At 48.4% G+C, this 71,207-nt stretch overlaps 2 protein-coding genes, 1 long non-coding RNA gene, 1 other non-coding gene and 2 pseudogenes across 4 annotated transcripts; 2 read left to right on the forward strand and 4 right to left on the reverse strand.

Annotated features, from left to right (window-relative positions):
- Positions 1–9,253: 9,253 nt before the first annotated feature.
- LOC149356466 (uncharacterized) lies at positions 9,254–20,493 on the reverse strand. Its single transcript, XM_089576352.1, has 9 exons — positions 20,341–20,493; positions 18,786–18,932; positions 18,070–18,191; positions 16,402–16,695; positions 14,886–14,998; positions 12,687–12,921; positions 11,000–11,329; positions 9,835–10,082; positions 9,254–9,524 (listed from the first exon to the last, which is right to left on the reverse strand). Exons 1-9 carry the CDS (start codon positions 20,450–20,452, stop codon positions 9,254–9,256), a joined length of 1,872 nt encoding a protein of 623 aa, XP_089432478.1. The 5' UTR covers positions 20,453–20,493.
- Positions 20,494–21,215: 722 nt separating this feature from the next.
- Positions 21,216–28,887, reverse strand: LOC149356467 (uncharacterized). The gene is made up of 6 exons (XM_089576353.1): positions 28,864–28,887; positions 28,003–28,209; positions 27,141–27,302; positions 24,471–24,660; positions 21,552–21,688; positions 21,216–21,287 (listed from the first exon to the last, which is right to left on the reverse strand). Exons 1-6 carry the CDS (start codon positions 28,885–28,887, stop codon positions 21,216–21,218), a joined length of 792 nt encoding a protein of 263 aa, XP_089432479.1.
- Positions 28,888–33,717: 4,830 nt separating this feature from the next.
- Positions 33,718–40,343, reverse strand: LOC149356468 (uncharacterized; annotated as a pseudogene).
- Positions 40,344–53,239: 12,896 nt separating this feature from the next.
- Positions 53,240–54,550, reverse strand: LOC149356469 (uncharacterized). Its single transcript, XR_016289816.1, has 2 exons — positions 54,399–54,550; positions 53,240–53,489 (listed from the first exon to the last, which is right to left on the reverse strand). It is a non-coding gene; the product is annotated as an uncharacterized LOC149356469 (long non-coding RNA).
- Positions 54,551–63,791: 9,241 nt separating this feature from the next.
- LOC149356470 (uncharacterized) lies at positions 63,792–64,492 on the forward strand (annotated as a pseudogene).
- Positions 64,493–67,925: 3,433 nt separating this feature from the next.
- LOC149356471 (U1 spliceosomal RNA) lies at positions 67,926–68,090 on the forward strand. Its single transcript, XR_016291971.1, has one exon. It is a non-coding gene; the product is annotated as a U1 spliceosomal RNA (small nuclear RNA).
- The last annotated feature ends 3,117 nt before the right edge of the window (positions 68,091–71,207 follow it).

The following is a 71,207-nucleotide window of genomic DNA, read 5'->3' on the forward strand; positions in this document are numbered from 1 at the left end:
AGAGAGACATCATGCGTGTTTGCCAAATTATTGACACATCTCTTATGGGCTAAACTTTTTACGAATCCCAGAATCCTCAGCAGTGTATGAAATGACCTGAGTCCTCTCCAGATGCAAGAGAACTCCATTTCATACATCAGTTGCAACATTGTGGAAGCTACACAAGTAGTCCGCAGCAGGGAGGCATGTTTCTACACGCTGAGTTCATGAGCAAGGGGTCTAAGTGGTAACTCAGAAACTGGAAACTTGGGGGTGTACGTTTGATTCCCACTCGTGACACTTTTTTTTGAACTGCGCTACTTTGCATTAGTTTAAATAGCATTTGGTGGTTCAGTATCACTTTATTTTATCAGCTTTTTGTTCAGAACAGGTTCAAAACCACTCTATCCAAACCAAACAATGGTGCACGGGCCTATTATGCATGATTCAGGCTGTCTGTAACTTTCATTTTCGCAGTTGCCGAGGACATTCCTTTTTCCTGTACCCCTCAGAAGTATGCGGGCATGTTATCCACTATACTGTGTCAGCAACACAGCAGCAGATTAAGAGCAACAAACGATCGCACCGGATTGAGTTTTCTGCAGTAAGGTCAGTGAGACTTTGTCACTGTGCTGGGGAGAATGTCAGGATATCCCGCACAGATTTCTGCGAGTAACGGATTTTATTACAAGAGTACACATTTATAATTACTTGCTTAGCGTGCTGGGGAGTCTTCGAAGTACGAAATTTTGAAAAAAAAAACTAGTTCTGGAGAAGTGATCGCATAGAGGCTGGTCCAGACCGCTGAGCACGACTGCATTTTCTCTAAACTTAAGGCGAGCTCGAAGAGTACGGCGGCGGGTTTGTCTGGCATTGAAAACGCATCATGAAGAAAAACGACAAAAAATACAAATTTACAGATTTAGATTCTGGTGCTCACAAAAATAAATTTTATCGAACTGATGACAATTGTTTGATGTATTAAATGTGCAGATGAAGTAATTATTATCTTTCGCTCAGCGCAAGAAACAAACTATTCTTTATCTCCACTGCAGGCAGCGCAAACATGAGCTGTAGCTTTGACATTGTCGCACCTGATGGATGAGATTGGATTAGATTGGATTGGATTAGATTACATTAGATTACAGCAGATTACATTGGATTGGATAGGAGTGGATTGGATTGTATAACCGATGCATCACCACAAGTCTAACCACAAGCACCACCACCAGCTACACTACCAGCTGTACCATGGCATAGGTACGGATATTGCTTTCGCGATTACCTGGCTTAACCAAGCTAAGCCATAGAGAATTTTTAATCCAGTAACTATCCGTACCGCACAAAATGTGGACGGTGGAAGTTTGCGTCGTTTTTAGGCTGAACTCAGAATGGGACTTTGCTTGCTTTGGTTTTCTCGGCGACATGTTTCATCTCATAATCGAACATAAGTGTTGCGTTTGAAACACTTGTTTTCAGTAACGTATTCGCGCGACTTGAAGAGCAACGGTGCTATTATGATTAAATCTACTTTCATTCATATTCCTAGAATACGGCTCATATCAGGGACGCAGTGGAGCCTTCATGATAATATCAAGCCTAGTATTAGTCGCACTGACAGCGCGAACTGCATGGCTGCTTATTGAGGGCAGAAGTGCGCAGGTATCATTCGCTAATCATTCAGCCACAAAGATGAAGTTTAAGACTCGTTCCTTTAAGACTCGCTAAGCCACAGCAACAATTCCAGAAGTGTCAAGACCTTTACTTACACCTCGTTTTTTTTTTTTGGACGCAAATAAATGGACGTTGTACAAACTGTATTCAGCGCCCAGCTGACAAGTGGCCTAACCGGAGCCGGCAGGTTTTAGGTATGGTCTAGTGCCGCCGCAGTGGCTCAGTGGTTATGGCACTCGGCTGCTGACCCGAAAGACGCGAGTTCGAACCCGACCGGCGGTCGAATTTCGATGCTGGCGAAATTCTAGAGGCCTGTGTACAGTGCGATGTCAGTGCGCGTTAAAGAACCCCAGGTGGTCGGAATTACAGGAGCCCTTCACTACGGCGTTCCTCATAGCCTGAGTTGCTTTGGGACGTTAAAACCCCATAAACCAAACCTATAAATCTTTTACCAGTGCACCAAAGGAGACATCGTCGTCCTGATGGTCGTCAACGCGTACCTATACTGGGCCAACATCCCGAACGGCGGCACCAACTCACGCTGCGGCCAAGGCCTGGCACGCAACTGTGCCGTCAAGGTTGACTTCGCCAAGTGCGACGACCTCAGCTGCTTAGAGAAGGGTGAGGAGCCCCCCATGTACCCGGACTTCATGCAGGATACACACACAAAACATGCACTGCCAGCGCAAGCCGCTCGGCAGCTCTACCGAAACTGTAAAAAGGTATAGTTCCGTGCTGGCTGACGCTTTGAGAACGTAAGGTATACCAGGGGTTCGTTGTCCAGATGACAACAGCAACCCTACAGCGAGCAAAACAGCGGAGTGCGTTGTCCTTTTTGAGCAGCTTTCGTGCCTAATTCGTAATCCGCGTTTCCGTTCTGCGCTCTGAGGCTTTCTTCCGTAGGACTTGTCAGTTACTCTCACTTGTAGCAGCAGGATGGCTGTTGCTGTAACCTTCCGCATCCCCAGATTTGGCTTCGATATATATTTCACTCGGTTTCAGCATTCTGTTGCAACAAGCTAGCAACAAGACGACGAACGTATCCTCTAAATTCCTACCAAAAATGAACAAAAGTGAAGACTGAAGTGATCGAGATAAGATGAGAAAAATGGGATGAGGTTTCGAAGATAACTGCTCCTTCCAGGAGGCTTAGTTAAGTGCACGGTGATGGCCTCTCCAAGAAATAAGGTGACATGGGGCAATCTATTTGAAAACACTGCATTGAAGCGAGTGCAGAGAGTCGTTTACGAGAAAATACGTGTGCTTGTTTTACTGATCAGAAGTCTTGACACGGCGCTGTTTTTACTCGAGAGCTTTGCACAATTCCGGCTTTCAGGGGTGCGCCTCGTAAGAAGCTTTGTTTTCTTTTGGGATATCTTCTCAGTGTGGATACCAAGGTGGAGCTCCCAATATTTTTCTCTAGACTCATAATCCCACCACTACCCATGAAACATGCAACGCATCCGTCACAAGGAACGCAGCGGAAATTATAGTTGGCAGCTCTCAGGTTGCGGTGAAGAACTTCGCCAGAGGGAGAATTTCTCCCGAGGCGAAGAGAATCCCGCAGGCCAGCAGGAATAGCAGACAAATTTAACCACGAATTAGCTGGAGGACTCCGAGCTGGTGGGCTCACCGAGGGCTTCACTGGGGGCGACCGCTTAGTGTCTTACAGAGCGATCACACAACACTGTGGACAAGGGCGGGTCAAATACCCTCCAGCCGATAAATCTATAAACAAGAGCCAGGTCACCACTTGGCGTCGCTTGCAAACGCATTTCCGAACCCGGTGTTGTGTAGCCTCTACTACTCGGGATGATTTGGTTTACGGGGGTTTAACGTCCCAAAGCGACTCAGGCAATGAGGAACGCCGTAGTGAAGGGCTCCGGAAATTTCGACCCCCTGGGGTTCTTTAATGTGCACTGACATCGCACAGTACACGGGCCTCTAGAATTACGCCTCCATCGAAATTCAACCGCAGCAGCCAGGATCGAACCCGCGTCATTCGGGCCAGCAGCCGAACGCCGTAACCACTGAGCCACCGCGGCGGGTGAGTACTCTAGCCAGTGTAGGCTATGTAAAGCAGGAGCTCATCTCAGTCACATTCTCTGGGAATGACCTCAGGCTCCGTCTTAGAGAAGAAGCATGAAGTCTTAAGACCAATGGGAGACCTAACTCCTCAGCTCCGATCCGAGATTCAACTGAAGACCGTCCGAATTGCCGAAGCCGCAGCTATAGGGTCCAAGGACTTCTGGCTGCCGTCTAGGCCAACACCTAAATAAAGTTTTACAATTCTATTAAATCCAGCGATGAATGAGACATTCCTGCAACTGGAGGTGCAGAGATTTATTGAATTCCTTCGTCACGCGTTCGTAATATACACCATCACGCGCGTAGGAGCAAGCATCGAAAAACTGGATTCGTGTAATACTCGTAATGTAGAGTAGGCATCCTAATATAAAATGGTAATTAGCGCCCCCTATTTCCAGTTTACTGTCAGCGGATCATCAACGAGCTCTGGCGCTTTCACAAAGCCGTAGAGACTAAGCTGGAAAGCGAAACATGCGTAGGAGGGGAAGGTTTTATCCTCGTGGCGCTCTGCCACATTTATATATCACTCTTCCAAGCAGCATAGAAGTTGATCCAAATGGACCAGTTTTCGTGTGTGTACGACCGCGAACACTGTAAAGGGTCTCTTACATGGATGAACAAACGTACTATGGGTACAATGATGTCACCTTCACAGCCTCAGTTTGCCAGCAGCTGGGTAAAGCATAACGCTATGTCTAAGCTTGGGCCACGACCAGTAGGCTCAACTTTAACAACGACAATTTTTTGTCAGGGTGCCTCAGTATTTCCCGCCACACATGCGAGAGATAAGACTCCTCTTCGGAGGAGGACGTGGGGGAGGAAAAGTATAAAGGGTGACTGGGAGACAGGACGACTAGGGACGTCCTAGTTCAACGCACGCGCAAGTAGGAGGGGGATTCCTCTTCCTGTAGTGCGCGTGTATCTATCGAGCGATGGCTCCTCCTAGACGTAGAAAGACGCGAAGTGATAAACTGAGCACCCCAGGACGTTTCTGCGCTACGTACGTGTACGCCTGTCGAGAAAAGTAAATGGTTTCAAGCAGGCAATGGAAACATCGCAAATCGGACACAGGATCCTGGGTTCATATTGTTTACCAGGCGCAACTCAATCCGTGCTCCAAGAGTTGAGCTAGCGGTCTAAAACTCGCCCACAGCCTAAGTGGGTGGGTTCATTTCAATCATCTGTCCACAAAGAAGCATGGAAGTGGTTGAAATTATTTATCGGGTAAAAACTAAGGCGTTGCTTGGGTAGAGCAGTTTCGAGGCTTACAAGACTGTGGCCGTTGAGTCCTGGGCCACTCCAACCCGCCAGCTTACCGCAACCACTTTGCAATGTGGTGCGTTAATTTCTGATGCCGCACTTGTCTAATAAAGTCAGAGCATCGCATCGCTTAAAAAATGAACGTCCAGAGTTCACAAGGTGTGCACACCTCGTTTCCTAATGAAGGCATAAATACGCAATACGACTACAAATGACTAAACAAATGAAAAAATACACCCAGAAAAATCGGATTGAGCTAGCGTGTCTAGAGATAATCTATAGAAACAATAGTAAAAATATATACAAGTTCTTTATAGCGCAAAAATATCGCCGCAGATGTGTGCACTCGTCTTGGTAAAAGACTAGCACTGCTGCTTTAGGGAAGGGCTGTGGGGCTTGGCTTATCCAAGCCAAGCCCCACAGTTAACTGAAATAAATGTACATAAGCCAGATGCTCTCGGGTATAATTATATTGCAGGGTTTTCAGTCATTCTCGCTCTGTCGTTCCTCAGGTAGAGGTGGCGGGGTCTTAGTGTTTGTTAGAGATGCATGGTTTGTTGAGGAATTAACTTGGACTTTTATGGCTGCAGAGGTTCTTGCGCTTACTATTAGTAATCATGATGAGTCTTTTGTGGTTATTACTGTCTACCGTCCGCCTAACTCTGACCTGCGATTATTTCTTTCTGAACTTTCCTGCTTCTTGTGCACGCATTCTCAGAGTAATGTTATATTAGCGGGAGACCTTAACATTAACATTTTGCAGCCAAAGAAAAGTGGTGTTGAGGATTATCTCGATTTATTAGCTGGTTATGGCATAGACAATACTATTCGTAGTTATACTCGCGAGGAATTTGCTGGTGCCCGGCTTACTCAGTCTTGTATTGATCACATTGCTGTAAGATGCCCAACGTTAGACTTAGTGGCTGCAGTGATACGAGAAAAAGTGGCAGATCATTATTTTCAGGCTCTTTGTTTGGTCAACAGCAAACCTGCAACACCAATGTCAACTTTACGTACAATAACCATTCTAGACGACCGACGTGTAAATGGCCTGATCCAAAACTTTGACTGGGAAAGCTTAACAATACATAATCACACCGACGCATATGATTTACTTGTTAAGAAATTCAACGAAATTTACTCTTGTTCTATGAGAGAGGTGAAGCAAAAACTAAGAAACGCTGAAAAGAAGTGGATAACAAATGACATGTTGGCGTCATCGTTTGAAAAAAGCAAGCTTTGGCAACTTTGTAAGAGTAGTCCCTCCGACTCTGAGTTACAGAAGTTGTATCGTACCGTTCGGAATAAACTTACATCAAAGTTAAGATTAGGAAAGCGGCGGTTTTACTCTGCTGAGTTTGTAGAATGCCGCGGTAATATGAAAAAAATGGCTGAGGCTTAGCTAAGGTTAAGCCTAGTCAGATGCGAAGCATATTGATGGCTAGGCTTGGTAATACATGGCTTTCCTTGGTTGAATACTTGGTCATTTTAATACAACCACTAGAAGCCTTCGTCGTGGGGGAAGACAACGGCATGGCTACAGCGGAACTCCGACTAACCCCGAGACGCGCGTTGGGTGAGCGCCTGGATTGCCACGGAAGCCGCGTCCGCCTGCCCGGTGGAGCGAGCGTTTCACCTACACCGAGTGTGAACGCGCGTTCGAAATGCGCGGAAGTGTGACGTCACCATACCACGTGATTCACACGGCGTGCAACCGCAGCGACGGCACAAGTTGGAGCCCCATCTCTCATCTGTCGTGACGTCATTGTGTCACGTGGCGTGACGTCACCATACCACGTGGTCTGCACGGCGTGCAACCGCAGCGACGGCACAAGTTGGAGCCCCGTCTCTCATCTGTTGTGACGTCATTGTGTCACGTGGTGTGACGTCACCATACCACGTGGTCTGCACGGCGTGCAACCGCAGCGACGGCGCAAGTTGGAGCCCCGTCTCTCATCTGTCGTGACGTCATTGTGTCACGTGGTGTGACGTCACCATACCACGTGGTCTGCACGGCGTGCAACCGCAGCGACGGCACGAGTTGGAGCCCCGTCTCTCATTTGTCGTGACTTCATTGTGTCACGTGGTGTGCACGGCGTGTAACCGTCACGAAGGGCTTGGGTTACCTATTGTAATATGCTTCGCATAAAAACGTGGGGACTTCTTTATGACATAATGGGTAAAACTAAGAACGAAAATCTAGATACTGAATTAACCCGTACCTTTGGCAGTGAAAGTAATAAATCTACGGCGCACTCGTTCAGCGAACAGTGTGCTACATCTGTGAAGGAATTTAAAGCGCAACCGCAAGTGCCTCCGGCTCCATACTAAGGTCCAAACGTACCAAACTCTGCGTACTTACCGACGGTTGATGACACTGAGTTATGGAATATTCTTCAGGTCCTCCCACTGAGCAAACCTCCCGGATACGATAAGATCAGACTACGAGATCTAAGAAATAATTACAGCAAACTAAAAATTGTGCTCCTGCATATTCTTAACGGTTGCTTCTCAACAGGGGAAATACCCCAAGGTATGAAAATATCCGTTATACGGCCCATCTATAAGTCGGGCAAAAAAACTGATAAGAGAAACTACCGACCAATCGCTATATTGCGTAGCATTACTATTTTAATGGAGAAAATCGTATATCAGAGCATGTTGTCATTTTGTGACCGATTTGATATCCTAAATGGCACACAGTATGGTTTCAGGCGCGAGACTAGCACTGTAGATCTTCTAGAAGATTGTTGTGACAAAATTAACATGCATATAGATAAAAATGAGATTGTCATTGGATTGTTTTTAGACTTAACCAAAGCTTTCGACACAGTGGACCACGACATTCTGTTGCAGAAATTAGAAAACATTGGATTTCGCGGACCTTACCTAATGTTTTTCTCTAACTACCTTTCAAATCAAGAAAATTTCAGCGACTTCAAACCTCTTCTATATGGCGTGCCACAAGGCTCCGTTTTAGGACCTTTCCTTTTCAATATTTATGTAAATGACTTGGCATATCTTAGACTGAATTCGGTACTTTACCAGTACGCTGATGACACAGCGCTCCTTGTTACGAATGAGTCGTGCAACAGGGCTGCAGAGCTGCTACAAACGGATGTTAAAGAAGTGTGTGATTGGTTTTCAGGTAACCAGATTTACATTAACAAGCAGAAAATGGCTCTGGTTTGTTTTAGAAATCCGCACAAAAAGGTCATATTAAAGGAATCTGTTATTGTGCACGTTACTTTCTGCCCTGGATGTCAATGTGTTTCACTGCCCTTGTCTGAAAGAGTCAAATATCTAGGTATTCATCTCGACGCCAACATGTCTTGGTCTTCTCATGTTGAGCATCTCATCAAACGTCTCCGTGTAACTTCCATGTACCTTTACAGAATGAAATTCAATAGTTGTGTTAGGTTGCGTCAGCTTGTGTTTAAGGCTATAGGAGAGTCTCTATTAAGGTATGGTGTCACTGTTTATGGCTCATGTGCGTTGTCTAGAAGGAACCAAATCGATAGATTACTACACAGAATTTCCGCAAACATTTTGTATGGCACGTCTAAGGAGACCTTAGATAGTGCTGAAAGAATGATTGCAGCTGATGTGTACTTCATTCAAGATTTACACATGTAGTAATTAGTAGAAACTACTTCTCTAATACTTTAAGCTTCCTTTGAACAAACCTAAAATACTAAGAAAACTAGAGCCGTTTAAATTTCCCAAGATATATACACACTATGGAAAAAGGTGCCGAATGTTCTACATCCCCTTCCTTTTTAACCAGCTTCCAACAAAAATACTATCATTGCAGACGATCAAAGAGGTCAAATCACAAGTAAAATCCTGGCTAGTTACGTCTAGAACCTTAAAAACGGTAGACTGACATAATGGCTCGAAACACTCTGAAGGTCTTGTTGATATCTGTTATGAACCACGGTTGCTTTTTTATTTTGTTGTTGTTGTTGCATTCTCGTATTCTATGTATTTAACCTACTTTTTCAGTGTGTACAAGTGTGATTGTTCTTGCTATCAATATATGTTTTTGTTTCTTTTTTTATATTGCGAACCATGTAATTTTGTCTGTACTGAGTCTGCACTTTGTTTGGTTGCCGTGGCCCGCCTACAAGCGCCCAGTCTTGCGCTTCCGCGGGCACACATACTTCCATGTGTAAATATGACAAAATAAATATGTATGTATGTATGTATGTATGTATGTATGTATCATCCCTGTCCTGTCCTGGCGACGGCTTTATTCCAGGTCTGTCTGTGAAAGCTCCCGCTTGAACACGAGCGACAGCACCTCGCGGAAAGACGGGTAGACGACGATCTCCTTGAGGCGCTCCAGAGCCCAGCGGCTCCCGGTGACCATGAGCTGGAGAAACCACTCGTCCATGCGGTCCGTCTTGAGGTCGCACTGGATGTCCTGTACGCCGGACCAATCCATCATGGTCTCCGTGAAGACGTCTTCGTAGCGACGCAGGATTAGGAAGAATTCTTCGTCTTCCCGGTCGATGTAAATCCTGGGGAGGACAGCCAATAGGACAGCGGAAGTCAATTCAGGGTATTTCGTGCACTGTGATGAATAGTTACCAAGGCACTGCGCGTAGCGGTGCTTTTCAAAAGCTGTGAAGTCGCCTTGGATTTCCGAAACATGCACTGGCTGTTTTTAATTACTTCCTCAGTAAATCAAGACTGAGAGGAGTACGCTGATTTTAGAGTATTTCTCCAAGCATGCCGATTATGTACCCACTTAAAACATGGCAGTAACACAACCTGTCAGCTGCTATTCCTGAAGCAGTTCGTTAACGCACCGAAAAGTGTGTGAAATACCTAACTAGCTCTGTGGAGGGGCACACCTCCGATGCCCCGCGCAGATAGGCCAGGTTGCCGGACATGGAAAGCCGGTTGAGCGTGATGAGGGCCAGGTGTCCCAGCCGGTAGCGGCGTCGGCACTCCAGGGAGATGAGTTCTCCGTTGCTTCCGCCCTGGAAGATCTTGAGGCACCATGCGCACGCGAAGCGCAGGCACAGGACCACCAGCTTGTGCGGTGGCACGTCCCTCGAGAGGGAGCGGGACACCTACGATGGGAAATGAACAGCGAACTCCCGCTATAGGCCCTCGCACACTGAGAATGACACACACTCTAAGTACATTTACCTATGGATGCATTTTTTTTACAGTGCGGTGAAATTAGATTAATCTGCTGCCACATGACATCGTTCTCACTTCTTTACACCAGGAGCGTGTAAAAGGTCTTGAAAGCGCTTATAAATACCCCCTTTACCTTCTTAAGCTCTGGAAACTTTCACAACATAAACCTCAAACTAGGTGAAGCGCCCGATCTTGCGCATTTCCCGATTGCTTGAAAAGAAACCGAACATAAGGCAGGAGGAACCGTCAGGGAAGTACAGCTGCTCGTTATTATTAAGTTCTGATAAGTTCTGATAGCAGAATAGCGGAGACGTAATAGCGTAGCCATATCCGTACCAGCCGGTTGACTGCTGGAGGTAGGCAGGCAGGTGCACGGTCTTTACCATTGGTCAAGCCTTATCCGGTGCGTGCGTTCGTACCTTTGCGCTGTGCTGAAACTTTATATTCATAGAGCACAATCAGCACAAACTGGTGCTTATGTCGAGTGACTATCACCCTCATTCTTGTAGACTTCACGCAAGGTCAAATACGAGACAAAACGCCGGCGCTTTGAAATCTTCCCGTTCAGCAGTGCATGGCGCTTCGTTTCAAAGGTGCCGCATGTAGCTGCACATAGTGTTTCTGTACGAAAGACGGACTTAGTTTTGTTGAGCAGGCCATCCACAATGCTGCTTCCATCCCGCTTCCTACAAATGTTGGATGGCGAAGGACTCAAGACAGTTATCGGCGATGCATAAAAGATCCCCATGCACAAAGTACGCAAAGGTGCCCAGCCCTCTAACTTGTACAGTTACTTTCGCGCATGATCTCCGCCCCACGCAGCTCTCTTGCTGACCCCACGCACCTTGACGCATGCCTCGCGCATGATGTTCTTGTAGAGACCGAGTTCCTGCGGGTCCTTGACGAAGAGGAACTCGCGGCTGGAGTCGATCCAGTCGTACATAAGCCTGAGCAGGTTGGTCAGCACCTCCGAGTCGCCGTGCTGCGTGTCGTTCTGGTCGCCGCCACCAGGGTGCGGCCTGCCCAGCGCACCGAGTCGCTGGCTGAAGCTGTTGCGCGATGCCGGCCCGGGGACGCAGGAGGACGTGTTGAGCACGATGCGCATAAGCACATCGGACACCACCCAGGGGAAGCTCTGGATGCCACCTTCCGAGGACTGGAGCTCGTACGTCACCTGCGTCCCGACCCCACATGATACTTTAGCGAATTACCCTGCACAAGGCGTTAGCCTTAACGTAGTCGCCGTAAGGTGTAAAGCTAGTCTAGGGCTGCCATCGAACGAAAAACGCTAAAGCTAGATCATCGGTCTTTCTCACAACGTAAGTCACCGTGAAATCTCTTCAGAAGACGCTGAAAAACGCGGGAGCAATGAGCCCTGTAGTAGTTTTTATTTAAAAAAAGGCTTTCATTTCGCTGAAGGTATAACCAAGATGCATTACTGAGCACCAAGTACAAATAATTCCACAAGCTCGAACTATCTCTTCTCATTCTTCGTCTAAAGCTTTATGTCGGATACCCGGAGGAAGGTTCACGGGCATATTACTTCAGCTCGCTATTACCCACCTTGCTTCCGCCACGACCGTAGTAATCATCTGTTCCTTACTACCACACCTAACTTTTGAAATTAGTTGTCGTCGAATGCGTCTGTGAACTGGCGGAATCTGGCATAGAATTAGGACGGCCACTAAGATAGTCGGTCGTTCAGACGCTTCAGATTCCCTCCACAAGCATTACTCACCTTTCAGAAGCTATTCGAGGGCAGCTTGCGTAACGTCGATGGAAGACTGCATGCAGTCGCTGATATGAAGTCCTAACTATCTGCCTTCTTGGTCGCCGTCATGCTACCTTCAGAATGTATTAGTGTAGCTATTCAGCCCGGCTTTTCAAGTATGTGTATTGGGCTCTGCTTAGAAGGTACACCACGACAATCGACAGCCCCCCTTGAACAGCACAATCTGTCAGGCTTCCGCTATAAACGCAGCCAGGCAGGCAGGCAGTTCCATTACCGAGAAGGGGAAAGGGTGAGGCTCGCAGTAAGAAATGGTCAACCTAAAAGCCTCCCATCTTGCACTGTGACACCCTCTGCAAGCTTAAAACACGAATGCTAGAGCACGTCGCTTCAACTGACATCAGCGCCGCTCATGATGAAAGCGGCTGCAGGGTACCCTTACTTCCCGTTATCGTCAGCCGCCGCAAACACATCGTGCAGCATGGTCTCAGACCTAGCGGTCAACGCTCCGCGGAGCTGGTGTCAGTCCTCCAAGGCACGCGGCCACCATTCATCACTCCGTCTTCCCTTCAAGTTCTACATGCAGCTAAATAAGGCAGCGAAAGACAAAGGAAGTGACACATATACAACACTGTTAACAACAGAATAAGGTGACAGCCTTTAGCGTTGCGTTCGTGTGCCATATCTGTTTCCAGCTCGTTTGTTCGCTCACCCAGCTTCCCTCAATATGCACTGACCACAGCTCAGCAGAATACCAGATCGAAAGCGATGCACGCAGAAAAGAAAGCGTACGATGTCTCACCTGGTACCAGGCGGAGGCCTTAAGGTTCTCGCGAGCCGGGTCCAGCTGCTGTGAGAACTCCTCGCGCGTTCGGCGCACCACGTGCTCGACCTGGTTCTCGAGCACCATGGCCATGTCCGTAGGGTCGTTCTTCTCCTTCACGTACTTGCTGAGCTTGGACAGAACACCGGAGAGGGCCTCGCTCTCGCTTTCGATGTGGTACGACTTGAGCAGCGCCCGGATCTTCATCGCGTACCTGGCACAAAGGAAAATGATAAGGTACTGTCACTGAGCTGTGCAGGTGATGCAAGCAACGGAAAGGGAGGAGGTACTGTCACTGAATCATGCAGGTGATGCAGGCAACGGAAAAGGAAGAGAAAGTAGTGTTATTGAACTGTGCAGGTGATGCAACGAAAAAGGAGGTACTGTCAGATAACCATGCACGAGATGTAGCAACGGAAAAGGATGGGTTATGACGCAAGCAAGCCCAAGAAATCTGGACAAACGCTTCTATTTTGAACGGCTTCCACCACGAGCATCGTGGTGCTGAACATTAAAAAGAAAATTGGCAGTGGCTTAGCTCTGGTTAAGCCTGGACATACAAGCGAAAAGCTGCAGTTATGCTTTGCTTGACGTCATGGCTGTCGCAGTTCGCGCACAATGCACTGGGAGCACCACAATAGCGGTGTAGGCAAGTGCGTTATATAGCCCTCCTTCCGCATGCGTAGCAACTGTGGTAAACACGAGGCTGCAACGAAAGGTCAAACGGTGGCGAGGAGGCGACCGCGCAGTAGTAGCGGCGGTGAGGAGGCGGCGCATATGCGCAGCAGCGCGCGGTGGTGGTGGTGGTGAAAACTTTTAATTGCTGAAATAGATTTTGGGAGCCATTGAGCGGCCCCGCTACATGGTCGGCGTCCCTAGTCCGGGACACCGCATGACAATGCCCCGTCTCTCGCCCGTTTCACCAGAGCCCTTTGGGACTCAAGCGAAGAGCAGTTGAGGAGGGCAGTCTCCCATGCCTTTCTGGAAGGGGAAGGGGGAGGTGGGGATTTTGAGTACATGCCCACACCATGTCGAATATATCACAGGTCTCCCCACAGTGCGGGCATCGCCCATCCGTGTTAGGATCGTAATGTTTTAAGATTGCAGGACAGAGTAGAGTACCTGTCTGCAGGCGCCTGAACGTTCGCTCCACCATCTTACTCAGCCCCTTTGCAGGGGCCGGGAAAAGGCGGTGGTTGTCGCTGTAATGCGTTATTTCCCTGAATCGCAGCAGCGGCTGGTTAATCTCCGAGCCAGAAGAGCTGGGATGAGGAGCCCGGTGAATAAGCTCTCGGGCAGCCGCGTCAGCGGCCTCATTACCTCGTAAGCCCTGATGGCCAAGAGCCCAAATGATTCTTTTCGGTGTTGGATCAGTGGCAGTCCGTCTTAGAATGCAAGCAGCTAAGGGGGAGATCTCCCCTGCCAAGTAATGATCACATGCTTTTCGGGAGTCCGTAATGATGATTCTCGAATTGGCGTGAGCGGCAGCAAGCGCTATCGCTACTTCCTCGGCTCGCATTGAATTCGGGGCTCGAAAAGAGAGTCCACCAACGTGCATTTCCTGGTGAACGACAGCGGCCGTGTAAACTCCCGTGGGCGATGGCCCTGCTACGTCTACATAATATACTCCGGGTCGGGAGCCGTGTTGTCTCTCAAGAGCCCGAGCCCGCGCTTGTCTGGCTGCGCCGAAAGGTCAGGCGGCGCAGTCGCAGCGGCGGTTGCGGCAGCGGCCGCTCCGACCACCCGCGCCTCTTCTGTGACGTCACTCGGTTCTGCGCACGCGCAGCTGTGGCTAATTCTGATCACGGAGCATTCGCCAGACCCGGTGTTGACTAGCCTAGTGAAGCTTTTCGCTTCAAAATCTTGTATGTAGTTCGGTGTGATTCGGCTAAGCTCGGGTTAGTTCGGAGGAGCGTGACGCAAGCTGCCCCAGAGTGGAAAGAGGGCGCGAAGATGAATAGCGAGAAACGCGCACATGCAGATGCCAGAAAGAAGAGACCGAGAATAAACACATGCTAGCGCACGTCTACTCGGTTTAACTACGCTAAAACACAGCAACTTCTTTTTGTCCTACAGTAGCAAGAGAACACCGGCATAATTATGATAAAACGCTAATATCTTGAGGCTCCTTTGCTGCAGCACACTTTGTATACTGTAGTGTTGAGATACAGTGCGTACCGTTTATAGGCGGACGTGGCTTCTAGCAGGAACTGTTCTCGTCCCTCAAGCAGCAGTCGAGGGTCCGGAAGGATGTCTTCCACCACTTCAAGGCACTCGGTGCTCAGTTCAACCTGTTCACCGGAACCACACAAGGACGACACAAAAGGGTGATGCGCGCATTCAGCACATCATAAATAAACAATGCAGACAGCATCCGTGAACGCATCATCATCAGCATGACTACACCCACTGCAGGGCAAAGGCCTCTCCCATGTCTCTCCACATGCCACATGCCTCCATTCCAAGTTCTGAAGAACCATGCCACATGATGATGCACTCCTGGTGTCGAGGCCGGCGTGAAGGAGGGTTCAGCAACTTTTGTCACCGATAGTACATTAAAATTGTTCCTGTGTCTTCAGAGCTACTGCCAGACTCGACAAATCAAATTTTCCCCGTGCTGATATTCAAAGGTAGTCGGTAGAGAGCAAGTGAGGGCAGGTTAAAGAAGTCCAAACTGTCCTATCCAGCAAAATTGACATGTCGTATAAGACCTCTTTAGACCCATGCTGATAGTTGGCAGTTTGACAGGGATTCCCAGAACGAAAACCCCAAACAGGCTGCCGCAGTTCCACGGAGGGGTGAAGCAGAGCTTTTTGAGCTTCTTGATTTCAGACTAACGCTATGGTTCTATTCGCCCATGCAAATGAACAAGATGGTACATCGCCAGAAGCAGCCATGGAGTACAATCTCGGGCATGGTATGTGCTACGTGGTTCATAAAAATTTCATGCCGCAACCTATTCAGTTCAGACCTTCATAGATATATTGCTAATTATCACGTAAGAAGTACGACTCGAACCAATTACGCTTAAGACGTACTTGTTTATGCGATGATCAACATGTGATAAGCCACGCTGGCATATGATCTTCACGTCAGAAGCTTCACGGGACTTATAAGTTATAACTATGCAATAAACTGGCATCGAATTCAACCGACAAGTTCGTGCAAGAGCTCAGATGGCCCTGAACTATAGCGGTTGCCGCAATGCTGCTCGAGCGTTTTCAAACAGGGATCTTGTAGATGCCAACCTTGAAGGAAACAGCGGCTCTTTCAGCAGTTCTGTCGCTCATTTCCACGTATGGAACCTAAGCATCTTGGAAAAGCCGCAGAGGTGGCCGTTCGCGAGATCTAAAACGTGAGTGCGCAATTAGGGTAGTAAAGACAGCGCCAAACAACACAGACCCGGAGCAAACACGAGTTGCGGGCGAGACATGTGCGTTATGAACAGCACTATCGTCTCACACATCATATCCTGCATATAGTCGAACCTCGTTATAGCGAAACGGTTTATAACAAAATAATGGATATCACGAAAAGCGATGATTCCCCTTGGAAGTTGTCAAGACAGGTTATAAGGAAGTGATTGCCGGGTCAAATCAGCGTCGTTATAACGCGGTTCAACTATTTCTGTAGGCTTAGTCATCAGAGTAAGGGCAGCCGTCTGAACCACAACTCGGCAAGCGCGGGAGCATACCTTTTTGCAGTTCCGGTAGAGCTGCCCGAGCACCTTGCGCGAGCAGTAGGTGTTCTTTGTGTCGAGCATCTCCATGAAGTCCGGGTACATGGGTGGCTTCTCGGAGTTCTGGAAGCCCTTCAGGTCGCCACACTTGGCGAAGTCCAGGTTGACGGCGCACTTACGCGCCAAGTCACGGCAGTGGCGCGAGTTGATGCCACCGTCCAGCATATCGGCCCAGACGAGGTGCGCGTTGGCGATGAGGCCGATCTTGTCGCCCTTGATGTACTGGCAGAAGTCCACCATGTCCTGGACCTGTCGTCGCCGTATAAGAAGGGAAGTCCTCTCGTCAGACGGACGATAAACAGAATTTTTCACACCGTCCCTTTACATCCGTCAAAAAAACTAGAGATCAGGGTCTTTACACGTGTGCGAAACCTTTGGTGGCACTCTTGAGGGAACTAGCGCGAGCGGTTCGCTTCTAGACCAGCGTTGGTGACCCTACTCTGGAGCGGGAGGGAATTGCCGACTTTTAGCAGCCGTCTCCTCGCACTCAACTTCACAGCACAGCCGCGGCAATGCGTTACTTAAGACAATCTTGTTTTCTGAGAGAAGAGGGTGCTTAAAAGGGTCAGCCATGCTGCACGCTTTCGGGGCGCCATCATTGACAGCTCGCAGAAGCTCAGACAAGTTTGATCATCATCATCATTATTGTATTCCAAAATCAACATTACAGACGCTGAGGACCATGAACAGAAAGCCTAACGGGGCTTGACGGGGTTCACGGTCCTAAAAACATGGCATTGGAAACAAAACTAGAGTACAAACACAACGCATCAGACATGGGAGGATCTGGTACAAAATCAAGAGATAAGCAAAGACAATTACAAGATTAGGAGAGTGTTTAATGAAGTATGCAATGTACGGTGCAAAGCAGAAAAAGGTAGAAAGTGCAATTATTGTGGCTATGATACATTTACAAAAAAAAACAGTATTGTGGCTATGAAACAACTCGTTTGTTTAGAGCGACGGGAGCATATTACGTAGCATCTGGTAACCATAGTTAGTACGTGCTCGAGGTATTTCCCACAGTTCAGTACTGCGGGTATTCCGTGTTTATAAGCAAGTATCGGATGGTTTTCTTTGTGAACGATCATCTGCTCGGATCGTTTTGGTTATGTTCACTTATCTACAGATATTGTCCAATGGTTCAGCCACCGCTCTCAACCTAACGTGGCCAAAACGAAGCCAGGCTTGCAAGGTAAAGTCACAATTGAGCAAAGAGGGCTGCCTCTCGCGAGTTCCAAATGAGCAGCCAGGTGTCCTTTTATTTATGCTTTCTACAAGCAAGTAAAACTTCGGAAAAGTAGACGATAGGTTTGTCAGTGATGCAGCCTATTCTAAAACGGAATCGTAATTCGATTACTGCCTCGTTTTATACTAAAAGGACGCTTGCAATATATTAGGGCCTCATTAAGCCTCATTTGTGATCAGTCAGAGACAATCCAGGTTTTGCCGTATCCCACCGCTGAATTTGCTGAAAAATTTATTATCTCTTCGTAGGAACTACTCCAGTTGGTGCAACTGGCTCAATAACACCTAAAATACCCCACCAAAATTAACAAGTCCTCCCCATACCCACACTGAGACCTAGCAAGACTAAGAGGAGTAATCAGCGATATTGCTCACCCTAATGGGCGCCTTTCGTTCCTTGGGCGGGTCGCTGTAGTAATGCATGGGGTTGCAGTTGCTCTTGAAGATGAGGTCCTCGTACCATAGCACTGAGTACTCGTCGCCGTCCAGGTCAGAACCTGAGCGCAGGTGGAGTTGACATTAGGGACCATTAGAAACAAGTTGTCTGCGGACGTGTGTGAAAGCAGTTATGGTGAATGGGCCTCTACGACTAGAGGAATCACTCAAACTCCTAAAGCCCAAACTACGAAATATTTTGCGCTCCAGATCATGCATCCTCGCAGTGAATTTTTTTCGTGCTGTGACAGCGCTCACGGTATGCAGGTTCAGGCAAAGCACGGTTACTTTCTTTTTAGCGATTGACAAGCGCTGTGCCTCCTTACACAAGTCACGCAGAGTCTGGAACAATTCCTGAATCTTTGCCCAATGCTAGAAATTCGCAGTTACGAAAGGTGAAAGCGAGGGATTTATCCCTCATTACGCCAGTAGGCGTTCTTTGGGTCTCTGCAGCATTATGAGTTCTAAGCGTCGACGAAGGTATCCGGGTGTCTTCTGAAGGCAAGACCACGGGGTTCTGGCCTTGGCAGAGCGTAGTCCTAACGCGCATGTGAACTAAGGCAAGCCCTCAGTCACAAACGTTGAAAGCGAGGGTTACATCCGTCCCCGCGCAGCACAATGTCAACATGGAGCGCGCCAAGAAGGTTGTGTAGTACCGGCCATCTCGTCGGGGTGTGGACGCTCTCCCTTTTGAGGGAAGACGATGCAGTCGCGCACGTGATGCAGCTGCGGCACATTCACCGCCTTCAGCTTGCGGATGTCCCCCGGGTGCATGCACGGGTTCTTGGTCACGATCACGTCGCCTGCACACCACACGGAGCATGGGAGAACTCAGTGACACTTACGCCAAGTGGGGATGCAAATTCAGGTGAAAAAAGATAGTTACTATGGTTATCGTTTATGGGGTTTAACGTCCCAAAGCAACTGAGGCTATGAGAGACGCCGTAGTGAAGGGCTCCGGAAATTTCTGCCTCCTGGGATTCTTTAACGTGCACTGACATCGCACAGTACACGGGCCTCTAGAATTTTGAAAGTAGTTCGGACGGCGCGAAAACAACAAAGACAAAGAAGACACGAACACAACAGGACGGGCGCCCGTCCTGTTGTGTTCGTGTCTCCTTTGTCTTTGTTGTTTTCGCGCCGTCCGAACTACTTTCAACATATGAACCAACTAGCCCAAATCAAAGTACTTCTCTAGAATTTCTACTCCATAGAAATTCAACCGCCGCGACCGGGATCGAACCCGCGTCTTTCCGGTCATCAGTCGAGCACCATAACCATTGAGCCACCGCGGCGGCCTAGGTGAAAAAAGGAAAAAAAAAAAGAAAGTGAATCTCATGCGATAACCTATCGGCTCCTCCGTGCAATATAAAGGAAATAAAATAGTCGGTTCATCGCGAGACCACATATAAAATGCTGGTTCTTAGTATACTGTTTCCGCTCCAGACGACGGTTTCGCAAGATTATCGAGAGTATAGCAGCGCACAACGAACAGGTACCTCGCCATTTATATTCTTTTATTGCATATCCCATGCTGTCAACATAAATGCATTGATCCCGAACACGGGTTACAAACCGCGGATGTGTCCCAAGATATATCCGCGACATTTCTCGGTCAACTGAGCATTAGTGAAGTCCTAGCTTCGGCTTTAAAAATAAGAATGCCGTGATTAGATGGGGATATCGCAGACGAGGCCGAAACGAGATAATTTCCAGCACACGAGAAATTTACGCGTGCGTCCACGAATACGGACTGTAATAACTCGGGAGCATCGCCGCAGTAGTTTACGTTTCGATCCGATTACTACAGTCAACATCTCTGAGACCACCACCCGCGAACACGCAGCACGTTTGTATACGCTTTTAAAGCCTGTACTCTCGCACTTTATGTCCCTACCATTTCTAGTTGTGTTCACATCCATGGATTGGATTGGAAAACATTTATTCCGTCAAAAATGCAGATGCAGACGGTCCGCGCTAGATGGCCACCAAGCCATGGCTGGCGGTGACTTGAGCGGCCCACTCGGTGGCTAAGGCTTGAATTGCCGGGTTCGACCTGACCAGCACGGCCTCCCATCGCTCAACAGAAGGAATTCATACTAGATCCTCCGATGGTGGAGATTTTCGAAGAAAATACGGAAACTGCTGCCTAAACGCACCCAGACTATGCTGCACTATGCTTGCTAGCACGAACACGGGTTAACGGGGTACCTTCGAGGATGGTCGCCGGGTCGTTGACCTTGTACCGCAGCATGTCGTTCGAGTACTGGACGAACACCTGTCCGTACTCGAGCGTGCCGGTCTCATCCAGCACGCCGAACATGGTGCGCCCGTAGTTCGGAGGAACCAGGATACGTGCCTTGGTTCTCAGCTCCTCTGCGTAAGCGCATACATTGTCCGTTTTGAATAGTCAACGGTTCGTCGTTCACGCATTGTTGTAGACAAGTTTCAGCATGCTTCTTGAGGGCCATTCGATGCCTTACGAGCTGATGTTGGCCCTCAGGAAACGTTGATTTTTATGGGCCATATTTAACTAATTTTTGCCAAAACTTTTTGAATGTTAAGCCGGCCCTTTAGGCGCCATATGCCTTCGTCGGCGATTACAAGACACGTCCACGAGCCAGAAATATGTTATTCACTGACTGAAGGCACACAGGACCGAATATCGCGTTCTAGAAATGCAGGTTTATACTAGCCGCCAAGTGTCATAACTACAATGATTGCCGCAATAGGCTCGGCTAATCCAACCGATAGGTTTTGGATGGCCACTCACCTGGTGCATTTAAACTACTGTCCGTTACATACACCTCATATCAAGAATCTTATGATTACGCTAACCATGCGCACAAAACCGACAAGAAACATCTCGTGAAGCTATTGGAAATTTGCGATAACTTTGACAGGTCCTGCAAAATGAGCGTAACTAATAAACAAAATACGTAGTCAGGGCCAGGATGCTGCCTCTCTACGCCTTCTTCCCAGACTACGAAACCAACAAAAGCGGTTAAGATCGAGCGTTTCACTCACTGAGGACCTTCTTGTTGACGGCGCGAACCAGAGCCCGAAATAAGGGCTCCACTGTCAGCTCAAAGAGCTGGCTGGCCCACGCCAGCCAGCTCTTTGTACGGAAGACGCATGGCGCAGTAGGCGCACAGAACCTGTGTAGTTAATAAGGCGCCCAGTTTCGTCTCATATGCTCATAATCACCGTCCTGCTTCATAGGCCGTTGCACCTGGGCGCCGAAATCCTGAACCTTTTCTCGAATTTTGACTAAAATGGATCGGCTGTCGTACATGGGCTTCAGTAATTAGACTAAAATGGAATCGGCTGTAGTATATGGGCTTCAGTTATATGCATAACACTGCAAACACTGACATCACACATAGCAAAAAAACCTGCGAACATGGACGAAAAATTTTCACCTGCGTGGCCTCGTGGGGATCCATCATACTGTCGATGAAGGAGTCGAGAATTCTGTTCTGCAGCGTCAGGAACACCTTGGCCTTGATGCCACTCTGCTCCAAGATGGTGATCATAGGTCGGTTCAGGTAAAGAACGCCTGCGAGAAGCCGTAGATACTGTCTGCGCTGCAAGCTCAAAATGTGGCCATCTTGCAGTAGTCCTCTACTTTATGCAACGCATGCCACGAATTATGCTCAACGTTAAATCAGCTAACTCCAACGCAGAAGGAAGGCGCCCCCCTCCATGCTTCATAATATACTCTGGCTCGATGACTATGCCTTCTGCCTACTTGTGGTAGCTACGACTAAAGTACCGAACAGTGGATGACTGTCACCGTTTCAAGCATTAAATCATCGATGTTAGCGCCTCACTGAGAGGTAAATGTACACTCAAATTTTCGCGTAAAAAAATTGCACCATCTTGCGTCGCTATTCATTCATTTGGTATTCATTCCACCGGGTAGAGCAGGCATTCCCCTCCCATTCTCTGGCCTTTCAGTTAATAGGTTTGTCTGACCACGAGGGAAATTTTGTCTACAAACCTGCTTCCCGTAAACTTTGGTCGATGACTTTATATGGCCACGCAAAAAAAAAAAAAAACAAATCGGCATTACACTTAAGCAGCAAATGTGGGATGCTCTGCATGACAATTTATTGTATGCCCGAAAAAAAAAATTACCGACGATTACGTTACTTCCTAATGCGAAATTTGAGCGCAGCAAAAAGCTGTTTCACCTTTTCGATAGATTGAGGCAAAGAAATCGAGTATGCGCTATCACAGAGTTTCTTTTTTATTTTTCACACGTATTCCTTTAACAAAGATTCCACTAACAGTTCTTGACAGTCATGAATGAAGCTTTGTGGTCGGAGAAATAGACTGATATATGTTCGACTTGGTACACCAATGCTTGATTCTCAAAGACGAGATGTATACAAGTGCCTCGCGAGGTTGTCACAGCCGTGGGACGCGTTACGAGCGAGAGGAACGGGATGTTCTCCCGCATAAGTGTTAGGAAATTGCTGTTTGTCTTTATGTCAACATTAAAGTCCCCCACTACTAACATCGGTGTGGATCGATGGACGGTTAATGCGAGTTGCAGGAAGTGCATGACGTCTTTCGTGAGTGCGGTAGGGGCGAAGTAGGCAGCTACTACCAGCAAGCCGTTGGGCAATTTTGCGGCGCACAGTTCGCCAAGTTCATGTGACGTGCCAAACATTTCGACTGGTATTGCAGAGAGACCTGTGCGCAAGTAGATAGCGACTCCCGCCGCTCTGTTGTGGTCTCTGCGAGCACCACAGCAGTATAGGAAATCTATGATTTCGAGAGGCTCTTCGGGATCCATCCAGGTTTCAGCAAAGCAAAGTACAGAGGAATGGCGCAGAATGTGATCGTGGTGTACGTCCTTGGCATGTGCGGCAAGGGAGCGTACGTTAAGAATGTGGTTGTGAATGATGAATCAAGTGCTGCCAGCGAATGACGCGTCCATTGGCTGTCTGCGTGTGTTACTGATGTGTGGTTAACATGTTAAGCTTCGCCTGTAAGAGTGGAACGCGACAGCGTCTTGCAACGCTGCCAGGGAGTCCACAGAACGCCATCGCCAATTCGGCTGTACGCCTTGCTGGACGGTAAATTTATTTTTTGAGGAAAGGAAATGTATCTCTCTCGCATATCTGGGTGGACACCTGCACCTCGCCGTAAGGGGAAGGGGGAAGATGGGAGTGAACGAAGACACCGTATTAGCTAGACGCGCCTTTGTTCATTCCAAACCATTCAGCTGGCATTACGGAGTGGCTAGCGTGCTCGTATCGCACTCCGGAGACCCTGGTTCGATTCCCCAACTCGACCAATTTCGTTCTCGGTTTTATAGATTTATGCGGTCTAACTAGAAAGGTTAATTAGGCTATTTCAAATATACATTATTGCATTTCTATCCATCGTGTTCTGTCATTAACCTGTCAATTGTTGGAACTGTCTAGGATGTTCGACACAACGTATATGAAACGAGCAACGTCTTAATGAGTGGGGAAGTGCGTGGTGGTGGTGGGAACGCGGCTTCGTACTTATCTGTTTTTTTTTCAGCAGCGTCTCCTTCCGCGGTCGCTGCGGCGCGCGTCTTTCTTTCTTTTCTTTTCTTCTGACCTCTTCATTCTCCTCTATATTAATTAGGCTAATTGATTAATTAAGCAATTAACTAAACTCAGTCCAACTTAGTTGCAGCATCACTATACGATCCCTTTGATTGGTTGCATGGTTACTAGCCAAAGTACAATTGGCCCCATTTGAAATTCGCGCACTATGACGTCACGAGCATTTCGACCAATTGACAAGCATGACATTGGGGGCGGAGCTGGTTACGAGGCCGACGCCGACGCCGACGCCGACGCCGACGCGAAACCCAGGAACGGACGCCAAAGAGCTGCGCTCTAAAAACCCCGAAGTATGGATCGCTTAAAATTATGCTAAGATACTCGTAAGAAGCCCAGCACAAGCCCATTAGGACACAGCACAACTATAGTCGCATACAAATGAAAAATGAAGCAGCTTTTACCCGTCAAAGGAGTTTAGGTGGCGTCGTTTTATGTCGCGTCGGCCGATTCTCATGACACTGCTAGCATGACAAGGCAGGAAGTGGCAGATGAAAGGCGATTGTCCATTCCCTCTATGGTCGGGGATAGTCACCTCCCTGCATTGTCGCGCCGCTACCTGCATTGTAACGCTAACTGGGTCAACAGAGTCGGCCGACGCCATTGGCTGGACGGGAGTCCTTTGACGGAGAAAAGCCGCTTCGTTCTTGAGTTGTATATTCGGAACTATGTGCCTCCGGCACCAGCTTCTTATCTAAGCCCTTTCTGTCGATGGTCGTAGCGCATGAAGGCAACGTAGGGGCTTGCTCGTCTTCAGCACGTATAGGTCGGAGTGGTCCGAGTGGAATTTGCGCATGCTCTCGCGGAAGATGATACGGCGTCCGCTCAGCGTCGGGTCCAGCAGCAGCATTCCCTTGCAGCCGCCGTAGCGGATTTGCACGGCGCACGGCTCCTCGCCTTCCTCTAGCTCCAGGGCGTGATGGACCTGCGGTAGGGCGGACAATTAAGCCTTCGGCGAACGACTACATACTTAGGTCAGTACACGCCTTATGCAAACACAGAAAAAACAGCCACGGCCTTTTGATATGCGGGAGCTACGGGAATAAGTGATCCCCAGTTCAGTACCGGTACAAGCCTTCCTCTGGCCTGGCGCTCATCTTTCTCACTCTTAGCGTCAAAATGGCCAGATCCGCTAGGTCACCATAGCCACACAGGACACATTGCCGAGAGCGCCCAGTCTCTAACTTTCTAAGCGGCCCGAAGGCGAGTTTTAGTTACGACATAGTGGTTGCCACCGACGGCGACAATTCTTGCCCCAGAGAAGTCTCGTATACAGTTGCCGCTGTAAAGCATTATCATATGCATCATACCTTCCTGCATTCAAGGAATGCAAACTTTCCACGTGCACGGTGCATGAGTAAGCAATGGACGGGCAGCACTTGGACTTTGATAACACATGCATTGCTCACAACAGACCCCCGATGGTCTCTCTCAAGAAAAAATTCAGGGGGCACTTTGACTGTCTAAAGTGGGTAGAGGCGGAAGCGTTTTCCGCACCACCTTCGCTATTTCTGTGGCACTGGTGGCGTCACATATAATTGAGTACTAATTACTAAGTGATGACAAATCAATAATTAATGGTTAATTACTGAGTAATGCCTGAATACTAATTAACTGCTAATTAATGACGCTTAAGCTTCGCCTTTAGGAGTGGAACGCGACAGCGCGTTCTAGCGCTGCCAGGGAGTCCACGGAACGCCACCACCCGTTCGGCGCGATGCCTTGCCCTTTGAACGCAACGCTTTTTGAGGAAAGGAAATGGCGCAGTAATTCTCTGTCATCTCGGTGGACACCTGAACCGCACCGTAGAGGAAGGCAGGAAGTGGGAGTGAAAGTAGATAAAGAGGAGCCGTAATGAAGAAAACGAAAATTGTATTTGAGGAAAGGAAATTACGCAGTAACTGTCTCACAAAATTCAGGGGGGCACTTTTTTGACCTAAAGTGTGGCCACTGATATGTGGTTAAGTTGTTAAGCTTCGCCCCTAAGAGTGGAACGCGACATCGTCTCGCAACGCTGCCAAGGAGTCCATAGAACGCCATCGCCCTTTCGGTTATACGCCTCGCTCGTCGGTAAATTGGTTTTTGAGAAAAAGAAATGTATCTGTCTCTCATTTGTCGGTGGACACCTAAAACTCGCCGGAAAAGAATGGAGGAGGCTGAGAGTGAGTGATGACACCGTATTCACTAGACGCGCCTTTGTTCATTCCAAACCATCGAGCGGCATGGCGGAGTGGATAGCATGCTGGTCTCTCACGCCGAAGACCGGGGTTCGATTTCTGAGCTCGACCAATTTCTTAATCGATTTTATTTATGTATATGGCCTGACTAGTAAAGCTAATTAGGCTAATTGGGTAATTAAGCAATTAACTAAGCTCAGTCCCACTTACTTGGAGCATCACTATACGATCCCTTCAATTGGTTGCATGGTTACTAGCCAAAGTACAATTGGCCCCGTTTGAAATTCGCGCACTGTGACGTCACGACCGTTTCCACCAATTGAAAAGCGTGACATTTTCTGTCGACAACTCCTGCTTACAACGATGAGACATTAAAGGCTTCCGCCTTAAAAAGAAGCAAAGCATAGTACGGGCGGCAGAGTTCTCGGTGGAGTGTTACTCTCAGGAAGTTCGTTCGGACGATGGCTGTGGAAGGTGCGAGGCAGAAAAAAAGGGCTTTTGTTGGTAATAAAAAAAAGCCACAGGAATGTTACCGGGTGTGTAAAGCGAGTGTATGAGCATTTCCAGAGGTGTGAGAACAAAGAATTTTTCAGAGCCATGCACTGCTGCTACTCGCCTCGCAACGCTTTGGCAGGTTGCCGATTTGGCTCGTCGAGCCATGGTAATTGCGCCGAAGAGCCGTAGCACCTGCCAAATTCACCGCTACCCGCCGTATAACAGTGGGAAGAGTTATGAGCTAACGCTCGAATATAAGTTTATTAAGAGAACTTCTTGCTGGGCTAGTTGGTAATTCATTGTGAACTAAAGGCGCCAAAAAACCACAAATTTGCCGAAACATATCAGATCCTGCCCGTCACGCTCTTGTGAGCCATGCTTTTCATCCGCGCGGATCCTTGCCAGAAGCAGAATATTGAAGCCAGAGAACTGATTGAAGCGTTTTATATCTGCAAAAAAGGCAGTGCGTGTGTTAGCGAAACATCCGTATCTCTCTATCAAGCGGAAAGAAAGTTTTTTGAGCAGTCGTTATCGCATTTATGCGTAATTTTGTTCTTTGTTCTTTGCGCAGGCGCTGGCGTTGTGTATATATGTATCTGTGGTGTGCAAAATAAACTAGTTGTGATTGGCGCTCTGTCCCGTTCTCTTGTCTTGTGTGTGTGGGTTTTTTGGCGCCTTTAGTTTACAATAAGTTTATTACATTGGTTGGCGATAATGACGATAATACACATACCTTGCGCAGCAGGGCGTGGGATATTCGCCCGATGCCGTCGCTGAAAATGTACTCGCGACGGGAACCATCGCTGCTGCACCCATGACCTGCGTGCCGGATGTCCGGTTCCACAGTCGTGTTTTGGCTCGGGACCGACAGTAGACCCAACGACTGCGAAAAGGCCTGCGCACAAGAAAAAAAGTTCTCCCGAGTGGGCCACCCGCCTTAGCTGGTTGGCTCTAATACTGGTGACACAGAATTCAAGGCTATGTAGCCGGTAGTAGGGAAACTTTTACGCAAGTCTAGAGAACAATAATGAATGGCTTCTCAGACAAAAGAGGAGTGTGTGTAAAGGATGCAACACCTCAAGCAGAGGAACTCGTACTCCCAAAGGAGGCTGATAAGCGTGGTTAGACCTCTGGGCACTGTCCGTGCAGTATCGTGATTATTTGTGGAAGCTAGTCTTACCTTCCATTCCCTCTTGAAATTATTTCGACACACTTACATTAGATTCGAAAACGTGCAGGATGTGGCGTATGATTTCGAGGATATTTTCAGAGCCGGCTTTGAGCCACTGCACATGGCGCCTGATTGCTGCGGACGTTCCTGACTGACCTGCCTCCAGTGGATTGATAAAAGAAGGATTCGCTTTGCTACAAGGCTGTTCGTTTCGAAAGATGCTATCCAAACATATGTGGATTAACGCAAAGCACGTGACCTCAGAGATGTGATGAACGAAGATGAATGGCGCAGTTATTGGGCTCTGCTTCCTTGCAAACACCATCTGTGTTGCTAAAAGCGAAGAGGTTTTACCACAGATTTTCATGTCAGTTATTCGCCTATCCCATCACCTCTCTCAACAAGAACTTGATTGGCTCCTGACCTGTCCGAGCCGTGCCATGAACTTGGGCACGCTGAGGATGGCGGAGAGGTCGCCGATTCCATCGCGTATCTGCTTCGCGGTGCGGCCCTGACTGTCGTGCGCGTAGAACCAGACGCCGTGGTTACGTAGCTGGCTCGTCGAGCAGCCCAAGAACATGAATCGGCGGCCACCAATCTTCAGACGGGACGACAGCGGAGGCTTGATCACCTACACAAAACGAGCCCACGGTTGAAGTCAGAACCTAATGGGAGCTGTACATTGCCATCGCAAGGAGCACATCCTTCAACTTTCTTCAAGGTTCCTATCGAATATTTGTTCAGTTTTGTGCCCTCCTCTGTACTCCACCCAATTGAATCCATGCAACAGCGGAACTCAAAAGCGACGCTGAAATCAAATTATAATAGGCTAATGGAAGTTCATCAATGCGAGTTCGAAATGTAGTACCACTGCTAACGTACATTTGTCGTATGAAACTGTTGGTTTCCTGTACATTTTAGTGCTAAAGCACTTATAGCCGCACCCTCCAGGTTTCAGGGGTGTCTGTGCGTGTGCAGCCCGTAAGTAGTAATGTAACTGGCTCACTGGTTCAGTGAACACCTCAGACTATAGGCGGTGACATCCACCAACAAATTGCGGGTTATGCGCATTTCCTTTCCTCAAAACAAGCGAAAGGTTTCCGCTCCCTCAATTTTTGAGGAAAGAAAAGGCCCATAAATGGATGCCTGGGTCAGGGGACACCTCATTCTCCCTTTAAGGTACGTAGCGTTGGTGTACACCTGCAAAAGCCGTGCTTTCGCACATCATTTCGTGCTCCGCAATGCTATACCGCCAGCCATTTTTTTGTTGCGAAAGCAACACTACGCCAGCCAGCTCGGCTCGTCGCATGGTCGCACACGAGCCGTATGCCGTGGGCCACGAACGACCTTGAGCCGCCGTTGCCTAGCAACGCCGCAGCCGCGCTCCAGCAGATGGCGCCGCTGCCGTCGCTGCTCTCTCCACCAGATGTGCCCAGCTGAGGTAGAGGGAGAGGAGGTGTCGCCTCGTGGGGTATATATATATATATATATATATATATATATATATATATGCACTTCACCTCAGTGGATTGGCCGCCGCGGTGGCTCAGTCCCAGGCAGCACAACAACATTGGCCGAACGTCGCGCAAGTGTTGGCAAAACTTGGCACGAACATCGGTCCTACACTGGCATTTGGGCCGAGCGCTACCACTTCACACATTGGCCTTACTTTCATGCCAGTTTTGGGCCAACGCTCGGCCGATCAAGCGGCCAACGCAGTCCCGATGTTCGTTCTGCAGCATGGACCAGCAAAGGTCTCATACTGGCATCCAACTTTCAAACATTGGTAGCCAAGTTTCAAACATTGGTAGCCAGCTTTCGAATAATGGTTTCCAGCTTTCGAATATTGGCATCCAGCTTTCGAATAATGGTTTCCAGCTTTCGAATAATGGTTTCCAGCTTTCGAATAATGGCATCCAGCTTTCGAACGCTGGCACATGCAATTAACCCACTCGGCAATGACCGGCACTGTGGATGGATGTACATACATACCATTCTACCTAGCAAATATTCATAAATGAGGTTGCGAAAGAATTCCAGAAAAAAGACCCGTTTATTGCTTTGAGTTACAAGAATCACGCTTCTAGCGCACACAGGATGGTTTGCGTTACCACCAGCCACCGTGGGGAGTAAAGAAAAGGGGCCCAAGAGCATGGTGGCAGAGGCTGTGGGAAAACAATTTATTTTCAAGTTTGGTGCGTGCCGATCAGGTTGGACAAAGCATCTCGGCAAGCTGCTGCGGCACGGCTAAGGCATCCATAAAGCGCTCAACGGAGCTGTCCTCCAGTGAACTGATCAGTCATATCCAAAGTAATCGTTGCACTCCACTTGCAAGGGGACTGCTGGACTGCATTCAAAGCAATTCCTCGTCCAGTTCTTGCACGATGGCCTCACGAAGCGCCAAGCCTGCAAAGAGATGCATGATGTCATGGTAAGTTGAATTATGGCCATCACAGAACAAAAACAAAAATGATTAAATAACACCGAATTTTGTGAAACACAGTCATCGTGAAGACACTAGCAACATATTTTACAGGATAATTTTTAATTTATTCTTAAGAACCAGCACCACATTGGTTGCACAAAGTGGAATTTAATTTAATAAACTTCCCATATACCAAATGGTTTAATTTAGTTTAATGCGTCGTGTCGCACTCCCAGTAAATATATTCAATGCGAGATAAGCAAATTAATGTGATATTGAAAACAGATTAATGTATTATTTTGTTTTAATATAACTCGTATCTCTAAATTGCGAGGTAATTTTTTATTCCAGTAAACATGCACAGGTTGTAGCGTCTCTTCCACATGGGCGTCAAAAGAACATTTTTGATTAGTTTTATTTAATGGGGTTAAAAATGCGGCTTGCGATTTTTGACGAAATACGCTGAACGCAAGGAACTCAGGGCACCTTTGTTTTACCTTAGTTGCTTCGCATGCATGCTATAGTTGGATTCGAAACTGCAACTTGAAAACCACACAAAAATACTAGTCTTATAGTCCAGAGTAATGCCCTTTTTCATTGCGAGAGAACTTGGGCAAAAGCTTTAACCAGTAATTGCGGATTTTCTATTGAGTCTGCAAGAGCAGAAGCCAAAAAGAAACACTACGGAAGTATTACACATATCCTTACCAACTAGTCTGCAGTGGAAAATTAATTAAGCGGTTCTGATTTCCGTTGTGCATAAGCGGTAAAGGACATATTCCCGAATGCATCCTATCTCAAGTCATATGAGTTCAAACCCGCTGTTAGCCAAAGTAGTGAATCTTTAGTGAGTTCATCTCACCAAAGACGAAAAATTAAATTCTCACCATTCGGCCACAATTCCACTGCGCACGACGTCAAGCAAGCCATTTCGCAATGAGAGTGGGTACACAGAAGTCGTCCTCGTGCTTTTTGGCCCGCTCTCTTCTCCTGCCTAAAAAATAAAGGCGCATGTAGTCGAAGCAACATTTACTACAAAAACCACTTTAACTTCCAGACGTATATCAAGGTAAAAGAGTTTTAGTACTTACAAAAGATCTTGCAGGCGGTACGAACAGCGTCGGAGCTCTCCTAATATATGAGTGTGGCTTTTCGCGTGCACAGACTATGAACGGTACTAGCTCGAGTGTGCATGCATTTTCGTCGCGTTGGTTGTGCACGTGGTTGAGCTCCGCCGTGCAGTCAAGAATGTCTTATTGTGATGAGTCGCGCGGTTCCAAGACGAGCAGTGGAGACGATGGTGTGTGTGTGTGGGGGGGGGGGGGGTTGGCTGGAGGGGAGAGAGTAATTTTCCTTTACACAGGTTTTGTGGTTCCGAGAAAAGTCCTCGAGCTGAAAGGTGGAGACAGGGAGGTGGAGGAACAGCGAAGCGCGTAGCTGCGTGCGAGGGAAAACAGGTTTGAGAAAGTGACAACCAAAAAGAAAAAATAGCGCTTCGCGGGGTGGGGGGTTAGCCCGCTCCCTGGAAAAGGGCATGGCCGGGAGAACAGGTGGGGAGATATTGGACTTGAAGACTTGAAAGAGAGAGGGAAAGAGGCCAAAACACGTGAAAAGGGTTTGGAATTTTTGGAGAATGAGTCACATGGCCACAGGCAGTACAGAAAGCAATATCTACAAGAGAGAAGTGGATGGGAAACACGGAAGCGTCAAAGTATTGCTACAAAGCTGCAGCAAAAGCCTGAAAATTTTGAAGTGAAAAACTTGGAGCTTCAAGATGCATTTCGCCAAAACGACTTGAGACACTCGCGTATTTTGTGGGGCCGTATGATGTGGCTTCTGTCAGTTCAAGATAGCTTAAAATGTTACCACATAACAAAAATATAAAGCAAAAAAAATATCCAAGCAGAATGCGCGCTCTTTCATAGTTTCATGTACCATACATGCGCCAAACAAGCTAGGTTAACATGCGTCTAACGCCAGTTGTCAGTCCATTTATTCAGTGGTCGTCGAAAAATCCTCAAATTGTTTGTTGGGGTGGAAGTTTCGCGCAAAAAAAGCAAAAACAAACAAAGGCATGTTGAATTGTGGTTCGCAACTACTTTCGATGGTTTTCATCAATAAAGGTGATGTTCGAAAGAAAAAAAGAACCTGCGAGTAAATATGCAAAGACGTCAGCAAGAGCTATATAGCCCCCAATGCAAATTACGCAAAAGAAGAATAAAATGGTCAAAAACAACAATTTCCAACACAACGATTTGCAGAAAAGGAAGGAAATAGCAAATCAGAAAACACGGGAAAGGCGCGATCACAGGGCAAGACGTAGGGAAGCGTAGGAATCGCTTAGCACGTGTCCGCGTGCGTTTATGAAGCATCCGCCTAATATTTCACGAGCGCAACGCATAATTCGAAATTACGAGGCGACTGCTTCGTTTCTGGACGTTGCCAAAACTGAGCACAATTTTGGTTTAGCGAATGCACTTGCGCTAATCTATTACGCTTGTATCGCGATCTCCCTGAAGCAGACACCAGCTGCGCACTGCGGCAGTGAATTCCTAGAGCGAATAAAAAAAAAGTGATTTTTTTATTCCAAAAATTTAATCAAATGAAACTTATTTGGTTTTTGTTGAAGGCACCTGTTGACAATTTTTGTTGAAGGCGTGTCGGGTGTAATCAGAACGTTAATTCTGATCAACAGGACTTCGATCGCAATTCTCCTAAACGTATTATTGCTGCTCACTGCGCAACTAGAGTGCAGCTTTTGCTCACAAACTGCAAAAGTGTTCGGTTAAAATATAATAATAAATAAAACCAAATCTTTGAACTCGCATGTTTTAGCGCGTTCGAAAATTATCAACTGCCGATATGGTACTCGACAATAAAAATAATTTTGAACCCATTTTAATGGATGACACAATGTTTACCAACGTTTGCCAGTATACTTTGAACACTGGATAAGCGGTGGCAATCCTAGGCCAATATAGCCAGCTCCCGGAAATGGCATAGCCAATTCTGGCAAAGAGTGGAACAACACTGGCTAACATGGCCCATGATAGCCAGGATTCGATGATGGCACAGCCAGCAATGGCAAACAGTGGGGCAATCCTGGCTAACCTGGCCCATGATAGCCAGGATCTAATTATGGCTCAGCCAATACTGGTAAAGCGATGGACAACCAGGGCCATTGTTGGATGTGCTAAGGAGTGGCACAACCAATATCGGATGCTCACTGGCAACTCTGGGCCTAGTTAGGGCCACGCTTTGCCAGTGGATTTCCAATATTGGCCCGCTGCCGTGTGCTACCTGGGGTGGCTATGGTGCTCGGCTGCTGGCCTGAAAGACGCGGGTTCGACCCCGGCCGCGGCGGTTGAATTTCTTTGGAGGAGAAATTCGAGGCCCGTGTACTGTGCGATGTCAGTGCACGTTAAAGAACCCCAGGTGGTCGAAATTTCCGGAGCCCTCCACTACGGCGTCTCTCATAGCCTCAGTCGCTTTGGGACGTTAAACCCCATAGACCAACCCATAGACCGACCTCAGTGGATTGTAGTCGTTATGGAGAGCGCGAAAGAGAGGCAACAACGAAAGAAGGAAGCGAGGAAGAGACAACGCGCTAAATTGCTTTCGCGATTCAACTAGAGTTAACCAGAGCTAAACCACAGCCAATTTCTTTCTCGTGCTTCAGCTACTGCACATGCTCAAAAATTAAGCCTGCTACGGCTACTGATTCACCGGGCGATGGTGAACCTCTAAACACCGTACCGCGTTGAGGAAGTCATCCTTGCAGGCACCCAGCGAGAAAGAGATGAGCTTGCAATCGTCGTCCCGCACGACGATGCGCAGGGCGTAATCTGGGTCGGAGTGCTGAAGCAGGCGGCTCTTGCACACCAGCTGCGGAGGCAGGTAGACGCGTCGAGTGGGCGTAAGGATCACCTTGCGCACCTTGACCATATGGGACGGCAGCTCCTGGGTGATCACCGAGCCTGTGAAGGCGTCGGTGCGCTGCCGGTGCGCCCGATACCGGGAGTACAGGCGCTCCAGGGCGGTGCGGAACCAGAACACCTGCGCGCGGTGTCACGCTGTTCTTGACGCGCTGGATTAAGTGTTGCTCCAGCGTTGCACAGTGGCCAGGGCGACTAAGAGGATAACGTTGATGTGCAGAGAGCATCGAAAGGGATTCAAGGAAGAAGATAAGGTTATAGTCCGAGAATAAATGAAATAAAAATAAAAATACATAAGGCTCAGGGCACACCGGCACTTCCTACGTGTAAAGTAATGTTAACTTTTCGCTTAAAATGACACCTTGATATTCAGCTCCTGAAAATGCCATCGATTACTATAGGCTACACACCATTCACTTTTCCATGTGCCCCTATTCGTACCCAACAATTCTGGACAATAACATTTGAGTGGGAAAACGTCTATGAATACAATTTTTTCAAACAATGGAAGATTTCACTGTAACAATCAATATATTCCCCAGATCACTGGAGCGCAGTCTTGCAATTTTTTTCATTAACGTTTTTGCTATCGTCAAAAGCGTTCCCCACTAGAGCAGGGGCATGGCCATTAGAGAGCCCTTAAGCTTTTCTTGTTAAAGCCAGCCTGCCAATAAGGTTTCTCACCCTTCCCTGGCTAAGCGAGAAATACATCTCGAAGAGGGCTTCTTCCAGGGCACGGGGACACTCTTCGGCTCGCGCAGCCAACTCGTTGAATGTTTCCCGGCAGCTCTGAGCGTCCATCGCGAGCTCATCGGTGACCTGCAAGAGCGATAGTCCACGCGTTGCTCGTCCGCGTTCGACAGTGTCCTTTTCAAGCACCGTTGAAGTAATCCGCCCGCTTTGTTCAACTTTGGTTTCGGGAAGCTGCCACATAAAAAGCCAAATGACACCGTAAGTCCGCAAAAATTCGCGTATAGAATAATGACGCAGTTTTCTATTTACGCCTGGTTGCGGTACAGCGCGATACGCCAGAACAGCCATGGCGGCAAATAACCGAACGAAGATCACCTTTATTAATCAAGAGCGAAGATCTGACCACGCGGTGTAGCGTATACTTTTGAAGCAGCGTCCGTTCACTCGTGATAATCCTTATCTAATTCTAGAGGCCCGTGTACTGTGCGATGTCAGTGCACGTTAAAGATCCCCAGGTGATCGAAATTTCCGGAGCCCTTCACTGCGGCGTCCCTCATAGCCTGAGTCGTTTTGGGACGCTAATCCCCCATAACCCTTATTTAATTCTGTCTTCACAATGGTATGGTGTCGTATGGGGAGTTTAACGTTCCAAAGCGACTCAGGCTATGAGGGAGGCCGTAGTGAAGAGCTCCGGAAATTTCGACCACCGGGGGATCTTTAACGAGCACTGACATCGCACAGCACACGGGCAACTTTGCGCTTCGCCTTCATCTAAACGTGGCACTTCGGCCGGGATTGAACCCGGATCATCCGGGTCAGTAGCCGAGCAGCGTGGTCTCTGGGCCATGGCGGCGGGTACGTTTAGAATGTACTTGACATGAATCTTCATGAGGTCAAGTACATGAAAGTTATGTCCATGTCATGTACTTGACCTAATCCCGATGTATATATCGACACGCAATGGGAATTTTGTACTGACTGCCTTGCATGTCTGTCGGTTTCGGGCAGTTTTGTTAGGCATGAACGCACCCTATATGGCGAGCGGGATGCTTGGAAGTGACAAGAACAAGAAATGTTGACGGGGATACGCGGTTCGATGCCTACGTTTCCGGGAAATTTTCAATTCGTCCACTTTTGATATCTGTTGTCGGGGGTAAGAAATCCGTGCAGTGAGTTGAAACCCTACCTGGAAGCTCTCGGACCAGACGCTGAGCAAGGCGTACATGACGCCGAAGTCCTGCACGCTGGGCCTGGCCACTGCCTTCAGCTGGCGCGCCTGCAACTCGCGCACGGGCGCGTAAAACACCTGCGCATTGTTGCGCGTGCGCAGGATCAGATTGCAGAGGGGCGCCCAGTGGCGCGGTCCGCTGAGCGTCAGCCGCATCACGCGGCTCCTGCCCAGATTGTCGGCGCCGCACTTTAAGGGTCCTTCGCCGAACTCGACGGCCCTGTCCCACGGGGTGGTTTCGGACAGGTCGAACTGCGTCAGGCAAGGTGGTGGCTGAGCAGGCTGATGCGTCTCTTATTTCGAGCCTGTCTGGACTCAATTTCTATTTTTTTTTCATGGGCGAGGGAACAAACGCAAGTTAATGATATCCTGGTCGAAATCAAGAACAGTGCATGGGCAGGCCACGTGATGGGAAGGCACGATAACCGATGGTACTTTATGGTACCAGACTCGATACAGACCCGATTCGAAGAGAAGGCAAGCTTAGCAGTGGGAGGCAGAGAGTAAGGTTGGCGGATGAAATTAGGGAGTTTGCGGAGATAAGTTGACCGCAGCTGGCGAAGGACGGGGTTAAACGGAGGGATACGGAAAAAGCCTTTGTCCTGCAGTGGGCACAGTCTGACTGCTGCTGCTGCTGCTGATGATGATGATGACTGGCCTCATTTTCAGCGCCCATCATCTACACTAATGGCTGTGTTAGTAAGGAGCTTCTATGGACCGCCATTGTCGCAGCTTAATGTTTGCCAAACAAAGAATGCAGTGAAGTCACGACTGCATTGTCACTCTACCACTAAGCTTCGTGAATGGGATATGGATATGCGGGTGTTTGGGCCAGGCAATGTGGTTCTCAAGATAAGGACTTAAAATGCAGTGCACCTGACGTTGAGTTCCTTCTGCGGTGAGGCGAAATCCCTTCCAGCTTTATTGCCGTCAAACTAAGCTTTTGCAAGTCGACACTGCATATCTACTAGGGCAGTCGATATGGCATTTTTGTGTGGATGCCCATTGTCCGACGTCCGTTACTGCTTCTACTGAAAGGAGAGAGGCTAAGCAGTCTCGAGAAAGGAGGGGAGTTGGACAAGGTTTGAAAAAAATGAGAGAGACCAGTCACTGAGAAACACAAGCTGAGCAGTTAGAGTTAAGGTGCGTAAGGAGCAGTGGACGTTGACTGGAAGAGCAAGTCCGAAGACAGGCCCCAGCAGCGCTAAAATACGTCTTATGTCCCTTAATATTCATCCTACACTTTTAGTAGACAAGCAGTCAGCAGTCCCTCGTCCAGGATTCTGTACAGGTTTCTGTACAGGCCTTGGTTTCTATAGCGCGCCGTCTTGTGCGTGCCCGTTTCAGCGCACAGTTAGCGCTTTCAAAAACCGTACAGACGGTACACCAACTAGCCCCACTGGTAGATCTTCTAGCTCGTTTTCATACAGCTTTTCTCGAAGTCCGTCAACTTTCCTTGTAGTCCTACAGTTGGCCTTCTAGGCAAAATGCAGAACTCTACGACTAAAGGAAACTGTAGCGGAAGGGAAACCGTAAGGGTATAGGACAGTTCTTGGAGGCAGCCAGGCTTCCAGTTTAGTCCATTGAAAGCACTTAACGATACAGCACTACTCACCTGTGGCAGGTAGTCACCCTCGCGGTTGCACTGGCTAGTGGAGCTGTTACCGGCGCACACCTTGTACAGCAGCGGCGGGTGCAACAGGTGTAGGTAGACAATAGTGGCTGTTGGCGACGTCTTGCGTAGAATGATGCGGCAGACGTTCGAGTACCGCACCAGCAGCCGGTACAGCGTGGAGCTCCGCTTGCGGACGTCCACGAAGTACAGGTACAAGCCATTGGAACTGTGCTCGAAGTGCGCATTGCACTGCGTCACCTGGCGCAAGAGAAGGCGTTCAGAAGACAGCTCTAAAACGTAATTCTTCCGCTCACACTGTGAACTTGCAGTACTTCCTAAGAATCGCAGGTCTATCCATGTCGGTACAGTTTTGCACCATGCAGAGTGGATAATACATTCCCGGCGCTCCAAGTGTTTTATGTAAGGAGAAGTACTGTCCATACAACCCTTGAAAGTCCTCTCTAAGACTGAGGATGGGCACGGCATAGCATCCACATCTGCGATGTCATGCAACATAGCATCACTCCTTCAAATCTCTATGCCCTAAGAAAGCTTGAACGGTGAATCGCAGGTCGCTTATACTGGCCGCAGTATATAAAACTGTTTTAAGCCACCGTGCCGTGTAAAGCACCGCACCTCTCTCTCTTACTGCTATCTGTAATGGCTAGGCACCCCATAAATTTTCTGGACCTGCTCGTTACATGAATTCCATCCACATGGCAATTTATGCTCCCCGTCAAGCGAGCCAATCTGAAAAGTGAGGCACGCAGATGAATTGAAAAGGGCCCTTGTGTAAAGTGCATGGCTATCATGCCCGAAAATTTCCCTTGCCTTCACGCACCATGATCTGATCTGGGAGGACAGCGTTAGTTTTAATGCGCATATATGAGCTACCACTGCCGTCGTATCGCCTGATATAGTGACGAATACTCTTCTCATATCCCCCTTGCGATTCAGGCTGTATTTTAGTTTACCCTAAGCCCTCACCGACAGCAACAAGGTTTATTCTCATGACCATTCACCATGCAACCATTCACAGCGGCCATAACTCCAAATTTTGGAAAGACTCCGTCTGAGAACACCTATACTTAAATCTCATGTCACCTTAAATCCTTCAGACGAGGGCGCAGGCGGTGACGGCTTGAGGCTCCTCGTCGTTGAGGAAGGCGTACGCGACGTCGAGATCGACGACGATGCGCAAGATGTCACTGAGGGCTTGGGACTCGCAAGGTCACTCTCAGCGTCTTTCTTGAAAGGCGTGGAGAATGCTGATGACTCTTTCTCACAAGGTGACGGAGGGGACGGTGGAACAGACGTCTCCTTCGATGCCGGCAGCGCAGACCAGCTGCAGGAAGCCGGCAGTCCGCTCTGCGGTGCCACAGTCGGTGCCCGTGCAGCAAACTCCGCAGGCGGCGATGACGCCGGTATTTGCACTTTTAGAGGCGACGTTAACGACGGCTTAGGCGCACTAGGGGAAGATGTCTTCTGCAAGGCCGGAGGCGCGTGGTCACAACCCTGTGGCATGGACGGCTTTGGTGGAACAGGCTGCGGCAGCGTCTCCGGTGAAGGCGTCTTAGTAACCGGCGTTCTCATGGATTGAACTTCCCCGAGAGTTCCTGCCGGCGAGCTCTTCGGTGAGGCCAGCTTGGCGTCGGGTGACTGGTTGTTCGGGCAAGACGTCTTCCCTGGCGAGCTTGTCCCATCTGACGGGAAGCTAGACTTGGTCCCTCTTCCTTTCTTTCCCCGCTTCACAGACTTTGTTTGACCGGAGGGAGAGGATGAAGACTTGGACGACGAGGGCGGTGGCGGAGGCGGCGTGGTGTAGGCGCTGTCAAAGTGCGCCACAAACGTGTTGTACCCGAGGAAGCAGCCGAGGGCAAACGCGTTTACGGGTACGTCCTTGTGCTCCATGGCGACCTAGCTGCCGTATGGGTCGCAGTGCTCCTCGAGCTCCTCGGATGCGAGCCACCATTCTGGCGGGCCGGACTTTCCCGCAGCCGTGCCGTTATTGGCCGCGTCCTGGTCTTGGTCGCACCTGCGGAGAAGAAAGTAAACTGGAAATGCGGCACCAAAAGCCGGTACAGGCGCATGAACCGATATCTTCGAACTGAAATGGCGGTACTGTCACCACCCTCAACCACCTCAGTACGGCGGCTATGAGCATGCGGAAACCGATAGTTCTTTAATTGCACCAGGGACGAAACTATGAATCGAGATGTCTACATAAACGCCTCTCGGTTTCTGAACAGACGGAGGTGTCAACAATGAATCGCGCAATGAGTTGTTTATAAAGCTCAACAGCCTTTCCCCTCGATCACGGTATAAATAGTAGTGGTTCAATATGCATTTGGATTGCCCAAATGGCGCTGCAGTCACCTAACCTCCAATACGCACGCATCAGCTAACCTCCGCTTTTTGGACCCATGTCATGGCACATGAGGAGTTTCTCAACTTATGCGACAGTACATGCTTGACAAAATGATTGCTGAGGCTGAAAGAAGACAGGCAAGGGCAAAGCCCGAACGACTTGTCGTGCTCACCACTTAAGTACGATATGCATGAACGAGTCCTTGGGTGACCGCTCGAGTCGCAGTGTCATGGTTGCTGTCCAATTGAGGCTCTCGTAGACGGCCACCTCGCAACGGTCTCCGGCCACCACCTGGTCCACGGCGCAGTGTAGGCCTAGCAGCCGCCGCAGCTGAGTTGCTGTCGGCGTGCCCCATCCGGACTCCAAACAAGGGACGCGCAGCGTCATCTCCCGGCAGTCGTCCTGCCGTTTGCGAACGCAGAACCTGGACGCCGATGGCGTCGGCCCCGGAAGCAACAACGGCTCTGTAGGAAGAAACAACGGCTCTGTAGGAAGCGTCATTGCGGCAGATGGTTATGCTGCCCTTTCAAACTCTTCGGCTGGCTTCTGCGTTGGGTTCGACTATGTCTTCTTCTGGAGCGGCAGTCAAGCTAGAAGACCAAGGGGCAGACCCGGAAGTGCTCGATTTCTTGGCCTTTGATACGAGCTGCGAAGAGGTTTTGCACAAGTAATTATGGTTGAATTCAGCAGCTGCATCGTGGGCGTCAGTGACAGCGCTCCTGATGTTAGGCACCACGACTTCATTATGCCATAATAGCCGGGCATGCAGTTAACACGGCAATACCACTTCGTGAAACATTAAGCACCGCATACTTCCAGCCTTACTTGGAATCGCAGAGGCGGCTAGGCAATCTACAAAGGAGGAACATCTCGCAAAACGTCCTTAAAGTCTGCTGTAAAAATCATCGGGGTATCGGGATTCAAGATAAGTAGTTTCCACCGATCAGGGAGATTACCTACTAATGTTAAGGCCTTGGTAGACTACCTAGGCGACTAGCTAGGCGATGGGCGACTGCCACTTGGGGCACAGCTACGCCTAGGTGGCGTAAGCAAGGCACCGTATAGGTTGATTACAAGCCGGGAACTCAGCGGTGTGCATTGTATAAAGGACCACAGTATGGGGCACCTAGGTCGATTACGGGCCTGCACGGCAGTGGAGTGCCTAGGGTGAATAATGAACACATGGGGCACCAATACCCCTAGATAGCCTAGGTCGATTACGGCCCGGCATCGTAACCGGCCCGGCATCGGCCCGGCATCGGCCCGGCATGGGGTGAATTACCAACATGTGGGGTCCCACTCGCCCACGGGTGCATAAGTTGATAACAGCCCAACACCGCAGCGGAGAGCTTCGAATGAATGACAAGCACGTAGGCCAAAACTCCGTCAAAGTGGCCAAGTTCGACCACGGACCAGCACCGTAACGGAATGCTTCTGATGAAGGACGACCACGTTGGGCATTGCTAGGCCTTAGTCGATTACGGCTCGTCACCGCAGCGGAGCGCTTCGGAAGAATAGCAGCTAAGAAACGCCTCTTCAGTGAGCGCTGAAATCATAGCCCGAGAGCGGTTTCCCATGCTCGTCTGCATTGGCATAAGGCTAGGTAACGAACCGGAGACCTTGTACTCGAGCAAGAAGGCGCAAACGTCTAAAAAACGTTGCGGTTCGACTACCTCTCCTGGCTCGCTGCTTCCATCGATATAGTTGAAAAGCCGCCGCGGTGGCTCAGTGGCTATGGTGCTCGGCTGCTGACCCAAAAGACGCGGGTTCGATCCCGGCCTCGGCGGCTGGAAATTCTTTGGAGGAGAAATTCTAGAGGCCCGTGTAGTGTGCGATGTCAGTGCACGTTAAAGATCCCCAGGTGGTCGAAATTTCCGGAGCCCTCCACTACGGCGTCTCTCATAGCCTTAGTCGCTTTGGGACGTTAAACCCCATAAACCAAACCAAACCATATAGTTGAAAAAGGGTAAGGATTCATGAAGGCTCAGAATGGCATTTGTTCCAACCCTGCGCGGCATAAAAAAAAGGTCCATTGGTAGGTCAGGTGAAGCTTATACATAGGCGGCGTATTCGGCCGTTTCAGTGACGGTGGCGGCGCCACGCGGTCTCTTTCTCAAGCAGCCAGCCGGTGATCGCTCTTCCCTCCTGGCGACTGCAGTGGTTTGTAGCTTGAAGATGTGCTTCAGAAATGAGAATATTTTGCTATTCAACGGTGTGTGAATCAATGAACGTTCGAAAAAACAAAAACGCTGTTCCTGCAAGTAAGTAAAAAGTGCGTTAGGCAGGTTGGTGAGATGTTTCTACCCCGTGGTCCGTATGTTTTTCAGCGACGTAAAGTTGACTCCATGATACTGCGTCGTCAGTGCGTACCTGTTCGGAGTTTACTGTATACGACCATCGCAGCGAATTGCACCTGCACTAAAGCAGTCCAGTGATTAAACAATGAGCGGATGTGAAGTACACTGTTGATTACAGAAGAGTGCGAATACGGGCTGGTTGGGACATGTATGAAGAACTGGTAAAAACAGCGCAACGAAAGACGAGACAAGAGAAGGACAAGCACCAGTGCTGGTGTTTCCCCTTCTCTTGTGCCGTCTTCCGTTGCGCTGTTTTCCCATTCATCATCATTATCATCATCATCATCAGCCTCACTACGCCCACTGCAGGGCAAAGGCCTCTCCCATGTCTCTACAATTAACCCTGTCCTTCGCCAGCCGCGGCCACCATATTCCCGCAAATTTCTTAAAGGGACCCTGAAATGGTTTCTTCAATCATATTTTATTGTAACAGCTCTGTAGAGGTGGTCTCTAAGAGTATTCTAGTCTGATTCAGAAAGCTGCGCGTGGAACCAATAATTTACAAACAATTTTTCAAACTTGCCGCTCACAGCCGATTAGGGCGACACCTCACCGCGCGTTTTTACCCGCCCCTACCACATGAATACAGTGTACACATGAAGTAAACTGGGCAGCCTTGGCCATGGACTGGGCGACCCTTATCATTGGCTCTGCCATATTGCGTCACGCGCAGTTTTTGCAATATTTCATTTGAAACTGAACACTGATGCTCCTTGAAATACTATTTTATTGATTGCTTATTATTTTTTAAAACGCACGTATACAGAGGTAAGAATCCAGCGCATTTCTTGAAATTAATGTGGTACTTCCGGTAAAGAAGGAAATCCGTCTGCTCACAAAAGCACGTGTTTCGTCAAATCTTGGCGCCCGCCTTTGCGAGTTTCCTAGCTGCGCCAGCGAGTCGCTGCTATAGTGTACTAGAATTATATATATCGCTGCTGTCGTCGCCCTGTGGGTCTCGGTATGGCGTGTACTGAAAGGCTCGAAGCCCATCTCAGCGGTGGCTGCACGCAGCCGCGCTTCGAGCTCCGGATCCATGCCGTTCGAGCAGCAAGTAGGAGACACATATGTGCGAAAACTTGGCCGGCGCGCCGCACCGATCGTCATCAGAAAGACTGCCAGCTATACTCGAGCAGCTACAAAGCATGCCTGCTTATGTTGGGAGCTTTCGGCAACGGCATCGCTCGCGGGCTCTCCGAGCGACGAGCTCTGCTGCTGCCTGGCTGCCGTGGTCGTCGCTAGGTTCGTTTCACGTTGAAGCCGCAGCGGCCGGCGCTTCGGAAGTCGCCTGAGCTATAATAAAAGGCTTACTCTGCACATCGCTTTACAGTCAACAGCATCATCTCACAATAAAGTAATAGTATGGTCACTTTCCGCGACGCCTCCAGCAGCGAAGCGAGCGGGCGCCAGGCGAGCCGGACCCCAACGTCAGGCCAGCGGCAGCTGCAAGGCGGTTGTGGCCAGAAATTTGCTCGTATCACAGTTGTTACCTTTACCAGCAGCTCAGTATTGGTCAGCGATCGTCAAAAATGACACATTTTTCACATTTCTTGGCCTAGGGCTTATTATTTACGTCAAGAACACTCTTCAGCTCATTTTTTATGACGCCGCCAGACGTGATCCAGGCCGGTCGGCCGGCCGGCATGCTCGGCGTACTTGACGTTCGCACAAGGAAATACAAAACAGCCATTCTACCAGAGATGATGCTTCCTAGATTCGAGCAATGACAACATGTCTGTTCAAAAGTGGAACTTTCGGCAACGACACCGACTGCGGCAACGCCGGGCGACGAACTGCGCGCTGGTCCCAGGTTGCCCTAGTCGTCGCTAGGCCTAATGGTTTCGCATGGAAGCCGCGGCTGGCGGCGCTTCGGAAGTCGCTTGCGCTATATCAAAAGGCCTACTCTTCACATCGTTTTACTGCGAACTCGTCCCATAATAGAATATATATTCGATTTCCACGACGCCTTCAGCAACGGAGCTAGCAGGCGACAGGCGATGCGCCGCCTGCTCCAAAGCGGCTATAGGATGAAATTTGCTAGTATCGCATTCATCACTTTAACGATCCGTCGGTATTGGCCAATGACCATCAGAAGTGATGCATTTCTGACATGCATCTATCCCAGGGCTTGCTACAAACGTGAACAAACAATACTAGCCCGTTTTTCACTCGCCGGCGGCCGGCATCAAGGCTGGCAGGCCGGCCCGGCGTGGCTCGGCCCCGAGCGCCCTGAGGAGCGCGCTGTACGTCATCACAACGCTGCCGCTCTCCGCGCTCGCTTTGGCTCCCGCTTCCCGTCGTTGCGTCTGCCGCGCGCGGCTCGTCGTTGACATCTAGCAAATTGCACGCAGGCGACCAGCTGCGATCGGACGTTGCGACGCCGTTCGCAACAGCGCACAGCAGTGAATTGCACTCACTTTTCGCACATGTGTCTGCGACCACCGGAAGTAAACAAGCAGAGCGCCATTGCTTGACGTATGCATGGGCGGAGCATCGGCCCGTCTTTTCTTTCTTTTTTTCGGAGCGAGCCCCGCGTGTATGAGTTGTGGGTAGTATGTGGGGGAGATGAGGAACATCATTTTTAATCGGCGATATCTTCGGTGTGATGGAGTTCGCTTAACAATTTTTGCGGTGCGGCGACAAGTGATAGAATAACGATCTCTCGTGGGCTTTCGCTAACCTTGGCAAAGAGCTTTTCAGGGTCCCTTTAATCTCATCCGCCCACCTAACTTACTGCCGCCCCCTGCTACGTTTGCCTTCTCTTGGAATCCCCTCCGTTACCCTTAAGGACCAGAGGTTATCTTGCCTTCGCATTACATGCCCTGCCCAAGCCCACTTCTTCCTCTTGATTTCAACTACGATATCATTAACGCAAGTTTGTTCTCTCATCCACTCTGGGCGTTTGCAGCAAACAAATATTCTTCCTTCATTCCCGTAAGTATTTCACTACATTGCAGCTGGTCATTACGGCTGTGATCCAGCTTCAGTCGATTCAGGTATAGATTAAACGCGGCTTTCTGGCCACAGCCGCCGTGGTGACAGTCGTTATGGTGCTCAGCTACTGACCCGAAAGACGCGGGCTCGATCCAGCCGCGGCGTCTCATTTCGATGGAGGCGCAATGCTAGTGGCCCGTGTGCTGTGCGATACCAGTACAGGGTCTAAATTCCCTGAGCACTACGCTATGGCGTCCCTCATAGTCTAAGTCGTCTACGGACGTTAGACCCCATAAAATCCAAATACATAGTGATTGCGAAAAGGCAGCATGAATGACAATAATTTTATTTTCTTGTCATTGAGCTTCATGTTCGTTTCTCGGATATAACGCGCAATGCGGCTGAATAACCGCAAACGTTTCTCGTGTCCGTTTTTGTTGCGCCTTCTTACGACCAAAAACAAGTACCATCTAGCCCCGCAACAAGTTCTAATTGGGTTTATTGACAATTTGGGCTGTTCCATTAAGCTCAAATGGTCTTCCAGGCGGCCACACAGTTCCGGTTAACGCATCTCAAAGTCCTACTGGCCTCACGTGCTGTGGTGACATACAGGGCGTTTCACCTAACATTTTACGCAATTTTTAAAAATAGGGCTTTTGAGTTAGGAGAGCTCTTTGTTCAGCGAAGTATTGTGCTAACAAACAGGCTGGTTAACTAATATTGAATAGCTAACTTTTTACTATTACTGTTAGGCTCCTTAATTATTGAGAGGCGTGTAGCCCACCAATGCGAAGGCAAGATAACCGCTGGTCCTTAAGGGTAACGGAGTGGATTCCAAGAGAAGGCAAGCGTAGCAGAGGGAGGCAGAAACTTGGATGGGTGGGTGAGATTAAGAAATTTGCGGGAATACGGTGGCCGCAACTGGCGAAGGACAGGGTTAATTAGAGAGACATGGGACAGGCCTTTGCCCTGCAGTGGGCGTAGTCAGGCTGATGTTGATGATGATTACGACGATGATGATGGTGATAATGATGTGCAGCTCACCGTAAGTAACGTCCATATCAGATTCTAGAATTTCGAAAACGCAGTTACCCTCGGCGCTGTTGCCCAACGATATTTGGCTACATCGCGCCAAAATGCGTGCGCTTTCGCGAAGCTTGTAGGCAGAGCAACCTCTCCAGTGCACGCAACTCGTGGAAATAGGTTTGGTTTGATTTATGGGGTTTAACGTCCTAAAGCGTCTCAGGCTATGATGGAAGCCGTAGTGAAGGGCTGCGGAAATTTCGGCCACAGGGGATTTTTTAACATACACTGACATCTCACAGTACACGGGACTCTAGCGACCGCCGCGGGCGGGATCGAGCCCGCGTCTTTCGGGTCAGCACCCGAGCGCTGTAACCACTGATCCACCGTGGCGGCGTGGAATTAGCAAATCCGAGCCACAGCGCCGAGGATATTCGCGTTTCCGAAATTCTAGACTGATATGAATATTAATTACTTTGGGCTACACGGCTCTAAATAATTAAGTAGCAGTAATAGTTAAAAATTAACTATTGAATATTACTTAAACATCCTGCTAGTTAGCACTTCTTAACTGTATTCTGGTAACTACACCGCTGACAATGCTATGCCAAAAAAGCGCTCTTCTAACTCAAAAAGCCTATGTTTTAAAAAATCTGTAAAAAAGTTGGAGGACGCTTAAGCTTCGCCTTCAAGAGTGGAACGCGACAGCCTGTCGCAGCCTGCCAGGGAGTCCGCGGAACGCCATCGCCCGCTCGACGCGACGCCTTGCCCGTTGGACAAATAGCTCGGAGTGTTTAGGAGGCCTCTCGACAAACCCAATGCCACAAACGCCAGCATAGCTTCCGCGCCGAACGAACGGCCAGCAAGCCGCAAGCTTCGTGGTGAACGCGCCTTGGAAGTGCGCGCTGCGTTGTTCGCCGCTCACCGCGTGGATCCTGCGTCCCCGCACGGCCCCACTGCGCCCGAACGAGACGAGCGGAAGGCGCTGTCGTCGCGCGCTCTCTGTTGGGGTAGTTAAAGGCCCTTAAATAAACTAAAAGTAGCGACATCTCCTCCCTCCTTCTCCAATGCCGGCGCTCCTTCTCTCGGCTTCTCCCGGGCGCCGACGGTGGCGGCACCTAGGCCGGGAGCAGCTAGCAGACGCTCCCAATCATGGAGGTAAAAAAACTAGGAGGGAGTGCGCTCAGCCTCTGCAAGCCATCCTCCTCTGACGCCGCTGCCGAGGGCCCTTTTGCGCACTGACTCATGGGAAATAGGCCCTCCTCCACAGTTACCAGACTGCCAGCCAGCGGTGCTTTTTAGTGAACGTCCGTGCTCCGAAGTAGCGCAGCGCAGCGCTTTGGCGGAATGCGTACCGATCTCGAGGTTGTCTGCAGGCTCCGCGTCTCTGTTGATTACACTCTTGAGTTTTTGGGTGCACTGTAGAAAACTGCGGGTAAACTTTTCATCAAAGGGTGCGGCCGCGACGTCGTCACTGTTCAACTGTGGTTCATAAAGAGAATGAAGAGGAATTCCTTTCGTCGTTATACACGTATACGGAGCGTTTATTTCAGCGCGTGCTATGAGCGGGGAACTCGAGAGTAGGCGAAGAAACGAGCCTCTAAATAAGGGCGCAGCGGCTTCCAGAGCGCTCACGGCGGACGGACGTGTTGAACGAGCGCTCCGGCGCGCTGCGCAAGATTCTATTTCTCGGGCAGGCGGACTTCGGCCCGCCTATGGGCCCTCCGTTCTCCGCTATTCTCAAGGCACAAGTCGTGCCGAATACGCGCGCGCACATAGGCGGTTCCGACGTGAAATTCAGCAGTGAAGTATTTCTCTCTCTCTCGCTGTCGAGAGAGAGTGCCAGCGGCTTTACGTCTGCCCCTGCGCGGGGTCTCCCGGCCACTGCGCACAATCACTTACAAAAAGAAGTAAACTGTATGTATACATAGCCGCGCGCTCGTAGCGTCCTGTCTCGGACTAATCGCGCGCGCGGCATACTGCTCTAGCGGCCGGGGTGGTGCGCCCGGCCGCGTATACCGTCGGAGGTAGCACCCACGGAGCATTCGTGTCACGCGTGCACTACCTGGCGAAGAGCGAGCGGGAAGTCAAGCCCGCCTGTTCGATGAACGCACAGAGGCTCACCACTGTTCTGTCACGCGTATAGAGGCTAGAATATCACGGGTGCGCGCAGTGCCGCGCGGCCACAGGAGCGCTTCGAGACTGTCCGGGATGATTCCCAGCGCCCTGCAGGCCGCGAGAATCTCGCGACGTGGCGCTGCAGAAGCGGCACAGCGAAGGAGCATGTGCTCCAAGTGTCTCCACTGCGCCGCAGTCAGCGCACGCGTCGCTCGGGGATGGTGGCCGCTGCGGCGAGCGAGCAGTTTGCGCTCACCACGGAGCCGTCAGTGAACGCAAGCAGATGGTCGCCTAGTTGCTCGTACAGCGAGAGAGCGAAACCGAAACCGAAATCCAGCTAAGAACTACCACTGCCTTGTCACGTGAGGGCCTATTTCGCATGATGCTTTCCATTATATTTTTTATGACTAGGCTTCAAGATTGTGACGTCATGGTCCCTCCTAGTTTTTCTTCCTCCACGCTCCCAACCGTCGCCTTTTGGCGCCCGGCAGACCGCACGCCCGAATGAACTTTTTGTTGCGTTTTCTCCTTTGGCATCGGTCAAAATGACATCATGAAATGAGGGATTGAAAAATCAGTTACTGTAATAACTGCCCAGACCAACGTTGCACTGCTTTATAGAAACTTTTTGCTCTTCGATCGCTTTGACTGCGGAGCACACGTTGGAAGTGGCGCGCGCGAGTGAGTTCGCGGCACTAGAGTGACTATACCATCACTCTACGAGTGGCTTTCTCGTCGCTCGCACTTTGGCGCGCAGCGGACCGCGCGCCCGCATGATTTTTGTTGCTTTTTCTGCCTAAGATTCGGCCGCATTGAGATTGTGGCGTGGGAGATGTCAAGGCACGAAAAAAAAATATAGAGCGTGACCTTTCATAACTGAAAAAAGAATACACAAGTGTTAACACGTCACCACTCCGCGTTAAAGGCCATGAGGAGCTTTTCCAATGTCGAACTTTGGAAATGGTCTGGATCAGTGCGCGCGCCCCTGCGTTAGTGATTCATTTGACACCACCTATCCACGTAACATAGCCCCACTCAGCGTGATTTTCGCAGGAATTCGCGGCAGCGACGACGGCCTAAGCCCAAAATGTCTGAAACTATGTTTTACAAAGGTCTTTGCTTGCATTCTCAAGTATTACACACGCAGATATCGAATATTCAAGAGACATGTGTGTTAATGTGCCTAGGCACAGTAACGCGCGATTTTGGTCTAGAACCCTGCTTGAAAAATACGTTCAGCAATGCGTACAACATGAAAGCTAGACCTTAATCGCAAGAAGCATGAGCAGCAGGAGCTTCAACAGCAAGTACCACTCCTTTGGTGTCGAGTTCGTGAGCGAAGGTGTGCAACTGTAACAAAACAAATACCTCTAGCGATGCGTTAAACATGAAAGCTAAACCTGCACCGCGAGCAGCATGAGCAGCGTTATCTCAAACAGCGAGTACCGCCCCTTTAGTATCGAGTTCGTGAGCCCAGGAGTCCAGCTGCAGCAACACAAATACGGCAAGCAATGCGTACAACATCAAGACTCGACCTGCATAGCGAGCAACGTAAACGGCGGGGCTCAAACAACATGGGAACGAGCCCGACTGCAACCAAGCCGACACGCCGCGCAATGCGAGCAACATTAAACCTGCACTTCAGCACGGCTTTCGTACCCGCTAGCGAACGAGTCTGTTTAAAATCATGCCAAACCGCATTTAGTGCGAAGAAAGACTGCAGCCGCTGGTGCTTCACACCAAATCATCCGAAAAAACACGACTGACAACTGAAAACCGACCACAGAAAACGAAGCGCGACTCCCAGCCCCTGCAATTACGCCGGCGAGTGGTGCGGAGCCAAAAAGCGCGCGTTAACACGTCACTACGGCGCCTCGGCCAATGGGAGGCTCGATTATCCCGCGGCGCGCCAGGAGAGGAGGAGTGTCGGAAAGTACAAAGCTTTTCGCTACTTTTGTTTCATTGAGGGGCTTTAGGGCAGTGGCGTTAGTACATTGCGAGGAGAAAGTTTTAGTGGGCGCCGTCTGATGGCGCTACGTGAGCGCCGATCGAAGAGGAAAAGTAGCGGGCTTCTGGGATTTTTCGCTCACGGCCAACGAGGCCGACGCCGACATCGGCTTTTCTGCGACACGGGGCCATTAACGCTCTAGCGTTAATATTAGATGAATCACCATGTATAGTAACGAAATCTGTGCGACCACTGCAGCTGGTGCGAGCAGTCTTGCACAACGTTACTAGAACAAACTCAGTTTCACAGCTCCCCATACCGCCCAGCGGAGAAGAGTGTCCCAAGCGGCGGTCACGAGAACTAACGGCGCTGCAGTCGAGTCTTGCTCCCTGCCGGGCGCGTCGTCTGCTACACGCAGCGCGGAAGCGTGGAGCGGCCGGCACATATGAGGTTTTGGCGCGCTGCATTCGTGCTCTACATGGCTGCAGTAAAATAATACTTCCATTACGGCAGCTTTTGCTTCGAAGCTGCGTGTTATCTTGGAGAACACGTTTGTGTGATGCGAAATTAGGCTGTTAATATTGTGAAAAAATTGCAAAAACGCTGAAATGACTGTCCGTGGAGTCATCGTTGGGATACCCGCTATTGCATCCCGGTGCAAAGCAGGTCAACATGAAGAGGCCCGATGTCACAAGATACTAACAAAAAATTCAGGGGCCACTTTGACGATCTAAAGTGCGCGAGGCGAAAGTCTTTCCACGCAACTTTGGCCGCACGGCCGTTGGCACACACGAGGCGGCTATGGGGCGACTTGGTTTGGCTAGCCATGACAAATTGGGTCGAGACTAATTAGTCATGACCCATGCATAACTAGTCATGATTGATTAATTACGAACTAGTCTTGTCTGGTTAATGACTGGCTAGTCATGACAAACCAGTCATGACTAGTCATCACTAATTAGTAATTGGTCATGGTTAGTCATGATTAACCAGTCATGACTAATGGCTAACTAGTCATTAACCAGTCATGACTAATTAGTAATTGGCCATGGTTAGTCATGACTAACCAGTCATGGCTAATGGCTAACCAGTCATGACTAGCCATGACTGGTTAATAACTAACTAGTCATGACTAATTGGGTCATGACTTGACCCATGACTTACTAGTCATGATTGGTTATTCACTAACTAGTCATATCTGGTTAATGACTAGCTAGTCATGACTAACCAGTGATTACAAACCAGTCATGATTGGTTAATGTAGAACTAGGCATGTCTGGTTAATGACTAGCTAGTCATGACTAACCAGCGATGACAAACAAGTCATGACTAACCAGTCATAACTAGTCATGACTGGTGAATGACGAGGTAGTCACGATTGCTTAATGGCCAACCAGTCATGACTGTTTAATGACTAACTACTCATGACTAACCAATCATGACTAAGTAGTCATGATTGGTTATTGACTAACTAGTCATGGCTAGTTAATTGATGACTGGTTAATGACTAGCTAGTCATGACCAACTAGTCATGATTGGTTAATGATGAACTAGTCATGTCTGGCTAGACTAGCTAGTCATGACCAACATTACTAGAACTTGGTTCTAGTAATGTTGGTCATGACTAACCAGTCATAACTAGTCATGACTGGTTAATGACTAACTAGTCGACTGCCTAATGACTAACCAGTCATGACTAATGTGTCATTAGTCATGGCTAACAAGTCATGACTGACCATGACTAACTAAAAAGTCATGACTAGTAATGACTGGTTAATGAATAACTAGTCATGGCTAGCCAATCATGACTAACTAGTCATGTCACTCATGACTAGTTAGTCATGATTGGTTAGTCAATCATGAGTGATTAATGACTAAGTCATTAATCACTAATGACTAGTTAGTCATGATTGGTTAGCCATGACTAGTTATTCATTAACCAGTCATTACTAGTCATGACTGGTTAATGACTAGCTAGTCATGACTAACCAGCGATGACAAACCAGTCATGATTGGTTAATGAAGAACTAGTCATGTCTGGCTAACCAATCATGACTAACTAGTCATGAGTGATTAATGACTGGTTAGTCATGATTGGTTAGCCATGACTAGTTATTCATTGACCAGTTATTGCTACCAATCATGACTAACTCGTCATGAGTTGTTAATGATTTGTTCAAATGCCAAATGAGTAGTTAGTGACTTCAAATGTCAAAGGCCATGGTTCGATTCTCAGCCTCGACAGTTTTTTTTTAAGTAGTGACGCCGAAATGCGGACACATCTGCCGACACGGCTGCTAACGACAGTATGAGGCATTGAAGGCTTTCGCCTTAAAATTAACCGAGAAGCAGACGACACAAAACGGCTGTCGCGAGCGCTCTTTAAAAAGGGCGCAGCAGGGCTATGGTGGCTAGGAGAGGCGTTCGCATCGGCCCAGGCAGCACAACAACATTGGCCGAACGTCGCGCAAGTGTTGGCAAAACTTGGCACGAACATCGGTCCTACACTGGCATTTGGGCCGAGCGCTACCACTTCACACATTGGCCTTACTTTCATGCCAGTTTTGGGCCAACGCTCGGCCGATCAAGCGGCCAACGCAGTCCCGATGTTCGTTCTGCAGCATGGACCAGCAAAGGTCTCATACTGGCATCCAACTTTCAAACATTGGTAGCCAAGTTTCAAACATTGGTAGCCAGCTTTCGAATATTGGCATCCAGCTTTCGAATATTGGCATCCAGCTTTCGAATAATGGTTTCCAGCTTTCGAATAATGGCATCCAGCTTTCGAACGCTGGCACATGCAATTAACCCACTCGCCAATGACCGGCACTGTGGATAGATGTACATACATAACATTCTACCTAGCAAATATTCATAAATGAGGGTGCGAAAGAATTCCAGAAAAAAGACCCGTTTATTGCTTTGAGTTACAAGAATCACGCTTCTAGCGCACACAGGATGGTTTGCGCTACCACCAGCCACCCTGGGGAGTAAAGAAAAGGGGCCCAAGAGCATGGTGGCAGAGGCTGTGGGAAAACAATTTATTTTCAAGTTTGGTGAGTGCCGATCAGGTTGGACAAAGCATCTCGGCAAGCTGCTGCGGCACGGCTAAGGCATCCAAAAAGCGCTCAACGGAGCTGTCCTCCAGTGAACTGATCAGTCATATCCGAAGTAATCGTTGCACTCCACTTGCAAGGGGGCTGCTGGACTGCATTCAAACAAATTCCTCGTCCAGTTCTTGCACGATGGCCTCACGAAGTGCCAAGCCTGCAAAGAGATGCATGATGTCATGGTAAGTTGAATTATGGCCATCACAGAACAAAAACAAACATAACAAAGATAACACCGAATTTTGTGAAACACAGTAATCGTGAAGACACTAGCAACATATTTTACAGGATAATTTTTAATTTATTTTTAAGAACCAGCCCCACATTAGTTGCACAAAGTGGAATTTAATTTACTAAACTTCCCTTACACCAAATGGTTTAATTTAGTTTAATGCGTCGTGTCGCACTCCCAGTAAATATACTCAATGCGAGATAAGGAAATTAATGTGATATTGAAAACAGATTAATGTATTATTTTGTTTTAATATCATAACTTGTGTCTCTAAATTGCGAGGTAATTTTTTATTCCAGTAAATATGCACAGGTTGTAGCGTCTCTTCCACATGGACGTCAAAACAACATTTTGATTAGTTTTATTTAATGGGGTCAAAAATGCGGCTTGCGACTTTTGACGAAATACACTGAACGCAAGGAACTCAGGGCACCTTTGTTTTACCTTAGTTGCTTCGCATGCATGCTATAGTTGGATTCGAAACTGCAACTTGAAAACCACACAAAAATACTAGTCTGATAGTCCAGAGTAATGCCCTTTTTCATTGAGAGAGAACTTGGGCAAAAGCTTTAACCAGTAATTGCAGATTTTCTATTGAGTCTGCAAGAGTAGAAGGCAAAAAGAAACACTACGGAAGTATTACACATATCCTTACCAACTAGTCTGCAGTGGAAAATTAATTAAGCGGTTCTGATTTCCGTCGTGCATAAGCGGTAAAGGACATATTCCCGAATGCATCCTATCTCAATTCATATGAGTTCAAACCCGCTGTTAGCCAAAGTAGTGAATCTTTAGTGAGTTCATCTCACCAAAGACGAAAAATTAAATTCTCACCATTCGGCCACAATTCCACTGCGCACGACGTCAAGCAAGCCATTTCGCAATGAGAGTGGGTACACAGAAGTCGTCCTCGTGCTTTTTGGCTCGCTCTCTTCTCCTGCCGAAAAAATAAAGGCGCATGTAGTCAAAGCAACATTTACTACAAAAACCACTTTAACTTCCAGACGTATATCAAGATAAAAGAGTTTTAGTACTTACAAAAGATCTTGCAGGTGGTACGAACAGCGTCGGAGCTCTCCTAATATATGAGTGTGGCTTTTCGCGTGCGCAGACTACGAACGGTGCTAGCTCGAGTGTGCATGCATTTTCGTCGCGTTGGTTTGCATGTGGTTGAGCTCCGCCGTGCAGTCAAGAATGTCTTATTGTGATGAGTCGCGCGGTTCCAAGACGAGCAGTGGAGACGATGGTGTGGGGGGGTGGGGGGTTGGCTGGAGGGGAGAGAGGAATTTTCCTTTACACAGGTTTTGCGGTTCCGAGAAAAGTCCTCGAGCTGAAAGGTGGAGACAGGGAGGTGGAGGAACAGCGAAGCGCGTAGCTGCGCGCGAGGGAAAACAGGTTTGAGAAAGTGACAACCAGAAAGAAAAAATAGCGCTTCGCGGGGTGGGGTGTTAGCCCGCTACCTGGAAAAGGGCACGGCCGGGAGAACAGGTGGGGAGATATTGGACTTGAAGACTTGAAAGAGAAAGGGAAAGAGGCCAAAACACGTGAAAAGGGTTTGGAATTTTTGGAGAATGAGTCACATGGCCACAGGCAGTACAGAAAGGAATATCTACAAGAGAGAAGTGGATGGGAAACACGGAAGCGTCAAAGTATTGCTACAAAGCTGCAGCAAAAGCCTGAAAATTTTGAAGTGAAAAACTTGGAGCTTCAAGATGCATTTCGCCAAAACGACTTGAGACACTCGCGTATTTTGTGGGGCCGTATGATGTGGCTTCTGTGAGTTCAAGATAGCTTAAAATGTTACCACATAATAACAAAAATATAAAGCAAAAAAAATATCCAAGCAGAATGCGCGCTCTTTCATAGTTTCATGTACCGTACATGCGCCAAACAAGCTAGGTTAACATGCGTCTAACGCCAGTTGTCAGTCCATTTATTCAGTGGTCGTCGAAGAATCCTCAAATTGTTTGTTGGTGTGGATGTTTCGCGCAAAAAAGCAAAAACAAACAAAGGCATGTTGAATTGTGGTTCGCAACTACTTTCGACGGTTTTCATCAATAAAGGTCATGTTCGAAAGAAAAAAAAAACTTGCGAGTAAATATGCAAGGACGTGAGCAAGAGCTATATTGCCCCCAATGCAAATTACGCAACAGAAGAATAAAATGGTCAAAAACAACAATTTCCAACACAACGATTTGCAGAAAAGGAAGGAAATAGCAAATCAGAAAACACGGGAAAGGCGCAATCACAGGGCACGACGTAGGGAAGCGTAGGAATCGCTTAGCACGTGTCCGCGTGCGTTTATGAAGCACCCGCCTAATATTTCACAAACGCAACGCATAATTCAAAATTACGAGGCGACTGCTTCGTTTCTGGACGTTGCCAAAACTGAGCACAATTTCGGTTTAGCGAATGCACTTGCGCTAATCTATTACATTTGTATCGCGATCTCCCTGAAGCAGACACCAGCTGCGCACTGCGGCAGTGAATTCCTAGAGCGAATAAAAAAAAGTGATTTTTTATTCCAAAAATTTAATAAAATGAAACCTATTTGATTTTTGTTGAAGGCACCTGTTCACAATTTTTGTTGAAGGCGTCTCGGGTGTAATCAGAACGTTAATTCTGATCAACAGGACTTCGATCGCAATTCTAAACGTATTATTGCTGCTCACTGCGCAACCAGAGTGCAGTTTTTCCAACGGAATCATGGGTAGCTTTGCTCACAAATTGCAAAAGTGTTCGCTTAAAATATAATAATAAATAAAACCAAATCTTTGAACTCGCATGTTTTAGCGCGTTCGAAAATTATGAACTGCCGATATGGTACTCGACAATAAAATTAATTTTGAACCCATTTTAATGGATGACACAATGTTTACCAACGTTTGCCAGTATACTTTGAACACTGGATAAGCGGTGGTAATCCTAGGCCAATATAGCCAGCTCCCGGAAATGGCATAGCCAATTCTGGCAAAGAGTGGAACAACACTGGCTAACATGGCCCATGATAGCCATGATTCGATGATGGCACAGCCAGCAATGGCAAACAGTGGGGCAATCCTGGCTAACCTGGCCCATGGTAGCCAGGATCTAATGAGGGCTCAGCCAATACTGGTAAAGCGACGGACAACCAGGGCCATTGTTGGATGTGCTAAGGAGTGGCACAACCAATATCGGATGCTCACTGGCAACTCTGGGCCTAGTTAGGGCCACGCTTTGCCAGTGGATTTCCAATATTGGCCCGCCGTCGTGTGCTACCTGGGGGCGGGCCGGAGAGGCAGCGAGAATTCATCCAGATGCGGCGGCGCTGCTGTCGGCTCCGCGACTCCCCACATGCTCCCCCAGCGCGCGCGCGCGCGTAGCACCCGCTTTTCGTTGCAGCTATTTCACGATACCGTGCAGATTACAAAAAAGGCTAGTTGGCACACTTTTCTGACGGCTTGCAGCAAAGCGTGTATTGGCACTGAAAACTATGTTTGAACTTGCTTCCCTCTATATTAGCTGCGTGCGCCGCTGGCACTCCGAAGCGCTGGAAGAGGGCGAATCAAATGACTTGCCGTGAGCAATTGTCACCAAAACAACGTCCGTGCAGATTTCGCTTTGATGACGCGGTGTTCTCCATGACATCTCAATTCAAGTAGAAGCGTCAGCAACCGTACTTGAACGCTTTATTTTGATGACTTGCACATCGAAACGCAAGGTCTATTTCGTACAAGCTTTCATAAGCAAGACATTTATTTTGACACACTCTTACAACTGAACGTCAAAAACACCATCAAAAGAAAATGAACAGAAAATATGCATCAGTGTAGGGGAAAACATTAAGTTATACAAAAACTAGGCTAAAGGAAATAAATAAGGCAAGTAAAAAGAAGTCAATATGCAATGCTAAAATAGGCATACACACATGGTATTGAGATTTATTTATTTATTTATTTATTTATTTATTTATCATCATACCCACAGCGCCATTGGCTGGCATTACAGTGGGGGGGTAGAAGAAAAAGTACACAAATGCCACCGCGTGCAGGTGGTTACAAAAAAAAAAAGATAACAATGAGATAGAAAGAACACGGAATTATTATACACAAAAAAATGTCACAGCATGGAAGAAAATGAATCATTTGATAACATGGACACTACTTCCTCAGGCAGCTTGTTCCATTCCGAAACCGTTTTGGGGAAAAAAGACATTTTAAAAAGGTCAGTCCGGCACCTGTATTCTTTAACTTTAAGTGAATGATCTCTACGTAAAGACACGTAATCAGGGTTGGCTATATATTTGGTTCTGTCTATTCCAGTTCTAGAATGAAATATATTATGAAATAATTTTAAACGCAGTACTTTCCTACGTTTTTGAAGTGAGTCCCAACCCAAAGATTTTTTCGCGCTCGTTACACTAAAATATCGCCCATAGTTATTGAAAACAAAACGAACGGCCAAATTCTGAACTCTTTCTAGCTTTTGAACGTCAAGCAAGGTTTTCGGATCCCAGACTGTGCAAGCATACTCAAGTATGCTTCTAACGTTTGTATTATACAGCAGTTCTTTAGTCTTTAAAGGGAAAAGTTTAGCGTTACGTCGCAGGAAACCTAAAACACGACAGGCTTTGGCAGTAACGAAATCCACGTGACGATGCCAAGACATTGAACTTGTTAAATATACACCAAGATATTTAAATTCCAACACTGAAAGCAGTCTGCTATTATTTATGTTATAAGTGAAAATATGGGGAACCTTCTTTTTAGTGAAACACATATGTACAGATTTTTGTAAGTTAATATGCATTCTCCAGTTCTCACACCACTGGGCCACTTTACACAAATCCTGTTGTAATGCATCGCAGTCACTTTGATCGTTAATAATTCTATACAATACACAATCGTCCGCAAAAAGACGCATGTATGAAGAAATACCTAAAAAGATGTCATTCATGTAAATTATGAACAGTAATGGGCCCAAGACGGATCCCTGAGGCACCCCTGATGTTACAGCCACCTCATGCGATTGTTTCCCGTTGACAACAACACATTGACGCCTAACGCTCAAATATTCCTTTATCCACCTAATAACGTTCTCATTTATGTTGTACCAGTACAATTTTTGTATTAATAAGGAATGTGATACAACGTCAAAGGCCTTCTTAAAATCTAGAAAAATACAGTCAACAGAATATCCCTTATCTAAAGCACTTGACAGGTCATGTACAAATTCGGTAAGCTGGGTGACACACGAGTAACCACTGCGAAAGCCATGTTGATTAGTATTTAATAATGAATGTATACTAAGATGATTCATAATACTAGTATAAAACACATGCTCTAAAACTTTGCATAATACACTGGTCAAGGACACTGGTCGATAATTTGAAACAACATTCCTAGGTCCCGATTTATGTATAGGTACAACATTAGCAAGCCTCCATTCATCAGGCAAGGAGCCTTCCTGTAATGACTTTGTGAAAAGAATTTGAAGGTACCTTGACAACGGAAAAGCGCAAGAAGAGAGCAGGATCGTGGGTAAGCCGTCCGGACCGGTGGCACTGTTATCTTTTAAGCGTTCTAAGAGCGACACAATTCCTCGCTGATCAAATTCAATGTTCTCCATGGGTTCCGTACAGTTCAAGGCAAGGCGAAAATCGGCAGGGCTATTGCTGTCCTCAGCAGAAAAAACTGAGCTGAAAAACGTGTTAAAGCACTTGGCTTTCTCCAGATTATCATGAACGATACTTCCGTTGTGATCGAGTGGCGGGATAGACAATTCATCCTTTCTGTTTTTTTTATGTACTGCCAAAATTCTTTAGGGCGATCCTGGATACGCATGTCGAAAGACTGAAAGTAGGTAAATTTAGCCTCTTTGACCGAAGCATTCATATCCTTTGTAATCTTTTTTAACTGATCCATGTTATCTTCCGACGGATTTCTTTTGAAGCGCGCATATAGTTGTTGCCTCTTTTCAACGACTCTGCGCAGCGCTTTTGTGAACCATGGCTTGCTTTTGCTGCGACGTTTCGTCATCACCCATGACGGCACATGCTGCTCACGCAAATCAAAAAGTTTCGCTGTCAGTGTGCGCCACAGCTCATCAACGCTGAGTGAATCAGACAATGTTTCGTACACATCGACATAGGATTCAAGTGCCCAGGCTATCTCGGGGAAATTTGCCTTTCGGTAACTGTAAATGCGCCGATTGCCACAGTCTTCAAGTTTAACATACTGAAAGTTCATTTCCGCTAAAACACAACTGTGATCACTGATACCGGGCACTACAAGGGTAGAACAAGCTGCCGATGGTTGGTTAGTGAATAATAAATCCAAAACATTGTTGCCACGGGTTGGCTGCAGCACTAATTGGGATAAGCTGAATGAATTGCACAGATTTAACAATTCTTTGCCTACTGCGGAATTGGCTCTAGACGGAAGACATCCTGAGCTCCAGTCTAATTCAGGAATGTTAAAGTCACCTCCAACAACTAAACAGTCAGTTTTAACAGTTTCAATCATATCAGTTAGGTCGCTGATGGGTTCAAGCTGATTTCCAGGTGGCCTGTAAAACGAGCAAACTGATAGTAATTTACTATTTAAAAGTCTAATTTGAGCCCATACTGCCTCACATGTCCCAACATCAATTTCCATCTTACGAGAACTAACTAAGACGTCCACCAGTATAAATACGCCTCCTCCGTGCCTGTCTCGATCTTTTCGATAGCTGATATAGTTACTCGGAAAAACTTCGCTATCGCTAACATCCCCATCCAGCCATGATTCACATCCGATCACAACGGAAGGTCTCGCCATGTCAATTAGACCATGTAGCTTGTCCACTTTATTCTTAATACTTCTGCAGTTTAGTACTAGAATCGACAAAACAGAGTGATCCGGCTTAACTTGTCAAGAGGCTCGAACTACCTGCCCCTGAGATTCGTCGTAAATGTACTTGACATTATTCAAGTAAAGGACATCGTATTTCAGATGTGCTTTGCCATTGGGTCCCTTGCGAGGTTTGGCGTAGTCCCATAGCATTTTCCTCTTGTTTCGTACTGGTTCAGAGAAGTCCTCTGAAATGCTAGTAGAACTTCCTTTCAATTTCTTCGCATTTGACAGAACAGCCTCTTTCTCTTTGAATGAACTAAAATTAACAATTATTGGGCGAGTTCCTTCTGAACGGAACCGTCCGAGGCGATGGGCTCTTTCGATTCTGGGGTCTATTCCCAGAGTAGATCTACACAAATCTAGGACAAGTTTTTCAGAAATTGGTTGTGACTCGCGTTCATCCTCGTCCTTAATTCCATAAAAGAGCAGATTGCACCGTCGAGATCGATTTTCAAGATCGTCCACTTTCTTCATCAGAGTCTGCCACTCGGAACGCTGTCTTTCACTACTCGCCCTACAGTCCTCGACAGCGGCCCTCATTACGTCAAGACCTGCAATCTTTGCTTCTAAATTGGCCATACGGGCATTCAGATCCGACATAGCTGTTTTGTTTTCATCCTGATAACTCTCGATAGTTGCAAGTTTTTCCTTAATTTCTGTCTGGCCTTGCAAAAGCTGCTGCAGGATTGCATCGCTAGGTCCTGGGTTAACTTCTATGTCGCCGCACAAAACCAGAAGCAAAAGGTAAAACGCAGCTCTTCGAAATAAAGAAAAACGACACCTTCTGCGTAACATGGGTCTGTGTGCTACAGAATGAGAAGAAACGCATGCATACAATACAGGGGGTGGAACCGGCAAAGCATACACTAAACATATATTGAAATATGTGTCACTAACCTGCGTGAAAAGCAGTAAATGCGTGAGCGGCAACGCCATTTCGGTATCGCCGGTTCCACGCCCCAACGATGAAGTGACGATTCCCGCCTTTTGTAGAGTGTAGTGGCACGGGCTGTAAAGCCATGGTGGGTTGACTGGCACCGCACAATGTCCAAAATCGGCTGCGAGGCACACACAATCGTTGAAGTCGACCGTGGTTAGCACAGGTGAAAGCTTGGTGAAGGAACCAGTATCCAGCTTAGACGAATCATGCACAGCAGACAATTCCTCGGCATGAAAGCAATTCCTCGGCATGATTGGCAAACACAGATGTAGTCATAAACCAGTTTACGAAAATTGATTTCTGCCTTTGTGAAACATAGCCAGATTGTGAGATCAAATTTGCTAATGGGACCTTCGTAACAATGTGAATAAGACATTACTAAAAAGTCACAACAGACGACACAATGTGGGTGATGTACAATAACATGAAAAAAGAAAACCTTGTTGGCTGTGATAACGTCATGAAAGTTAAGTAAGTAGTATCTCACCTTCAATAACTTCATCTTTTCTCGCTTTTTTTCGGTTGGACGCATTTTCTCCAGCAACAAGAAAATGCATCTTTGTTAGTGTGAAGAAGCGAATGATTTGATTCGTCCTTCGACTTTGTGCTGCTCACACCCGATGATATTTAACCTCTTCACAGACAGGCAGGAGATGAGGTTTAGACATCACTGTGGCATGGCCACGTCGGTACGTAGCGATCCCAAACAAATTCAAACCGGCACACCACAGACGTTGTGAGAACACGCGCCCGTACCCGTCTGCAGGCGACGAAACGTGCGGCGACGGCGGCGGGCGGGTGCTCTCGACGGATCTCGGTGGCGACGTGCGCGCCGCCTCACGGCGGCATGAAGCACCAGCACGCCTCCGAACACGGCGCGACCGCGACGATGCTGACACCTCTCCTTCTAGCCACCACAGCAGGGCCAGCGAGCCGCACCGAGCGGCGACGAGGGAGCAAGACTCGATCGCAGCGCCACTAGTTCGCGCGACCGCCACTTGGGACAGCTCAAGGAGGGTATATAAAACTTGCTGGAGTGGAGGGGGCGCTTGTCAAGTGAAGCCGGCCGCCCCCATCTTGCCAGTGGCAGAAAGCGCGCTTGACGCCGGCTCGCGCTGCTGCTTTGGCGCGCTGTTTGAGTGCAAGCTGACGCGACGGGCATGCAAACACCAACGGTTTGATAATGGTTGCCTCTTACGTTGCCTACGAATGTGCAAACAGGCTGAAGAAGGGTTGTGGCCTCACATTCCACCTGTAAGTACACGAAAACGTGTTCAATTGAGCCCTACGCGCGCGTTGTCGAGCGGCGCAAACTGATGTGGTAGATGTGTCCAACAAATAATAGTGCCTAAATTACTGGCAGGTTTCCAAAAGATCCCGAGCTGCGGAGCCTCTGGGAGCGGGCCGTTCGCCGTGAAAGATGGCATGCAAAAGATGGAGATCGCCTGTGCTCCGTACACTTCGCGGCCGAGTGCTTTGACCGCACCGGACAGACGACGCGGCTGTGTGTGTGTGTGTCTTCATGATCGTTGGTATAAACATCAGACTCAAGATGCCAGTCGCATACTTTTTAATTGACTCACTAACTAGCTTGCATCAGTTCAGGCTGAAGTTGTCTCTCTTACATTTGACGGTGCCTCATCGAACTTCACTATGGCTAAGTGCTTAGGTGCTCAGCTTCGACCGGACTCTGATTAGTTTATTACAAGCTTTGTCAACCCAGCTGATTGCACTGAAAATGTTCACGTTATTTTAGATGCCTGCCATATGATTAAGCTCATCCGCAACTCATTGGCAACCGTAAGCCACCTCATCGACGCTGAAGGAAAGCATGTGAAGTGGGCTTATGTAGTAGCATTGGAGGCTTTGCAACGTGGAGAGGGTTTGCGTCTTGGCAACAAGCTCACAAAGGCCACGTTCAGTGGGAAAAGCAAAAAATTAAGGTCCAATATGCTGTACAAGCACTCAGTGCCTCAGTTGCCGATGCCTTGGACTTCTGCGAACAAGTGCTCAAGCTGCCACAATTCAAGGGTGCCAGCGCAACATCAAAGTTTATTAGAATTTTCGATCACTTGTTCGACATCATGAACTCCAGGAACCCATTAGCAAGGTCTTATAAGGCACCTCTTCGTAAGCAGAATGAATCCTGCTGGAAGCAATTCTTTTTGGAGACCCGGGCGTACATAAACGGGCTGAGAGATCCGGCAGGACGTCCATTACAGAAGGACTAAAAAAACTGGATTTGTTGGCTTTTTGATATGCATGGCAAGCACCGAAAGAATGTTCGACGAGTTTGTCGGCCAGGATCAGCTGAAATACTTGCTGACCCACAAACTCAGTCAAGATCACGCCGAGAACTTCTTCGGGTCCATACGTGGACGAGGGGGACATAACAATACAACAGCTGCGCAGTTCATGGCTGCATACAAGCGTCTGTTGGTTCAGACGGAAGTGAAGTCTTCCAATTCTGGAAACTGCTTCCAAGACATCGTCTCCATCTTGAATTTAGCCACTACTGTAGCCATGGTAGATGCAAAAAGCACGGTCACTGACATGCGCAGGTCATCAGTCCTGCAGCCCGATGACCACGACTACACACATCGCATTGACTGGCCCGAAAGTCTTTCTGCTTTTGTCGGTGCCGTGGTGCCATATATAGCAGGCTTCATTGTGCGAAAAGTTAGTGCAACGACAACATGCGATCAGTGCATCACAGCCGTGCACTCTGATGCGCTTACGCCTTTAATTAAGCAGAAGAGCCGGGGTGGACTTGTTTCGCCGTCGCAAGACGCCATTTGCCTGTGTGAAGCAGTTGAGAAGGGGCTGCGACGGCTGCAGGCTGAATGTGATGCCATTACAACGGTGCTGGCAAGGGCAAAACACCTTATCTTGGAAGTCCTGGGTGTGTCCTCAGAGAAAAAGTGGTTCCAGAAACTGGAGGAGCACATCCTTGACTTCGATCCGCTTGACAATGATATCTACAATTTGTGCAAAAAATCGCTGAAGAGTACGTGAAAGTGAGGATACACCACATGACAAAGGAACGAAATCGGGAATTGATCAAGAATAAAGTCAGACCAGTTCTGTCAAGGGTGATGATCTTCAATCACCAGTAGGTTGCCTCTCACCATTATTTTTACTGTGCGTCTGATTATCAAGCTTTTTTTCCTTGATATTTGTTCAGGTTAACTGCTTTCTACATGCCAGTTGGCTGCTGATGGATGAAAAATAAACGTTTACAACCCCAACCGCTTGCTTTCATTGTTTTGTAAACGCGAGCAACTTCATAGGCAGCGCGAAGAAGCACGAGCGCGGTTGCGCACTGCTGCTTTTTGCCACTGGCAAGATGGCCGCCAAGGCTTCACTCTCCCGCATAGGCGCGTATAGGCGGCCTCCACTCCAGCAAGTTTTATATATCCTCCTTGGGACAGCTCTCCGGGCAGAGCTGTGAAACTGAATTGGTTCTAGTAACGTTGGTCTTGCACTCAAGACTAGGTAGGCATTCCCGATGAAGCGCTCGCGTGGAACTCGATACACAGCCTCAGTGGCGGAGAAAAAATTACTCACCTTAGGCGAAACAGTTCGCAATCCCTCGTTGAACTGAAGCGTCCCTCAGAGCAAGATAACGCAAGGCCGCAAACCCGGCGATGGTCTGGCGCCGGTTTCGTCTGGAGGCGTAGCCCCTTGGCACAGCGCTAGGCCTAGTTGCCGGAATCCGAGAGCTGCCGTAACACACCGTGCGAGCGTCCTTCTTAGCAGCAGGCGTTCACCGTTCTCACGAGGTCATATCTCGCGGTCCTTCGCCACGAGCCACACTGACACGAGGCTCGTGATGATGAGGAAGATGTCGGCGCTAGAGGAAAGAAAGTGTGCTGAAATGCGCGGTTGCGTCCTTTGAGTGAAGGAAAGCGCACAGTAACCGTCTCATATTTCCGAGGACTCGTTAGGCGTAGCCACAGCTGTCATTGTCGGGAGGACAGGGAGGAAAGACTCGGAACAGAGCCCGGAGGGATGCGGGTAGGCAGGGCGGTGTAAATGAAAGAAGAAAGGGAAGAAGAGACCACGGCTTGCCAAAGCTGCTTTTGTAGCGTGAGCTACACTGGCCGAGGTTGAGCAGTTTCGCGTGGCTCCTGGAGAGCCGTGCTGCGCATGCGCGAGGAGCAAGTGACGCGACCACCCACAGTTGGCGTGCCTCGCCGCGCGCGAGCTCGCCTTCCTTTCCTTAAAATGATCAGAGTGTAAAACGTCGACAACGCCAACGCCAATGAACACGACGAACACCGACGGCCTATGGCTTCAGCGCCGCGTTTCTGGCACAACGTTGTCAATGCCAACGCATGCAGCGCACACCTGTCACTACCGCCACTTAGCTTAAAGCACGATTGAGGTGTCCACTGTTCTAAGAGGGCAGTTATGCGCCTTCCCTCTGGTTCAGGTGTCCACCGAGATGTGAACACCTCGCCTTCACCTCACGCTTCGCATATCCTAGCATAGCAGAGCTAAGCCACTGACAATTTTTCGTTATTAAGGCGAAAGCCTTTAATGCCTCGTGCTGTCGTTAGCAGCCGTGTCGACAGCAGTCTCGGCAGATGTGTCCGCGTTTTGACGGGTGTCCAACGAGATGTGCGAGACAGTTACTGCATAATTTCCTTTCCTCAAATACAATTTTCAGTTTCTTCATTACGGCCACTCTTTCTCTTTCTTCTTTCACTCAACAGCAGCAGCAACCGAATTGGGCGGTAGCAGCGAGTCATGAAGGTTTTTTCTTAAAAGAAATGATGAAGGCAGATGAGACTGGAGATGTTAGTGCGCTGTTTTTCGACTGAATATATATATTAATTACTAATGCAGCTTTTATGTTCATTTCAGTGGTGCCCGTTGCTACACTGTTTTCCTTTTTCAAGGTGGAATTTTATAATGGCTTTTGGAGCAGCTGCCCCGCAACCAGTATGCTAACTCAGTGCTGGCGCCAGACCATGCTTGAAAATGCTGAAATGGTGCGCTCTCAAAACAGTTTTGTTTTGTATAAAGGGAAGTATTGGGTAAGATACCGGCGATACTGCGACAGAATTTCACGCTGAAGAAAGCCAGCATACTTATGCATGGCCAAAGGTGGATGTGCAAGATAATATTGGGAATATTTCACATTAACACACCCTTGCCCAGGTCTTTAATATGACAGCTTTGTCACCCGGATGCTGTCGAGATAGCATATAAAGCATTTTTTGGAGTATGGGAGGGTAAGTAATGAGCACAGAATACCCGCAGCGAGTGCTAACGCCTCGAAGACCGAAATTGGTTCTCAAAATTCTCTCAGCTAATCCACTGCAGCGTTATACCAGGTAGAATGCTGGTAAAACACCTTCACGGAATAGCGTAAGGGTGAAACCGACCGCGACCTTTCCTACAATTTAAGCTCCTTCACCAGAATTTTACAGCAAGGCGCTTCTAAAAGTAACGCCAAGCCTACACTGTGGACGTTTGTGCCATGCCAAATCACATTGATCTACAGAGACAAGAAGCTAAACGTGCCGACCAAAGCCTCGCTAGCTGCCCCTCTGACCTCCTCCTGGACGCTCCTCGTGTGGACCATTCTTCTTTTTGCAGCTATGTATGCGAAATCGGGCGCCGTCTGCTCGGTGCACCTGTCACAGCATATGGCGATGATCAGAGGCAACCATCCGTCCTATAAAAACTGAATACATGAAGCCAACAGCGACGTGGCGATCCAAACAGCACTGCTAGCCCCGCATAGACAACTGGCTGCGGCGCCGCTGCCGGCGCGGTCACCGGCCGGAGTACCACGAGTCCCAGGGTGCATCTCAGCGGCGGTTTCGTAGCGCAACTGCTTGTGTTTGGTTTAGTTTATGGGGGTTTAACGTCCCAAAGTGGCTCGGTCCATGCGGCACGCCGTAGTGAAGGGCTTCGGAAATTTCGACCACCTGGGGTTCTTTAACGTGCACTGACATCGCACAGTACACATGCCTCTAGGACGTCGTCCCCATCGAAATTTGACCGCCACGGCCGAGATCGAACCCACGTCTTTGGGGTCAGCGGCCGAGCGCCATTACCTCTGTTCCACCGCTACGCACCCCAACTGCATGTGAAATCGGTCTGTTACGATTACACAGTCTAAAGACAACCACACAAAGATCCCCGGAGAAAAGTTATCTCGCAGCACAAAGTAATAATGGAGTTTTCTTCTTCCCAAAACGTTGGCTCTTGCTGTGCGAATAGCACGCGTGATCGCTAGCTCAGGGTAAATGCATAGCGTGAGCCCGTGCACTGCATTCTCCAGCGCGTAGCGGTCGGAGCGATGCAGATTTCAATAAAACTGCGCTTTAATATGTGCTTTATTTGAAATATTGCAAGTTTCAGCTTGTAGTTAATTTTCAGACTTGTTCGTCGACGTTAGTACGGCCGTTTTCCCTACCTTTGCAGTACCACGCTACATTTAGATACCATTTTTTTAAAATAAGGTGCTCCTTTCACCTGACAATCATTAGTGGACTCTTTGGACCGGCTCCCAGAGAGCAGGAATTCGGAGTCACACTTACCTGGTGTTGGAAACTCAGCGATCAACAAAGCTGAGTTCCCGGGCTGAGGCCGGCGCATTGCACTCCGGCCGGCTGAAGCCCGCCTCTTTCCCAAATTGGGGAAGCTGGAACACTAAATTTTTGGTAGTGGGGGTTCGGCAGGCACCCCGAACCCCCGAACTATTTGAATCAAAAGGAAGATCTATGATACCTTCTTCGCAATGAGGAGATCAGTGAAATACGCGTTAGGATCGAGGCCGTAAGAAACTATGGTTATAGGCTATAGAAAAAGGGGTGCAGTTATTAGTAGAGTGCGCGGTGAAAAATTATGGATGATTAATATCTTCCGCAAGACTAAAAATTAGAGGGAAAGGAGAGGAATTCAGTAGATCTTTGCAGAACAGATATTCGGCTTTAACTGAGAGAAGGATAATCACAGAGCTATCATTACGGAAACCGCTCTACAGGATACTAGCAAGCTACCTGTACGGACGAAATATCGGATTAAAAAACGCCAAAGCATGAAGGCGTCTAACCCCACAGACAGAATTGAACTGGCATAGCTATGTAAGTTAATCAAAAAGCGTAAGGTAGAAAACATAAGGAAGTTTAATATGGGGAGAATCGAGCATGCTCTAAAGAGAGAGGGAGAGAGAAAACTTTTATTATAAAGGAATTCAGGCCCGCCCCTGAGTCCCCGCGCGACCGCACTGCACTCAGGAGTTATGTTTTTAAGGTCTATAAAACTTACAGCCCGGGTAGTGGCGACGGTCTACACGGCCGGGTCCTCCGAGCACAGCAGGGTCTCCCAGTGCTCCCAGGTCTTCAGGTTCTCTAGGCCCCGCGGCGGAGGGTCCGCCGGGCAGAGGGAGATGATATGGAGGGAAGAGGCGAAGGGTTCTGGGCACAGGGCGCAGGCAGGAATGGGGAAGGATTGATTAGAGCGGGCTAGGGTAAGGCGAGAGTGTGTCTGCAGTCTCCGCCAGTGTGTTGCGTGTTTGCTATCTAGGGGGGGATGGGGCGGGAGGTAAAGCTGACGCGAGGCTCTATAGGCCTGTGTCAGCTGGCTGAAGGAGTGCATGCGCTCCTTCGATCCGAGGCGATCCGATCCGATCCGAGGCGACCTGAGCCCAGTCAGTAGGGATAAGGCAGTCATGATCGCCTGATGTTCAATTCGATTAAAAGCTTTACAGTGATCCAAAGCTGCGAATGCTTTGGTGTGACCCGGAAGAAGTGGGTCGAAAATGTGTTTTTGTTGCAATTGCGTCCTGCGCGGATAGATGGGGTGGAATCCCAACATGCTCTGCGGGTATACATTGTTGTCCACCATGTGCCCTGTGAGTCTCGCTAACAAAACATACTCGAAAAGCTTCCCGAGGCATGACGTTAGCTTAGTAGAGCGAAGGCTATGGAGTATAAGTGGTTTGTTGGGTCTTGGTAAGAATATTACCTTCGCGCAGCGCCCGGACTGCGGGAGGTTCCCTCCCGTCAGCAGTGGCTGAAGGATTGCGTAATTTGGGTGATCGATTGGTCGTCCAGATTCGATTGGTCGTCCGATTGGTCGTCTGCACGAGGTGCGGAGTTGTTTCGGAGAATCAGAAGGGCTGATCTTACTTCTGTCTTCGTGATGTCTGTGCCGAGTGTGTGATTGGCTTGTCCTGTGCAGGGCAGTAGAGGTGTGGGGGCACATGGAGAGGTGTATGTGGTTTGAAGTGTGTCTAGGAGGGTGTCAGGATCGTCAATGTGTTCGTGTTTGAGGCGTGTCACATAGTGTTGTGTTGCTGATTTGGTGCGTGTATTGTGAATGAGATGTCGGAGTAGTTGCCATGCGCGTTTGCTAGACAGGTTTCCGGCGATTCCGTCCCATATCTGTCCCCAGTTGGAAAGGCGGGGCTCCTCAGATTGTTGCGGTATTTATGTCTGTAGCGCGGCCAGCCCATCTTTAAGTAGAACGAAGGTAGCTTAGAAGCGGTGAAGAGAAAACTAAGCATAGAAAAGAAACTAGATATAGTCGTTAAGAGACAAAGAGGGCAATGCCTTTAGCAATATGGTTCAGATAGTTAAAGTAGCCGAAGAAATGAGCTAAAACTTTACAGTAGCAATTTTAATCGTGAGGTTCAGAGAGGCAGTAGCGCACAGCACTGGAACATCCAGCCAGTAACGAAGGAAGAAGAAAGTTTTAGGGGCAATAGAAAGTGGGAAAGTGGCTCGAGAGGATCAGGTTACAGCACATCTGTTGAAGAAAGGATGGGAGATTGTGCTAGAAAAGCTAGCCACCCTGTATACGCAATGCCTCATGGCCTTGAACGTACAAGAAGCTTGAAAGAACGCTAACATAATCTTAATCCATCAGAAAGAAGACGTCAGGGACTCTAAAAATTACATACCGATCAGCTTACTGTCTTTTGCATATAAGAGAATTACTAAGCTAATCGCTAGTAGAGTCACGACAACCTTAGACTTCAGTCAAACAAATCATAAGGCAGGCGTTCGTAAAGGCTACTCGACAACAGACCCTATTCACGCTATCAATCAGGCCCAAACTTCAGCAGTAATACAGGCATTTGGGAAATAGGGTGCAGAAGAGCCGTATGTAAAAATACAGAAAGATATCTATAGCGGGTGGACATCTACCATAGTCCTCCATACAGCAGGCAATAAAATTGGAATAAGAAAAGGTGTCACATAGGCAGACACGATCTCATCAATGCTGTTCGCCATCTTTTTACAGGAGATATTCAGAGGCCTGCATTGGGAACAGTGGGGGATAAGATTTAATGGATAATACCTTAGTATTCTTCCATTCGCTGATGAATTTGCCTTCCTAAGTAACTCAGGAGATGAACTGCAAAGCATGATCAATGTGTTAGGTAGGCAAAGTAGAACGGTGGGTATTAAAATTAATACGCAGAAAACGAAAGTAATGTTCAAACATTCTCGGAAGGGAACAGCAGTTAACAATCTTTAGCGAGGTGCTGCTAGTTGTAAAAAAATACCTCTACTTGGGGCACGTAGTGACCGCAGATCCGGATCATGAGAGTGAAATAGAAGAATAAGAATGGCGTGGAGGGCATTTGGCAGGTTCTCTCATACCATGAATGACAGTTTACGAATATCTGTCGAGAGAAAAATATATAACAGCTGTATCTTACCGGTACTAAGCTTTGGGGAAGAAACCTGGAGGCTAACGAAAATGGTTCAATTTAAGTTAAGAACAGCGCAGAGAGCTATGGAAAGAAAAGTGATCGGTGTAACGTTGAATGGACGACGAAACAGTGGGTCAGGGATCACACAC

Source organism: Amblyomma mixtum, chromosome 3, assembly GCF_055824585.1.
Source record: "Amblyomma mixtum isolate Tamu chromosome 3, ASM5582458v1, whole genome shotgun sequence".
Taxonomy (NCBI): Eukaryota; Metazoa; Arthropoda; class Arachnida; order Ixodida; family Ixodidae; genus Amblyomma; species Amblyomma mixtum.

Bases quoted from the DNA above. Each gene is read 5' to 3' on its own strand.
- LOC149356467 (XM_089576353.1), bottom strand. From the start codon at position 28,887: ATGCGACGAGCCGAGCTGGCTGGC. The intron at 28,210-28,863 runs GTAGTGTTGCTT...CGTTTTGTGTAG, and splicing joins GACGAGCCGAGCTGGCTGGC to GTGATCAAGCCTCCGCTGTC. The intron at 21,689-24,470 runs GTTGCCTTCATG...GGCTTCTCGCAG, and splicing joins GAAGACGAGCAAGCCCCTAC to GCGTTCTTTACCTGAACCGA.
- LOC149356466 (XM_089576352.1), bottom strand. From the start codon at position 20,452: ATGTTCGGCGTGCTGGATGAGACCGGCACGCTCGAGTACGGACAGGTG. The intron at 18,192-18,785 runs GTACTACACAAC...ACCTGCGCTCAG, and splicing joins ACACCCCGACGAGATGGCCG to GTTCTGACCTGGACGGCGAC. The intron at 16,696-18,069 runs GTGAGCAATATC...CGGCGACGACAG, and splicing joins AACGAAAGGCGCCCATTAGG to GTCCAGGACATGGTGGACTT.